This window comes from Nuphar pumila, chromosome 1 (genome assembly GCF_984573655.1).
Source record: "Nuphar pumila chromosome 1, dmNupPumi1.hap1.1, whole genome shotgun sequence".
Taxonomy (NCBI): Eukaryota; Viridiplantae; Streptophyta; class Magnoliopsida; order Nymphaeales; family Nymphaeaceae; genus Nuphar; species Nuphar pumila.
In genome coordinates this window covers 38,091,884-38,163,972 of record NC_143249.1, presented here as the reverse complement: position 1 = coordinate 38,163,972, position 72,089 = coordinate 38,091,884, and the positions used below count along the sequence as shown (strand labels likewise).

Below are 72,089 nucleotides of genomic sequence, written 5' to 3'. Positions count from 1 at the left end.
CGATTGCTAGCAGATATGGGAGCTAAAGCAACGCAAGCTTCAAAGATGTACTGTGACAACAAAAGTGCGATCTACATTGCAAGCAACCGGACATTCCATGAGCGCACTAAACACATTGAGATGGACTGTCACTATGTCAGAGAGGAATACTTACATGGAACCATTGATCTGCCATATGTTACATCAGAATATCAATTAGCAGACTTCTTCACCAAGCCTCTCGCTGCTCCCAGATTTCACTTCCTCTTAGACAAACTTTCGCTCATTGTACCGTAAGTTTGAAGGGGAGTGTTAAAATGTAAACTGCAATATATATATATATTATTTAATATTATTATATTTTCTTTTATTATTTTCTTTTTCTATTTTTTTATTTTCTTTTTTAGCATCTAGTTCAATAGAAACTAGATATTTTGATCCAGTCAAGTTCCTGTTGGAACTTGACTGTGCAAGTAGCTGTTGGACTGTAGTCCAACAGCTATAATAAATGCTGTTGGACTATAGTCCAACAGCTATAATAATAAATTCTGTTGGACTCAGCTATATTAAGAGACGTTGGAATCCAACGTCTCTTTTTGGAGAGCTCAAAATGAGCTCTCCTCTCTCTCCCATTGTTTTGTATATATAGGGGTGAACCCCTTCAATGTATATAACCATGCTTCTTAAGCATTTTGTTCATGAATAAAGTATTATTTATTTTTCAAGTGTTCTTCCCTTTATACCCTTTCAAGGGTCATGCTTGTAGTGTCTCCAATAGACACTTGTTTGTGAGTTATTTGTGCATTTGTTGAAGACCACCATTTCATTACAACCCCCCCCCCCTTTATGGGTCCTGGATCCGTAATGTGGATCTAGGCCCAAATTGAAAAATTTGAAATATTTTCTAATAAAAATCTCGGGTTTTACATCGTGATCGACTGTGACGTGGGATATTTTTTTTTATCGAGCGTGATCAAAGCTCGACGTGATCGAGTGTGATCAAGGCTCGGTCGATAGTGAAGGCCATCTTGATCGTGATTACATCTTGATCGTGATCAAACTCCTATCCCATGAGTAAAAAAAAAAAGAAATCAATACCTAATCAGGTCAGCGATGAAAATTAAATTTTTTTTTATCTGATGACAGATCTGGTCATGCTACTAGTCGTGGATGCTTGCTGTGGGTTCGCAGCTCTTTGTTTTCATTGTTTCGTGAATACCTACTGCCTCGGTGGTATCTCCTGTCGTAAGTTTCGTGACTACCTGTTGGGAGTTTGATTGTTGTTGGTATAGTTTACACTGAACATGTCGTGTGCGATATTGATATCGTTGCTGTGATTCTATATATGGTTGGGGCCCTGTCTTGTTTATCTAGATATTGTTGCTGTGGGAGTTTGATTGTTGTTGGTACAATCTACTCCGGATATCGTTGCTGTGGGGAGGTTGATTGCTGTTGGTATAATCTGGATATCGTTGTTGTGGACATGCTGTGATTTCAGGTCGTGACTTTCTGCTATTTTTTTTGGCAGCATCCAACACGTAGTGGGCTGCTCGTGAGAAGAAAAAAAAATGCATGACTCATTGTCGAACTGTATATGTCTGGGGAGCTGCCCCTGTTATGAAAAAAAAAAAAAAATTTTTTGCTGCATATGCAGAAGTCATGTTAGTTGTGATTCACTGACGTGCTGAATTATTTTTCTGTTTGTGGGCTGCTGCTCACTACTGTCGTGGAATTTTTTTTGTTGTTCGTAAGTGAACAACTGCTGCTTGGAATATCAGTTGGTGTGTGAGTGTAACACACGGGTTTCCCTGTTTTAGCTTGGAGACTGTCCGTTTTTAAAAAACCAGAAGTATGGCTGAAACTTCGAAATGTGATTCAAAATTGGAGCATATTGGAGAATATAAGGCATTTGCCAATCCATTTTCATATGGCTCGTCTGTAAGGCTAAATGAAACTAACTATGCCAGGTGGTCCAGAACATTTATGATGTCGGTATCTAGACATCGTCGAAAACATATCTTATTGAAAGATGAACCCACTGAAAAGGTGAGAAAATATGTTACCTGGGATGAAGATAATGACATAGTTATGTCATGGATTATGAATAGTGTCGAACCCCATATTGCAGATGGTTTAATTTATTATAATACAGCCAAGCAGATGTGGGATAATCTTCGAGATACATACTCACAAGAGACTAATGTGAGTCGTATCCTACAAGTTGAACAGGAAATATACAATTTACATCAGGGAGATCAAACCTTGGCCCAGTACTATGCCTCAGTAAAAGCTGCTTTTGAAAGACTGAATGCTTACAGACCTCTCTGTTGTTCAAAACAAAAAGATCATCAAGAACAAACTATGGTTGCTAGGTTTCTTACAGGTTTATCTTCAGAATTTTCTGTTGCAAAAGTCCAAATGTTGACTGGTTCGGATGTACCTACTCTTGCTGAGGCATATAACCGTCTAAGCAGACTTGCTATATCTCTTCCACATTCTCAGCCTGTGACTCAGTCATCTGCCTTAGTTGTCTCATCTGGTTATGGACGTGGAAATCTTCAGAACATCAGAGGTCGAGGTCGTGGACGAGGTGTCGGAGGCAGAGGAAAGCTTCAATGTACATTCTGTGGAAAATCTGGACATTTAGAAGATCGTTGCTGGGATAAGCATGGCCGACCAACACCAACCTCCTCTTCATCAAAGTCATATGCTCTTAAAGCTAATACTACTACTCTCGAGGTAACAAAGGCACAAGAAAATATCTCTGCAAGTGACAGTAGTATAACTCTCAGTCGTGCTGAATATGATGAGCTGAGTGCTCTTCGTCCTTTGAGTTCTACCTCTCCTGTTGCTGGTGTTGCCTATTCAACCGGGAATCTTCTTCATCCGACTGACCGTAAGTGGATTATTGATTCTGGTGCATCCAGACATTTATGTGGCAATTCCCTTGCTTTTTCAGATCTAAAGGATATTAAGGCTCAGCTTGGAGTCTCATTAGCCGATGGGAGTACCTCCCCGGTTGTTGGTCAGGGAAATATTTCTATATCCTCCTCATTACAGTTGAAAAATGCTCTTCATGCTCCAAAATTTCCTCAAAGTTTACTTTCTGTTAGTTGCCTTGTAAAAGAACAACACTGTAGAGTAATATTTGATCCAATGGGTTGTCATTTTCAGGATTTGCTGACGGGGAAGAAGATTGGTGGAGGCTATGAAGAAAATGGAATCTACTACTTACATCATCCAATGGGTACTGTTCATGCTGCAGTGGAACATTCATTTAGTCCTGTTCAGTGGCATCGTCGTCTTGGCCATCCTTCATATTGTCAAAGCTTCGTTCGGTCTTTCCTCAGATTCCCTCCACCACATCATTTCAGTGTGAAGCATGTCAGTTGGGCAAGCATCATCGAAGTTCGTTTCCTTCGAGTCAGAGTCAGTCTAGTAATAAAGTCTTTGAACTTCTTCATGCAGATGTATGGGGTCCTAGTAAGATTCCTATTAGGACTCAGTGTCGATACTATTTAGTTATTGTTGATGATTTCTCTAAGATATCATGGGTGTTTTTAATAAAGGAACGATCTGATGTTCCAAATATTATCAAATCTTTAATTCTTGAAATAAAAACTCAGTTTGAATCTACTGTCAAGATTGTTCGCACTGACAATGCTCTCGAGTTTAAATCAAAAGGTCTGTTACAATTTTACCAAGATAATGGCATCCAACCCCAAACTTCCTGTGCTTATTCATCTCAACAAAATGGGGTGGCTGAGCGAAAACATCGTCACCTACTTGATGTTGCCAGGACCATTATGATTCAATCAAATGTTCCTGCAGCATACTGGGGAGATGCAATTACAACTGCTTGCTATCTGATCAACCGCATGCCCTCCTCTTCTGTGGGTGATCAAATTCCAATTCATATCCTAAAACCCAATACCCTCTCTTCTCCCTCTCGCCCTAAGTGTTTGGATGTGTTTGTTTTGTACACAAACTTGGCCCTGACCGTGATAAATTAGCTGCTCAAGCTACAAAATGCATATTTATAGGTTATCCCAAAAATCAAAAGGGATATCGATGTTATGATCCTACTTCTCGCCAAGAGTATATTAGTGCGGATGTATCTTTCTTGGAATCCACTCCATATTACTCTAATACCGGTTCCCCGCTGCAGGTTGATCTAGCTGAGTCTTGTCCATTACCTATACCTCCTTTTCCCTTGGAATCCGTGCCCTCATTCCAGAACCACACTCCATCCTCTTCCAGATTTCATAATCCTCCATTGGTATATGTGCGTAGAGATCCACCTCCGCAAGTGCCTCCATCTTCTTATTCTCCTAAGGTAAGTTCTACTGACAATAATGATCTTCATGATGATGATAACAGGCCGATTGCTCTACGAAAGTGGACAAGACAATGTACCTTATATCCCATATCTCATTTTGTCTCCGAAGACAAAATTGGCAATCAGATGAAATCTTTTATTTCAACTTTATCTGCTGAAATTATTCCTCTGAACTATCAGCAGGCAGAGCTTGATACTCGCTGGAAGCTGGCTATGCAAGAAGAAATGGATGCCTTAATATCTCAGCATACTTGGGATCTAGTTGATTTCCCAGTAGATGCTGACATTGTTGGATGTAAATGGGTATATACGATAAAGTACAAATCTGATGGTTCAATTGAACGGTACAAGGCCAGATTAGTAGCCAAAGGGTATACTCAGACATATGGTATTGATTTCTTTTAAACTTTTTCTCCTATTGCACGGATGGGTACCATTCGTCTTGTTCTCTCAGTAGCTGTTCAGCATGGGTGGAGCCTGTACCAATTAGATGTGAAAAATGCATTTCTATATGGAGACTTATCTGAGACTGTTTACATGCAACAACCTCCAGGATTCGAGGTTGAGAGGGAGTGTCAGAAGGTGTGTAGATTGAAAAAGGCAATTTATGGCTTGAAACAAAGTCCTCGTGCATGGTTTCAGAAGCTGTTTGAAGTGATGTCATGTTTTGGCTTTAATAGGTCAGCAACAGATCATACACTATTCATAAAGAAAACTAGCTCTGGCATAGTTGTTATGGTTGTATATGTGGATGACATCATTCTTACAGGTGATGATGTGAAAGCTATTGAAGCCACAAAGGATCATCTTCAAAAACACTTTGTTACAAAAGACCTTGGTTCACTCAGGTATTTTCTGGGTATAGAAGTTGCCAGGAGCCGTGAAGGGATGGTTTTGTCTCAACGGAAGTATGTTCTTGACTTATTAAAGGAAACAGGAATGTTGGGAGCTAAACCAGCTAATATATCTATGGAGCATAAAGTTCAGTTGTTTGAAGAAGGGTCAAAACTGGTTGATAGCAAGAGCTATCGCTCCCTAGTTGGGAAACTATTGTATGTAACTGTGACCAGGCCGGATATTGCTTTAGCAGTAAGTAAAGTCAGTCAGTTTCTGGACAAACCAACTGAGGTACACTGGAATGCAGCTATTATGATTCTCAGATATTTAAAATCTTCTCCTGGAAAGGGGTTATTGTTCAAGAAAGGTGGAACTCTGGATATAGTGGCCTATTCTGATGCTGACTATGCAGGGTCTGTAGTAGATAGAAAATCTACCACAGGATTTTGTGTGTTCCTGGGAGACAACTTGATCTCTTGGAGAAGTAAGAAGCAAAATGTGGTTTCTAGGTCGAGTGCAGAATCAGAATATCGGGCTATGGCCCAAACAGCTGCTGAATTGATGTGGGTTCGTACTGTTCTTCTTGATCTTCAAGTGAAGGTTTCCTCTCCCATGACCATGATGTGCGATAACAAAGCTGCAACATATATAGCAAACAATCCTGTATTTCATGAGAGAACAAAGCACATTGAGGTTGATTGCCACTATGTAAGGGATATGGTTCAAGCGGGTCATATCACTACCAAATATCTAAAGTCGGAAGACCAAGTTGCAGATATGTTCACAAAACCTCTTGCTAGACCAAATTTTTCAAAATGTTGTGACAAGCTGAGCATGATTGATATCTATGCTCCAGCTTGAGGGGGAGTGTTGAGAATAGGTGGTTTTAAGTAAAGTTATTTTATAGTAAGATGCCATTAGTATTTTAGTTTTTATAATTGGGGCTTTATTGTAATTATGCTTCTTAAGCCTCTCTCTATTTAACATAGAGAGAGGCCCTAATATCAAAAATGAAGTTCTGAGTTTTTGTGCAGCCGTCTCTCTCTCTATCTCTAGGTCTCGGGTTATCTTCTACAATTGTGATCTTCAAATTCATAGAGCATGAAGAATGCACATCTTATATTACAATGTTTTTTTTCACGTTTTTCCTTTGTAGTGATCAAGCATTAATCTTTTACTTCTATTCTGAAATGTTTGGTTTCAGTCACATGGCTAGCAAGATACGTGCATGCTATAATACATACCATGTGTGATTGTTTAAGTGGATGAAGAGGAGCCCACACAAAAAACCAAACAAAAAATCCTGATGCAGTTAGTGAGTTCATTTTGTTGTGACAAAAAACTCCATCCTTTAAAGAGCCAGTCTAAATGGAGGATCATTCTCCCCCCAAGAAAGTGTCGTGTAGATTTTTTGGATCTACCAACATGCACTTTTAAACTTTTTATTAGATTTCTGATGACACATTATATACCTATTTCTATTAGTCTTCATTGTGGTTGAAACTTCTTCATACACTTCTTTCAAACCTTCAAAAGTTTCAGTAAATTGCAGTTTCAGATTGAGATGTTTTGAACTCAAAATTAGCTTCCTTTTTCTCTGTGGATCTTTTTAGTGCATAATGTGATGGTGTGGATCTTTGAGGTGTGTCCGATCTGGGAGGAGTGAGCCCTGCGTCTGACATGCCAGTGCTTCAGTCATTGCTTGCTGTGGTTATGCTGCAATTCATGTGAATTATTTCTGTTTGCTTAAGAGGGCATGTCATAGAAGTTAGAATTGAGATCTTTATCTTATTTCTTTCTTTTCCTCATTCATCTCCCTTCTCTGTCGGAGTCAGAGAACTCTCTACTGCCTTGGTGAGAGGTGGAAGAATAGTCGATCAAAGCATCCAACAAGTGGTCGTTTCAACAGGAAACTGCTGATTTCAAGGGTCTCCCATTACTCTTTCAAAACATCCAACATTTAATGGGGTATCTTGGAATTGGTGCAAGCACGGAGGTGAGTTGGATTTTTTTTTTTAAACAAAATAGTATTTGTAATACTTGAGGAAATGAGGGAAACTAAAGTTCCTATACATTTACTTGATGATTTCATTTCTTTGACATGCAAACATGCACAGGATTGCATATATACATGCATAAACCTGTATCCAATTGGTTAATATTTATGTTTCAGAAGGAATCATCAGACTCTCACAATGCTCACATAATTGAAATCTCTGGAGAGGTCCCTGCAGTAAAGTCAAGCCAGGTTGGAAATAAGATTTGTGGAGGTGCTGCTTGTGGCTTTTCAGACAGTGCAAGTGCCAATGATGCAAAAGAACGACATGCCTCTATGAAGAAACTGTGGATAGTCGTGGTTCTTTGCATAATTTTCATGACGGTAGAAGTAGTTGGTGGAATTAAAGCCAACAGTCTGGCCATATTGACTGATGCAGCACACCTACTTTCAGATGCTGCAGCATTTGGCATCTCACTTTTCTCCTTGTGGGCTTCTGGTTGGGAAGCTACACCTCGTCAAAGCTACGGTTTCTTCCGAATCGAAATTCTGGGAACCCTTGTCTCTATACAGCTAATTTGGCTTCTTACTGGTATACTTGTTTATGAAGCCATAGATAGGATTGCACATGATAGTGGTGCTGTTGAAGGTAGGTTGATGTTTATAGTTGCTGCCTTTGGATTGGCTGTGAATGTTATCATGGCTCTGTTGCTGGATCATGATCATGGCCATGGTCATGGGGGTCACGTCCATGGTCATGGACATGGTGGTGGCCATGATCATGACCATGGCCGTGGTCATACTGTAAATATGCATCATCATTTGGATCAATCCAAGCATGAGGAAGAACACTCCAATCATGGTGGATTCCACAGTGAGCATGGAGGAGACAAACAAAAGGGAAAAGACCACAAGCATGAGAATGAGCGTCACCATTCGAAGCATGAGGACAAACACAGGGGAGAATACCAAAAACATGAGAGAGTGCATAGCCACTCAAAGCATGGAGTCCACTCTGAGCATTCAGTACACAAGCATGAGGGAGAACATGAGCACAAACATGAAGCACAAAGCATATCTGTTCCTTCGGAAGATGATCAACTAACAGAGTCTTTGCTTATGCACTTTCAAGATGGCTGTTACACTGACGTGCCACAGAAGTCTGTTACCAAGGGTAAGCCAAAGCGGAGGAATATTAACGTTCAGGGTGCGTATCTGCATGTACTGGGAGACTCGATCCAAAGCATTGGAGTCATGGTTGGTGGAGCTATCATATGGTGGAACCCTGAGTGGCGGATCATCGATCTCATATGCACTCTTTTCTTCTCTCTGATTGTATTAGGGACAACAATTAAGATGCTGAGAACCATTCTGGAAGTGTTGATGGAAAGCACACCAAGGGAGATTGATGCCGGGAGGCTGCAGCAGGAGTTGTGTCAGATGGATGAGGTAGAGGCTGTCCATGAGCTGCACATATGGGCCATCACTGTTGGTAAGATTCTATTGGCATGCCATGTGAAGATAAAACAAGAGAAAGATGCTGACATGGTTCTAGACAAAGTGGTCGGTCACATTCAAAGAAAATACAACATCAGCCATGTAACCATTCAGATTGAGCGATGAATGGCATGTTCATGGTGATCTGGTGAGGCTGGTAATGGTTCTGCTGGCTTTATTTGCAGAGGAAATGTTATCTTCTGTTTATCTTTTTCTCTTCAATTGACTATCATATGATTCTAGGTCTCTACATGTTTTGCATCTGTTATGTAACCAGCAGTTGCTGTTCATCCGTAAGATAGTGGTAAATTCAGATATAACTTGAGATCTAAAGCTCTCAAATGAAAATTTTCTTTCGTTTGTGGACACTTGAATTCAATGCATTGCTTTCAGATAAGGCAAACATCTGGGTGCTGTTAAGACGGAATGTATCCTTTTATTATATTGCTCGGGTTTGGATCAGATGTAGATCCAAGATCCAAATATGTTGTGTAATATTGTTTTATTATTAAGGGCTGTTTAGTCTTTTGTAGCCCTAATTAGACTAATATAAATAGAATATGAATACAGGTTTAGGGTTGCTGCTGCAGCTTTTGGCTCCAGCCAATCTCTCTCTCGTCTTCACACAGCACTGCAGATTTGATATTATTCGATGTTCTAACATGGTATCAGAGCAAGGAACGTGACTGGGCGTGATCAGACGTGCTCGTTGGGGCTGTTCATTCTCCTTTCAATCTGTAACGTGATTCTACCTGGTTGGGGCATGATTCTACCTAGTTATGTCGTTAATATTTGTGTCGCGAATCTCATCTTTCCTTTGTTTATTTTTTTCCTGTGTTGTTGTCGTGAACCTGATCTATTTGGGCTGAAACTGAATTTTGGGTGTCCGAAATCTTTTCTTCGCAAGTTATTCTTTATTGTCAATGCTTCTTGTGGCGTGATTTTTTTTTATTTTATTCTTGTGTCGATCTCTAGATTTTTTATTAATATTCTCCCTTTTGTTGAACGCAGTTTCTGCCCATCATATTTTTTTGTTTACCTCCATTTCTTTCTCATGGATATTAATGCTTCTCAATCCATGTTGTCTTCTAGTTTCTTGACCCAACTTGTTTTAGAAAAGTTGAACAACAATAATTTTGACTTGGAAAAGACATATTATTTTCTTTATTGGGAGTCCTGATTTGTTTGGTCAACTTGATGGTTCAGTTAAAATGCCGTTTGAGTTTATCATGCAGGAGCAGAGAGATGACAAAGGGGCAGTGAATCTGGTTTACATTAAAAATCTTGAATATGTGTCATGGATAAAAAGGGATCAAGCAGTTGTAGCCTATCTAGCGTCTACTATCTTACAAGAGGTTCTCGTTGGAATCCCAGATGACTGCACAACTAAAGAATTATGAGACACTTTAGCCAAGACATACTCTCAAATTTCATAATCTAGAGTTATGTATCTAAAAAAGAGTTTCAAAGTCTCAAGAAGGGATCTTCAACAATTATGAAATATTTGAACAAAGTGAAAGAGATCACTAATTAGTTAGCTTTGGTTGGGGAGACTATTTCTGATCGTGACAAAGTTCAACAAACTCTAGCTGGCTTGGGATAAGAATATCATGTTATCTCTAATACATTACAATGCTTTCCTATTCTCCTGTCGTTCGAAGTTCTCAGGCCACGATTACTTCAATATAAAATGAATATAAAAAATGCTACAAGAGACTATGTGTTGTCACAAGATTCTCACGAGGTGTTATTTATGGGGGCAAATAGAGGAAGAGGGAGAGGAGGCTATCGAGGAGGCCGTGGCCATGGAAGAGTTGACAATCAGGAAGGCAGATGTATTTTATCTTCTCCTAATGCTCCGAATTCAAGCAGTGTTAACATTGGGGGCAGACGAGTTCCAGTTTGCTTTATATGCAGAAAGCCTGGGCATGTGAAAGCTAATTGCTATCACAAAGATGATCTGACTTATAATGCCGATGATAGCTTTACTTATCATAAAGGGCGCACAGTTAGACAAATGTGAATCAGCCACATGTTGGAGGAGAGAAAAACTTGGGTGATTTGAATGCATTAATTGATGCAATAAACTTCTTAAATCTGAAGCAGAACGATCAAGGAGTTTGGTATGTTGATTCTGGCGCAGCTAGTCACATCACTGAAGATGCAGGTAAACTTTCTAGACCAGTTACATATTCTGGGAAGGGCAATGTTGTCACATGAGACGGTGCCAAACACCCCATCACATATGTTAGAAATTGTTTTATCTCCTTCTCCGAGTCTAAATCTATCAAACTTCTTGATGTTTTTTGTGTTAAAATGTATTTTTCAATCATTGTAATCATATATATTATATATAAAGGATGATACATATACATATATGGTATATATGTATATGTATTTTCCTAATTATATATACAAAATATATATTTCTATTATTAGCCATATGGGTATGGTTAGATGTATCAAAGATGAAACGCAAAGGGTTTTAGTCAAAGATGAGGAGATTAAGGAGAGATGAAAAGATTATTTTGATAAGCTATTTAATGATAGTCATGCTCAAGATCTTAGAGACTTCTCCATTCCTTTTCATGAGATTAATCGTGACTTCATGCGCAAGATTCAAAAGAAAGAAATTGCAGAGGCTTTGAAGAAAATGAAATCAAGAAGGGCAGTTGGCCCAGATGGTATACCTATCGAGGCTTGGAAATGCTTGGGAGATAAAGGTTTAGAATGGTTGACAAATCTTTTTAACTTGATTTGGCGAACAAATAAGATGCCTAATGAGTGGAGGAAGAGTACTTTGGTGCCTTTATATAAGAATAAGGGTGATATACAAGATTGCACAAACTATCGTGGTATAAAACTCATGAGTCATACTATGAAACTTTGGGAGAGGGTGATTGAGTCTAGGTTGAGGAAGGTTGTCATGATATCGGAGAATCAATTTGGTTTTATGCCTGGAAGATCAACTATGGAAGCTATACATCTTCTTAGACAACTTATTGAAAGATATAGAGAGAGGAACATAGATTTGCATATGGTTTTTATTGATTTAGAGAAGGCATACGATAGAGTACCTAGGGACGTTCTCTGGTGGACAATGATGTAGAAAAGGTGTTTCTCTCAAGTACATTAGTATAATTAAAGATATGTATGAAGGAGTAGTAACCAATGTCCTCACTTGTGGAGGGGTGACAACCAATTTTCCGATAACGGTTGGGTTACATCAAGGATCTGCTTTAAGCCCTTTCCTATTTGCGATAGTGATGGATGAGCTTACGAGATCAATTCAAGAAAATGTACCGTGGTGTATGTTGTTTGCTGATGATATTGTTTTGATTGATGAGTCTAGAGCTGGGGTTAATGCTAAGTTAGAATTATGGAGACAAACATTGGAAGCTAGAGGTTTTAAGTTGAGTAAGAGTAAGACTAAATATATGGAATGTCGGTTTAGTAAGCAACGAAATAGTGATGGGAGTGTAGTGAAGCTTGGTGAGCAAGAAATACCGGTGAATGATTATTTCAAATATTTGGGATCCATCATTCAAAAGTATGGAGAAATTGATGGAGATGTAAATCATAGGATAAAGGTTGGGTGGATGAAATGGAAAAGTGCAACTGGAGTGTTGTGCGATCGTAGAATGCCATTGCGGTTGAAGGGAAAGTTTTATAGGACGACTATTAGACCCGCTTTACTATATGGTACGGAATGTTGGGCTGCCAAGAGACATCATATTCAAAAAATGAGTGTAGCTGAGATGCGGATGCTTAGATGGATGTGTGAAAATACAATAAAAGATAAGATTCGGAACGAGGAGATACGTAAGAAGGTAGGTGTTGCACCCATTGAAAATAAGATGCGAGAGAATCGTTTACGGTGGTTTGGACATATTCGGCGAAGGCCTAATGATGCTCCAGTTAGAAGGTTGGAGAAATGTGAAAATATATTAGTTAAAAGAGGTCGGGGTAGGCCTAGGAAGACTTGGATGGAGATGATAGGAAAGGATATGAATGCTTTGAACCTCACCGAGGACATGGCATTGGATAGAAATGATTGGAGGAAAAGGATTCATGTGGAAGACCCAAAATGAATTTCTTTTTTGGTTCATATCGCTGACCCCAATTGTTTTGGGATGAAGGCGTAGTTGTTGTTGTTGTTGTTGTATTAGCCATATGGGTAGTTTAGTCATTTCACTTATTTTTACGTATATTTCATTTGGAACATGATTGTAATTTTTTTTCTTGTTTTTCTTTTATTGTTCTTGTGGCTTGCGCCACCTAGGGAGGCTCCCCAAAAGAGTCATTGGAGAGCCCCCAATGGTTACAAATGTGACCGTTGGGGGGCCCCAACGACTCTTTTGGGAGCCCCCTATGTGGCTCCTCTAAGGTGTTATAAATAGGGGTCTTCCCCTTGTATTTTGATTATTCTTGAAGGAGCTTTAGCTTCATTGTAAAAGGGTTTTTACCCTATTTTTCATAATAAACATATATTCTTTTAGCCTTTTGGCTTAACCCTTTTGTGGGTTTATGGGTTTAGCACTTTATGTGCTTTTGGTTGCCCCTTAGTGGGTTTGCACCTTAAGTGTGCATTTGTGGGATCATTATCGAACCCTTTGTTTTCTAATATTTTGTGCATCCAATATCAAGAAAAACCTTGTTTCTGTTTCCAAACTTGTTGATGGTACTAATTCTTGTGTTGTTTTCACTCCTTTTGTATATGTGAATGATCTTCGCATAAAGACAACATACACTGAAGGGGAGCGATATGTGAACATGTGCATTTTCAAGAAAAACCCACTGCAGAAGTATCCATCTTCTTCCTTAACATCAGTTCCTGAGAAGTCTTTTGCTTGTACAGTCAGTCTTGTCAATAATGTCAATCTTTGGCATTGTAGGTATTGTAGCCACAAATTTATTAAACACCTTGTCTCTAGCAAGTTGATTCCAGAGACAAGTTTGAGTCATGACTTAAATAAGACATTGTGTTCCAGTTGTCAAGTTTGCAAAAGTCATGTAATTCCTTTTCATTCCATGAATAAAAGAACTTTGAAACCTTTTGAAATCGTGCATTGTGAAATTATGCAAAAATCATTATTTGAAAGTAGATATTATGTTATATTTGTCGGTGATTATTCTCGTTATTCGTGGATATTTTTTATGAAACAAAAGTATGAAGTTTTTGACCTTTTTCACAAGTTTCATGTCTGTCAAAAATAAGTTTTTCTCGACTATTCTTAATTTCCAAAGTGATGGGGTGAGGAGTATGTTTCTAATGATTTCGTTGAATTTTTGCAACTAAATAAAATTGTTCGAAGGATGGCTTATCCTCGCACCCCTCAATAAAATGAGCTTGCAGAGCAAAAACATCGTCATGTTGTAGAAAGTGCTCTCACTATGATACATGTCAGTGATCTACCAATGAGACTGTGGACAAAAACTTTTCATTCTGTAGTTTATGTGATAAATCGTCTTTCCATGGAAGTGTTGAATAGAAAATCCCTGTATTTCATGCTTTATGGCAAGCATCCTAATTATACACATTTAAAGTCCTTTGGTTGCATTTGTTATGCTCATATTGATAAAACTCAACGAAATAAATTTGAGAATAAAGCCAGCGTTTGCAGATTTGTTGTATATGCAGATGATTATAAAGGGTATTGATGTTATGAGATTGTCACTAAAACCATTCGTATCTCACGAAATGTCATATTTGATGAGAATTGTTTTCAGCGTGATGATAGTGCAAATATGCTTCACGATAGACAATCAAAGATTGAATATTATCAACTTTGGCTCAGTGCAGAGTTATTCCCACATGCAGAAAGGGAGGATGTAGTTTTTATTGAACTAGATAAGACAGGAACATATGACAGAGATAAGCAAAGGAGCAAGCACACAACAAATTCACAGAGGGACATGTTTATACTAGAGGTACGAGATCTTGCTTTATACCCCAAGTTTCAGGACAAGAAAGACCCGTGGGCAAAGATGAGAACTCCATGACTTTGAGAAGGTCAACACAAATACGTCATCCTATAGAAAAGTAGGTTAGTTATGAAAATTTTAGTGCGGATCATCAAACATTTCTTGCCGCCATAGAATCTCAAGAAGAACCTAAGTATTTTTATCAAGCATATCAACATAAAAGATGAGTTGATGCAATGAATGAAGAAATGAAAGCTCCGCATAAATGTCAAACATGGGAAATAGTTAGAAGACCTTTAAATAAGAATGTGGTTGGGTCCAAATGCGTTTATAAAATAAAATATGGACCCAACAGTAGTGTGGAGAGATACAAAACACAACTTGTGGCAAAGGGATTCACTCAAGAGTATGGATTGGATTATGATGAAACATTCAGTCCTATGATAAAAATGAGTATCATTCACATTATTATGTCTCTAGCTATTGATTATGGTTGGACACTCAATCAGATGAATGTTAAAAATGCCTTTCTCCATGGCAACCTAAAAGAATAAGTGTACATGAAACAATCAGAAGGGTACACTCAAGATGATCCAAATGCTTATGTATGTAGATTACAAAAATTCTTTTATGGATTGAAGCAAGCATCAGTTTTATGATTTGAAAGTTTTTCTCAAGAATTTTAGAGGCATGAATTTGTTCATTCATGTCTTGATTATTCCTTATTCATCTTCAAAAGAAAAGGTTGCATAGCACTTCTTCTTATATATGTTGATATGATAATCATCATAAGAACATATTCAAAAGACCAAAGGATTACTTAGCAACATATTTCAAATGAAAGATCTTGAAAAGTTAAAGTATTTCCTTGGGATTGAAGTTGACAGGCAAAAGGAGATGTTAATAATGACTCAACATAAATATACCATTGATTTGCTTGCTAAGAGTGAAACGAGGGACTGCAAACCAGTGGCCACGCCATCTCCCATTCATCAGAAGTTAAGTAGTGGAGATGGAGATATATATGAGAATGCCACCAACTATCGGAGCATAGTTGGTATGCTTCAATATTTGACCTTTATCAGGCCAGATATAGTTTATGTTGTCAATCAAGTATCTCAATTCATGCACCAGCCAATGATTGTTCATATGGAGGCGGTTAAGAGGATCTTGCAGTATTTGAAGGGCACAATAGGAGATAGTTTGGCGTATGATAAAATATGATAAAATCATGACATACTAATGTTGATGGCATACTCAGATACAGTTTGTGCTGGAGATCTTGATGAAAGAAGATCAGTAACTGTTTTTGTGTGTTTCTTGGGAGAAACTTAGTATCGTGGAGCAGTAAAAAGCAAATGACTGTTGTAAGGTTAAGCACAAAAGTAGAATATCGTGTCACATCAGAATTAACATGGATTAAGCATCTTTTAGTTGAGCTAAGAGAACTTTTACCAAAATCTATTTAATTATGTGATAATCAAAGTACTATAAAGATCTCAATGAAACCTATACATCATGGAAGAACAAAACATATTGAGATAGATCAATACTTTATCGGGCAAAAGATTGAAGATCATGAACTAGAAGCAAGATACATTGGAATAAAAAACCAAATTGCAGACATGTTCACTAAAGGATTGACAATAAGAAGATTTTGGTTTCTTAAAGGCAAGACGAGCATGATTCAGATGCATGTTCAGCTTGAGGGAGGTTGTTAAGACATTGTAATTTATCCTTTTATTATATTGTTCGGGTTTGGATCAGATGCAGATTCAAGATCCAAATATGTTGTGTAATATTGTTTTATTATTAAGGGCTGTTTAGTCTTTTGTAGCCCTAATTAAACTGTAATATAAATAGAATCTGAATACACGTTTAAGGCTGCTGCTGCAGCTTTTGCCTCCAGCCAATCTCTCTCTCTCTCTGCGTTTCTCTCTCTTGTCTTCACACAACAACGAACCACTGCAGATCTGCGTCTCTCTCTCTCTCATTTTCATACAGAACCACTGCAGATCTGATATTATTAGACGTTCTAACAGGTGCTAGTCTGATCACTCTCTTCTGAGCAATTGAATGTGGCATGAATGCTGTTTTCTACCTACTCCCTTTTGGGCATGCTGAAACTTTTAAGATTTTGCAATTCCATTTTCATGGGTTCCCAGAGCTTGAGCTTGGGACCAACCAACCTGAAAAAGAAAAAAACGCCTACCGAGGTAGGGAATGGGAGATGCTGTGCATGTTATATCTGGTTTAGAAGCTGATGGCATCAGGCACCTGGATGGATGTGTTGATCTTTAGTCCTCTGCTTATCTGATTCTGTTTCCTTGAGTGATGTTGTAATACTTTTTTTCTTGATTGGCAAGCTGGGGTTAGGCAGACCCCTACCAGCTGCAGTTATACATATCCAATAGAGAAGGAAACCAGTATGGAGGCTTATCCTTCCAGACCCTTTCACGGCCCTCAAACCTCATCCTAGCCAGATTACGAGCCCAATAATTACAGTATTTTTTCATGTGCTTACATTTGACATGTTCCATGTTCGGCAACTCCGTAACATCCCAAGTCATGTAAATAGGGCGTCCCCTTCCTTCATGCAATCTGTTTGTGGAAGCAACAATGTCTCTTCTGGATGACTCGATAATTACATACCTACAGTTTGGATTCAGCCCCAGCAATTCCTTCCAGTCTATCAATTCTTTCCTGCACTCATCTTCTCCACGTGCTACCCATTCAATACACAAATTCCAGCCCTCATGGTCCCTAACCGTGAAACCCACCTGCCATGATCTTGAACTGTTAAACTCTAAGCATTTATTTTTTATCCAAGACAGGGGCAGAGCCAGAAATTTAAGCTAGGGTTGGCAAAAATGCACAATGAAAAAAACAATAATTTCTATAATAATAAACTATACTATCAAGTGCAAAAAAAATTGAAAAACTACGAAGTATGGTACTATGAAGTTATTAAATAATTTTCTTATATTGTTTAGTTCAACCAAGGTTCTTAATTATACTAAAAAAATTTAGATTTATTTGATATAAAGATCAAAGAAAGTATCTTTCATGAATAATGCAGTGTGACTAAGCTTACGCTTCGATCTTGAAATGCATTCAATAAGATGTGACAAAGGAACGCAAACATCTTACAAATAAATAGTCAATTACTTAGTTAATCTTTTAAAAAATCTACAAAGGAGGTCACAAATGTTTTATAAATAATTAGAAAAACTACTAATGTACAAGAACCAACAAAATGAGCTATTCTTAATGAAACGTACGAGGTGCTCAAATGAATGTTGCACTCAACAGATAATTACTATAGATTCCAAAGCTTTGTAGAAGAACAATCAACCTCAATATTGGATTGATCACTAGCCTTTTGCATCACTACTAAAATATATAGCCTTGAAGAGAACAAAGAAAGCTACTATTACCAATCAGTAAGAACATAATCTCCGTGTTAAAAAAAGAACATGATAAATAAACAAAGTTCCACATGGGGTATATGATATACTAAACTTTTTTCTTTACTAAAATATGAACAAGTTCAAGAAGAAAACAAAGACAACTACAATTTTGAATCAAGATCGCAATCCTATGTTTGAAATGAACATGAGAACAAAACTCTAGACAAGGTACTTGTATGATGAAGAGTTCAAAAAATCCAGACAAATGGCTTATCAAGGCACTGCCAAAAAATGCTAATATATGTGAGATATGCACAATATAATGTCGAAGATCATCGTAAAATTTAAGGCTCTTGTGAAGCCAATGTTGTTAAGAAGAATAAGGGTAGGCTCATGATATGTCAAGAAAGAGCAATAAACAATATGAATCCGTTTATTTCAAATAAAAAACAAGAGATACATCAATTAAATCCAAGCTACAAATATATGAATGACACCAATTATCACCAATTGTAACAAGATATCACTTACTATGTAATAACAGTTAGCACTGTACACAACCCAAGTTGAGGCCCTGTCTCGGCTGTTTAAGCTCCACTCAGCACCTCCTATCCCAGGGTTGAGCTCAAATCACCATATTGAAGCTCCTATTTCTTAGGCCATGTTTATAAAGATATTCTATTTTGCGATTTCATATCTTTTTTCATAATGTCGTAAAAGAAAAAATTATTACAAGCTACACTACATTTCTCTCTTTCTTTCCTTCATTTTTTTTGTGCTTGTTGATAACCTCAAAGTCCACCATCCTTTTTTGAGCACGAGCATTAGACCTCTTTATGAGACATAATCCTCTTTAAGTGTATGCCTCACAAGCATTGAAACTTGTATGCTAAAATTGTTAAGGTGTCTTACACTACATTAGCTCCACTAGACCTAAGCATGTACCTTAGGCCCCAAGGCAATCCCTAAGCATTTCAGATCTCCACAAGGAAAAAAATAGGTTTATATGTTACTTTTTTTTTTATGACGAGGAACCCTAGCTGAAGTGAGAAAAACAAGTTCATATGTTACTTTGTATCTTTAAAAGATGAAATTACATCATCTCTTTCTCTAATGCAATGAAACTCTTTCTTTTCTAAGCATTAAATAACATGTATAAGAATTCTAGTAAAATATGCAAGAAACCATTTTACAAGTATACAACAAAGGCTTCAGTGCTAGGGTCATAGTGAGCACAAACAAATATGGGGATAAAGTGTCCCCTTGGTGGATACCTTTGGAGCTCTTAAAAGTGTCACTCAGCTCCCCATTTATCATGACTGCAAAAGTGGGAGACTTTACATATTACATGATTATATCAATTTGTAGCCCATGGAAACCAACAAATTTAAGAGAACTTTGCAAAAACCTCTGTACGAAAGAAATTCTGAACTACTTGTGTAACCTCCTTCCCAACAATGTGCCAAAACTTTTGGTAAAAGAAAACAGTGAATCCATAGGGCCCCTGAAGCATAATCCCTTTTCATTTCAAAAATTGCACATTGAACCTCTTCTTTTGTAACAGGCAGAGACAGACCTACATTAGGACTGCGCCCCCCCCCCCCCCCACACACACACACACACCTTTAAAATTTATATTGGAGCCTTTATCTGGCTTCTCCCAACATAAGTAAAATAATTTTTGGCGCCCTCTCCCCCCAAAATTTTTTTTCTGGCCCCATAAGATTTTTTTGTTTGTTTATGTTTTCCGCTCCCCCCACCCACAATAAAAGTTTTTGGGTCCGTCCCCGGTAACAGACCTAATGGGCATCATATTGACATCATCAATTGTGGGATTTGACTTCCATTAGAAATCATCAATTTTCGCAGTGGACCGTGAACAACTCCATAAAGAACCTTTGAGCTTCATTTTTCATGTCTGATTGGGCACGTTCTCCATCATCAGTCTCAATGAATCAAATAGAATTCCTCTGGATATTTTGCTTGAATCGTGCATGAAAGAATGAGGTATTAAGTTCACCTTCTGCCAGCCATTGTATATGTGAATTCTGCCTTCAGAAACTCTTTCATCACCAAGTAGCATAGGTGCATTTTCTCCCGAAGGCTCGCCACCGGAGATGATGCCCCCTTATTCTATGCATGTATCTTGCCTTGTACACACCTCATTTTCTGCTGGAGATTATTTTTTCACCTATCAAGATTGCCAACATGTTGTGTTGATATGTGCCTTGAATTCCATGTTACCCCGACATGGCACTTGAAGAAAACCATATTGAGGAAAATTTCTCCACCTGGTCTGTTTGTAATAAGGTCCTATAAATACTCTTTTAGGGTTTTCTTGTTAAGCTAACTTATTTTATGAGTTTGAGCATTTTGTGCCGCTTTAAGGTTTTCTGCGAGAAGAGAGATGTCATTTACCTTTGTAATCCCTTTTTTTGACATAGTGAAAATCTTTGCTCTTCCGTTACTCGTGGACGTAGGCCTTTGGCTGAACCACGTAAATCGTATGTCATTATTTTCTTCTCTCTCTCAGTTGTGTTTATTCCATTGTGCAACTTTCTAACAAACTGGTACCAGAGCATTAGTTTTTTTGGGGAAGCACAATGACAACTAAGCTCGAGATTCAAAAGTTTGATTGCACCAACAGTTCCAGTTTATGGTAAGTAAAGATGCGATCCATCCTTACTCAACAAGGGTTGAAGAAGGCATTGTTGGGTCGTGAAAAGATGTCGATGATAAAAAAGAGGAGATCAGTGACAAGGCCTTGACGATGATACAACTCTATTTGTCTGATGAGGTTTTGCGATAAGTAGCAAATGAAAAGATTGTTGCTTCATTGTGGCTGAGACTGGAGTCATTTTACATGATGAAGTCCCTCACCAATAAGTTGTATCTGAAATAGAGTTTGTTCATGTTTCATACATCAAAAGGTACTATTAAATCCCATCTTGATGAATTTAATTTCATAGTTATGGATATGGCTAATATTAATATTAAGTTTGAAGATGAGGATTTGACTTTATTATTATTATGCTCTTTACCTCCCTCTTATAAACATCTGTGTGATACCTTATTGTATTGCAGAGATACTGTAACACTCCAAAATCCCAAACTTGTAAAATTTTAGGAAAAAATTGAAACTTTACAATCAATCTTTTTTCAAGTTAAAATTGATAGTTCAACAAAAATAATGTTTGAAAAGAATAAGTCAATGAACCTTGTGCGCATTACAAGCAAACTTCTCTTTTCAATACTTTAGGTTCGTATCTCCATACATTCATTCGAAACCATGTAGATTCAAAAACAAGATTTTATATAAAAAGAGTTACTACAAAGGAACTCTTATACAAAATTACAAAACGTGCTCAGGAGCGAACAACAGAAAGAGTGGATTCTTGATATCATCGCACCATCGCATGCAACATCATCTTAATCATCACCTATATCCCATAAAATGAGTCAGGCGCATGAAAGTCTGGTAGGTGCATTGATATCAGATGTTAGAACATGACTAACATATGCATTAACATATTTCACAACATTCAGTTTCAAAAGAGGCAAAGCGAACAATATGTAGAAACAATTCAGACCATTCGGGGGTTTATTATTTCATGCATTTTGATACTCCAGACGACTAGCTGAATCTACTCCAAAGGGAACGGTCTAATGCCTAGATAGAATTCCTTAGAGGCCACTTATAACCGGGGGATATGTCCGAACTTTTGCAAAAGTCAATGAGATCTACTATGTAAGATAATATTTGATAGCCCAGTCCCCTAATTCTGATGACCGGGGATGCTGAGCCATTGTCACTCGAGGAGCATAGTTGTTAACAACTTGTCCATAAGAGTTTGTACTTCCTATCATCTCTCTTGAAAGAACCAAAGAATGAATGAGTACGCTAGGTCTTATTTTATTTGAGAACTCATTCAATATGTTCTGGTCTATTAAACCAAATCAAGTATCTTGCTTATGAAGGTGATGATCTCCGCTTATGTGATTTTCTTTAACATGGTGCATTATCGCATTACGAGGTTATCATAAACCTCCAGTCTACTCATCGTCGTACTAACATGTCATGCATGTCTGATAGTACTACTACGATGAGAAAGATATTGGTTTCTCAAAAAGAAATCCAAACACAACAATGAAAATCATGATATCCTGCACCTTAAGTCAATTTATATCTGTGTCATTCTGGATACAGAAAAGAATGACCTCATGTATGTACCTTCAAAGGCTATGTAGTCAAAGCCTTTTGGTTATGTTAGTTTGAAGAGAAAAACTCAGTTGCATATTTCTAAGTCATGCCAATCTCATCTTATTTTAAAGTTCAAACCAGGTATGAAAGCTGTTTAAAAGAAACCTCCAACATTAGAGAGTTTGTTCGATAAACATAGACGTGACAACATTGATACATGCGTGCATGAGAGCCTTTCTTTATACTTAGGATAAGCTATGTATGAAATTGTTGGATATCACAAATATGCGTACACAAAACACTCATTTTGCTTTTCGAGATATCGGGGCATGCGAGCTTGAAACCTAGCACAAAGATTGTTTTAAAAATTGAGTTTCAACAAGGATTGTGCAAATCTACATCTTTAAATAAGCAAGAGTATGCAAAACTACATACTCTAAATAGATGTATGCATAATTGAAATATAGAGAAGAATACGCAAAACTGTATACCTTATATATATATATATATATATATATATATATATATATATTAAAGTAGAAGTCTATGCACATTACAACACAATAACAAAGTAAATAGTATAAAACAGGGTCCGGTGTGTGAAACTATGCATTAAGCTAAATAAATTGCGTAAGCAAGGCTCAGTGTACGAAACCATACATCAGGCTAAGTAAATTACGTAAGCAAGGCCTGGTGTACGAAACTGTACATCAGAATAAGTAAATTGTATAAAGCTGGAGCCTATGCACATTACAGTGTGACAACAAAGTAAATGATGTAATTAAAATGAGACAAGAATACACAAAACTATATCCTTGAGTTAAGAGCATATATATATATGTATATATATATATATATGACATAAATATAATACATATATATTAGAAGTGGTCCGCCATCGTTATCACATGCAACTTTTCCCTACCTTGAAGATGGTTAGAATCTTTGACGATTCCGAGTGTAGGTTATTAAATTGTTTGTGCCTCGGTAAGCATGTCAAAAATATAGAGTCTCATCCGTTGCATCGATGTGGTGCACTGTAAATGGGTTTTATCACATTGTGTAAGGAACAAAGTTAATTTCTTAAATTTAGCGGAAGTGGCGACGATCGCGTCGCAGTGGTCGAACTCCTCGAACCCAGTTCGAGCTGACTGGACCAAGCCTGGCTCAGTAAAAAAAGTCGAACCAATCTTGGCGGCTAGCAGAGTTGGGCCAAGAAGAACCGAGAGAGCGGGATAGGATCCAATCGGGTTGGCTTGGTGGAACCGAGTCAAACTCGGCGCACCTGAGCCGACCTAGGGGAGCTGGACCGAATCAGGCTGAGCTTGGCTTTAGCCGGGCTTAGCTCAGTTTGACCCGACTCGTAACAACAACAATAGTAGCTGCTATTGCTTGGGTACAACAAGAGGACGGGGGGTGAGGGCTTGACAGTCAGGTTAAACCGCACTTGATCCCAAACTGGGATAGGACCGAACATGGCTCGGTCCTCCAATAGGGGAGAAAGAGTGAGAGGGCCGACAACCAGCCCACTACCGGAGGCAGTGGCTGTCGGTGCCTACTGATAGGGCAGGGGAAAAGAGGAGCGAGGCTGGTGGCAACACCACTATTGGAGGTAATGACCACTATCTCCAATTGATAGAACCAAGGGGGGGGGGGAGGAGCAAGGCTGACAGCCAGGTCACTGCTCCTTGAAGCACCATTGCTACCTTGTTTGTTGTCTCGATCGAGGAACATGAGCTAAAGAGGTATAATTTCTGAATCCTTATCTGGGCTTGGGGTATAATACCCCTACATTCAATGGGTTTTAATTACTCATGAGATGCGTAATTAGCTTACTGTAGATGAATTTAGAACTCAAGAACAGTTCTTTGGGTTCATACATGTTTAAAATAATTTGTTAAACTAACTAGAGTTTGGAAATGGCAAACGTTGATATAAATTATAATTATAGAACTGAGAAATCTGGAATGAAATAAAAGTGTTTTGTTTTGCAGGTTGAACTTTAAAAATAAAAGATAAAATCAATATATTGTTCATTGGCTACAAGTAACAGTGGACATTAAGTGTATGTGTGTGAGCGTATGCTGATGGGGCATATACATTTAATGTTATGATGTGTGTATGTGGTACATGTATATGCAAGTGCAACATACATGCATACATTTGATGGTGGTTCACGTGTATGCTATATAGCATACATACGAATGTGGTACATATATTACGACTATGGTTCATACATAGATTACAAAACTGTGAATTGTGATGTGCATATATGCAAGAATGACATACATTCAATTGTCTGCTATAGTGCGTATGTATGCAAGTAAAGCATATGCACAAATGCTTGATGTGATGGGTACCTATGCCTTCGTGGCATACTTACAAATATTTCGTCTGTTATGATGAATACATATGAAATTGTGTACACGTATGATTGTATGAATACAATGTGTATATATACAATGATGTATACATGTGAATGAATGTATGATGCACGACATACATATGCTATTGGCATACATATACATATTTTAATGCATGAATGATTTGTTGGGTTTTGGGACAAAATGTATGACACATGCATTAGAAAATTTAATTATATATAATTGTTTGCATGCGTTAGAAGGTAACTGTGTATGATTGATTATGCAAAGATGGGTGAAATAAAATTAAATAATTGTATGTGATATGGAGAATGTTGTATGAAATGAGACGGAATGTATAGATGCATACATTAGAAATTAACTGCATAAGACTATTTACGTATATTAGAAGGTTTTTGCTTAGGACAAGTAGTGTAGAAATAGATGAATGTTATATTTATTAATGTTCTACGTGAGTACTTGTGAAATTGAGGGGTCTTGACCTCGAACAATTTTTTCGAAGGCGAAGATTCAACGTTCATATTTAATATTTGTCAAAATGACAAATGTAATGTGTTAGAATTTCATGCACATAATGGGTATTGACTCTTATGATGAATTTCACTTGTAAAACTTTGATTGTGATACATATTTGTGAATGGTGTATCATATAAGTGTTGTATGCTGGAAAGATATGATTGTGTTGGGTATTATCCCAAATGATTGTTTTGAATGAAAATATCTTATGATTCTTGTTATATTGTGTAACATATACTTTTGAATGTGAAAGTGATGGGTATTGATCCAAATGATTATATTATAAATGTAAGGTTCACTATTCGTATTTTAAAACTTGCATGTATGCCAAATATGCCTGAATTGTGATGTGCATGATTAAATATAATGATTTGCTGCAATTTTGGCAATGTGATATACATAAAATGCATGATTGAATAGTATGATAATTACAGGTATTGACCCGAGTGCAACCATTGATTTTATTATGCCTAACATGTGTCTTTACATGTTAAATGCCATACATTGAGAAAATGTTCTCGAAAGATAAGAAAAGTTGCACTTAATAGTCATTCTTGAAAGATTATATGGCATTGGCTCGTATTATTGAGGTTGAGCAAGTAGGTCAAATGTAAACCTGTGTTGCACCAACCCCGTGAAAAATTATGAACGTAGTTGTAAGTTGTTTATGGCAAATTGCGAACGTAGTCGCTAGTCATTTAGTCAAATGAGGGTCAAATGCAAACCCTTTTCCTACTACGGCAATCTAAGGGGACCTTTCGCTTTGGTATACATGGCAAAGTTTGAGTTATAGTTGTACGCTTATTGTAGTGTGCTATGATTTACTAGTTTCAGGGATGATGTGACGATGTGTTCCATACTCTAGTGCTAGCCTCTTGTACTCCCTGAGGTTAAAATGTAAAAAATATAATTGGTTGAATGAATACCCCCTCGTGAGGCTTGAGCATCATAGCTTGCTAGGAGTGGTGCCTTGGGCTAAAAGAATGAAATTTAATGTTAATGGGTTGCAAGCATAATATGTAAGACAAAAAAATGTAATTAAAAGATAAAGAAAATGTGGTTATGCATAAGGTAAGTCATGATTGCATGTTTAAATTTTGTTATATGCATAAATGCATATTAAATTTATTGTGAGCATGATTGTGTGCTTTAGATTATATATGAGTGTAATTGTATGCTAAAGTGAGTGTTATTATGATTACATGCTTCAATTCAATAATTGTATAAATGCTTGCCTGAATAAAATATATTGCGTAATTGTATGCTTGATTGATTGTGCGTAAGAGTAAGCGCAAGCTACTCTTACACATTAGTTGTTTGATATGCACATATTGAAGTTTGCGTATGTGTGCATTTAATCTATGAATAAAATATACGTAGAGTTTGTGTAAATCACATATACAGATATATGTGACTTGTGTTGAGACATATGCATAAGAAGATGCATATTGCATTTATGGTTACGTAAGAAAGTATGTAACCTATTGTGTTTTTTTATAATTGCGTGTTTGATATTTTAAAGACCTAGTAAGGGTCTGCAAAATTATATGGAGACATGTTGTGTCTCACGCCGATTTCTTTATATTTTTTAAATCCAAGTGTGTAGGTGGAGGATCGTCGCAGTGCGAGGACATCAATTTTTGGAATGGACTGGATTGAACTTCTTTTGTGTGATTTTGGTTGTGCTTGTAACTCTAATTTTCATTTATGAAATAAATGAAATGGTTTTGAATGTGTATGTATTAAATGTTTTGAATGATTTGATTCTATATATGTGATGTGCTCAAGTTTGGGGATTGTTTTCGAAATATTCGAAAAGTCTTTCATTGTGTTTTCAAAGGTTGTATAGCTTTGTAAAAAAAAATCTCTTAGATTTTTGGAGCATCACAAAAGATGCAAAGTCTAAAAATATTCTTTTCAGGTCTCATTTCAAGATCTCAAAAGCTATGTCACCATAATTACATGAGGAGGGCTCATGCTCATTATTCTAGAGTAGTTAGGAGCCATATGTATGCCATGATATGTACTCAATCGAACATCTCTCATGCAGTTAGTGTGGTTAGCAAGTATACGACTAATTTTGGAAAGGAACATTAGCAAGCAATAAAATGGATCTTTAGATATCTACGTGGTACCTTAGATGTGTGCCTTGAGTTCGAAAGATGTGTTCCTAGTGTTGTTAGCTATTATGATGTTGATTTTTCAAGTGATTGTGACAGGAGGAGGTCACTCACTGGTTATGTGTTTAACATTGGTGGTTGTGTTATCAGTTGAAAAGCTACTTTACAGTCCAATGTTGTCCTATCTATCACTGAGGCAAAGCATATGGCTATAACAAAATCTGTGAAGAAAGCTATATGGTTGAGAGGTTTGTTTGGTGAGCTCAGTTCGAGACAAGATGCTACAGTTCTCCATTGTGATAGCCAGAGTGTTATTCATTTGACAAAGAACCAAATGTTTCATGAGAGGATGAAACATATTGATATCAAGTATCACTTTGTTTGAGATGTTCTCTTCAAAGGTGACATTTCGCCGAGAAAGATTGATACTAAGTTCAACCTAGTTGACATGATGATGAAATCTCTTCCAGTGATCAAGTTTGAGCGTTGCTTGAACTGGGTTGGCTTGTGTAGCACTTGATATCCCAGAGGGGCTTTTGTTGGAGGTGTAGCAAATTTGAAGATTTTTTTTATTGTGTTCGTGTACGGAGGAGGCTTGATAGAATTTAAGTCAAGGTGGAGATTTGTTGAGATGTGCCTTGAATTCCATGTTACAACCTCGACATGTCACTTGAAGAAAACCATATTGAGGAAATTTTTTTTCTCGATATGAACCCAATCCGTTTGTAAGAAGGTCCTATAAATACTCCTTTAGGGTTTTCTTGTTAAGCTAACTTATTTTATGAGTTTGGGCATTCTATGCTGCTTTAAGGTTTTCTCCGAGAAGAGAGCCATCATCTATCTTTGTAATCTCCCTTTTTTGACATAGTGAAAGTCTTTGCTTCTCTACCGCCTATGGATGTAGGCCTTTGGCCAAAGCACGTAAATTGTGGCGTTGTGTGTGCTTGTTTTCTTCTCTATCTCTTAGTCATGTTTATTCTGGTGTGCAACTTCCTAACATGTTCACTATACAAAGTTTTAACTTTTGTTTGATTTTATCTAGTTTGTTGGTCACCCGGAACATAGGTATGCCCACCCTGCTTAATTGCTAATATTCCTGAATAATTTGCTCATAACCGGGAAGAGGTGCCCACATAGAGAAAAATTTAAAGGGAGGATGACGTTTGGCATGAACTAGCTGCCACTTCACATAAATCCTCACATGATTGGAAATAAGACTTGTGATACCCTCAATAGTTGAATTTGCATATTGAGAGACCCAAGAAAGGTTAACAAGGACCCAGTCAATTTTACTTGCGCTAATTAAAATCTTTTTTATTAATCATCCTAACAGCTAGTACTCTCATTTTCTCTCTCATTCTCTTATATAAAGGGTGTGTACGTGTGTGTTTAACTAATAAAAGATTGATGCATATTGAGTGTGTATGCATGAGTGTTGTAGTGAGTTTTTTTTTGTATATTTTTTGTGTTTATTTCACATCAATAAAATATTTAACTTTTACCTTATTTTTTCTCGTATTTGCATGGATTATTGTATCTAGCCAAATGCATTTGGATTTTTTCTATGTTGTTATGTTTAGTTTTTTGTGTCTCTAGTTCCATGCTATTTTGTGAAATGGTATCAAAGTCAAGAAAAAAAATCTTGGTATTTTTGTTTCTTGGGTCTTGAGACTCTTTGGTTCGAGTTCATTCTTCGTGAAGGAATCATGGTCGATGTATGACTTGGATTCAAGGGAGATCATGTTTCGGTAAGTATATTTTATATTTTTATTGTTATTTTGTTTGAGTTGTCTATCTCATGCAATGTGCATGAGAAAATACCCTGTTTTCCATCTTTTGAAAATGTATTTATTATTTTAAGTTTTTTTTTTTTATTTCCTTGTTTTATGCTTGTTAATTAGCAAATGATTGAACTCTTTGAACTTTTTTTTGGTATATGGGGTTATTTAAAAAAAAACTTTAAATGTTTTTCAAACTTAAGTATTGCTCTTTTTTGGATATAATTGCATTCATATTTGTGCTAATTTAAAAAATTATTAAATATTTTTATAAGATTTATAGTATTTATTTAATTTTATGAAATGATATTTATACATGCATGTACTATAGTACTTAGAGATTTTAATATTAAATCATGCTTTTTCATGCATGATATGTTTTCTTATGGAAATGATACTTGACATGGTTGGATTTGTAATACAATATTTTATTGAGTGTATTAGACACTTTTGCTTATATTTTAACATGCATTAGATTTATAAGATCATATTGTGCTGAATGTGTTCTTTGGATATGTATTTTACTTCATTAATATTTTGTGTATTTTATAAGATTAATAAAATTTATACTTTTTATTTGTGTGTACTCTCTTACCTTATTGGTTTGTGTTTATGCCCTTAGTGGCTTTGTATGTGGCCACCTTCTAATTCATTAAAATTAATATTTTAAGTATGTGCTCTTTTGCATTAATGGCTTTGTTTGGGTCCTTAGTGGCCTTGAGTGCTTCCATTGTCTTTGGGTGGCTTGTGTGTTTTAAGCCCTAGTGGCATTGTGATTATTCTACTATTGACTATTTTTCTCTTGAATTATCTTTCATTTGTCTCCCTTGTAAGGTTACATGTGTTGTGAAAAATTTGTTACATATTATTGGGAGACTTATATATATCTTATGTGTGGCTTCGCATGGGGATATGCTTGTATCTTATTTTGCATGTGATTGCACCACAATTCATTCGAAGTTTAAAACTTCCTTTGTTAGATTTGGTTTGAAATTTGTTTCTCTAAATCAATCTTGTTTATAACCTCCTTTTTAGAATGCGATTTTCAAAGTTTTTTGTGTGGCTTTGGTTAGGCCATACAATATTTTCTTTGATGCATCATATGGAGGTGAGTTGTGTACACCTCGTTATTTTATCAGTTTAGATTGCCTATTTATGAGTGTAGTGTTGACACTAAGTTTGACTCTAATTGACAATTGTTTGATCGCTAGTTCTGTTAGTGTGTTGTATAACTCATTTGCTTAGTTGACCATTGTTATTTGCTTGTAACCATGGTAGTCTTTATGGATTAAATCTTATAATATTACAAAATTTATTGCTCTTGCACTAATTTAAACATTATTTTTTAAATGTTCTTGGTTATTTTTTTTTACATTAATTTGTTTCATTAGCATATCCTCAGCTAGTAGTTTATGTACTCCATGATTCTTATAGGTGAAAGTGTTGGACCGGGAATGTAAGGTTATATGGCCATAAGGTGACTATTGGGAGGCTATCCCAACAATCACTATGCTTGAACTGCAAAGTGACATGTCTCTTGGGGTTAAAGGGATTTCTCCCAGGGATGTGTCCCAAACTTGAACTCTTTACAAGGTTATAAATGCAATACAGTACTATAGGAACATACAAGAACATAGACATTCAATTGTAAGAGAGTTGAAAAGTATGGATCTCCCTGGTGATTTTGAGCGTAACAGCGTACACTTCACCCTGCAGGAATTCTGCACTTGCACATTCAAGTTCCTACATTAGTATCAGAGCGAGGTTCGTCAGAACCCCTATCGATGATTGTGTGTGCCAGTCAAAATCACATGCATCACTATAAAATAAAAAATTCAAAACAAAGAGAAAATCAAATCGGAAGTTAACGAAAAAGGTCAGTTTTATTTTTGTTCTATTTTTGGGCAAATCGGTGAACCAGGGGTTCCCGATTGCAGAAACTCAAAAAAAAATTTTTGGGTTACCTCTATTTACACCCATCAGAACCGACACAGGTGGTAGGCTGAGAAGAAGCGCTGCCTCACATGGTAGATCTCTTCACCAAAAACCGTGGCAATCGGTTCTGTGAAGGACTCCAACCGACGACCACCTACGAAGAAAATTCATCGCCGGAAAGGGTGAAGGGGACGAATCACAAAGATTTGGGGATTTCGGAAACACCCCAGAGACGGAAAAAAAAATCGTGGGAGAAAGAGGGGTCGGCTCCCTCTTTCCTCTCTCTACATTCATCTCACCACCGGTTGACGACCTGGGGTTCACTGTGAGGTGATTTACCCAAGGGAAGGGGCTCGACCTATTGGAGATCGCTTGCATCAGCATATAAGGGGCGACAATTGAGCCGTTAAGACAGAAAAGAAAAAACGAAACAAAATTAGAGGGCTCAGAATTTTGCTCATCTCTTTTTTGGTCAGTTTGGTGGCTGGATCTGATGCCGGAGCTGCCAATAGTGACACCATAGACCGAACACTGTTGGTCGGATTTATCCAGCCCTCAAAATCTCATTTTTGGTGGACGTTGGTGGCCTCATTCCTTGAAGTCTTGCAGTGACCACTGGTCACCACCTCTGGTTCAACGTGTCGTCGCAGGACCGGTGGTCGGTTTTGCTTGATGCAGCGTGTCGTTGTCGGTCCAGTGGCTGATTCCACCGCCGTGTGGCCTCGTCACCAGAGAAGAGGATCTGCAAAGGGGTTTCGAGAAGAAGAAGGGTCAAGAACCCTTCTTCTTTCGTTACTTTTAAAAAATATATATATTTAATTTTCATTTAAGTCCATACATTTTAGTTACTTCCATTTAGGACCCCCTGGAAATTTTGCTCAAAGGGTTTGTTTTTTGAAAATTCTAGAAAGAGGCTTACTTTCTGATTTTTTTTTTTAAATAAGTCTTTGCTTATCGTTTTTTGTTGAAACAGACTTCTTGTTTTCTGAATTTATAGAAAGAGGGTTGAATCTTTCTATTTAACTCAGAAAGTTTTCAGTTTGAGGTTTCTGTTTTATTTTTTCTTAGAGAGGCTTTTGCTTTTCTCAAATTGCAGAAAGGTGGTTCCTCCTTTTTTGATAAACTCACAAATTTCAGAAAGTGTTCCGCTTTATTGAATTTTTGCAGAGCAAGGCATATGATCTTTTCTGATATTGCAGAAAGAAGGTCAAAACTTTCTGTTTAACTCAAAAAGTTGCAAAAAGAGGTTTATATATTTTTTGCTTACACAAAGCCTCTTCTTTTGTTTTTTGAAATTGCAAAAAGGTGGTCCTAAGTTTTTGAAAATCACCTACTACTTGTTTTTGTCAAAAGTGTTTAGAATTTAATATTTTTTGTGTATTTCTTGCATATTTAAGTATCTTGTTACATGCTAAACTTGTTTAGAAGGATCAAAACTAGTTACATTCACAAATATTAGTTGAAATAAGTCTTATTAATCCTAATAGTTGTTTATAACTAGAAAAATGGCAAATCGAGTAGTCATGGCTGAGTTGTCCAAAATAAAAAAACTTAATAAGACAAATTTTGGAATGTGGAGGAAGAAGATGAAATATCTATTAACACATGACAAGACTCTGTACGTATTGAATAATGTGAAATCTTCATTAACTGATAAATCTAGTGAATAAGAGAAGAAATCTTATAATAAGTTTATCGAGGATGATCAACTTGCTAAAGCAACTCTTCTAACATTCATGCAAGATGATCTCATCCAAGTATTTGAAGACTTTGACACTGAAAAGAAAATGATTGAAGAAGTTAGAAAGAAGTATGATATGACTTCAGAAACCCACATTCAACTTATTTTGGAATAATACAACTCATGCAGAATAAAAGAGTCAGACAATGTAGTCGATCATGTGAATCAAATGCTGGTAATGGCTAAGGATTTAGCCATAGCTGGAAATGATATCCCTGAGCAGATGCAAATCTTCACCATACTAAACAACCTTCCTTCAACTTAGAACATGATGTCAATTGTCATGAGGTTAAACCAGAAAAGTCTATCTCTAACTGAGCTCCCTCTGTAATTAGTTCTTGAACAAGAACACATGTCAAAAGAAAGAGGGAAAAATCATGAATACCCAAGAATCCTTCTCAACAACCTCTCATAGGTTCAAGCCTAAAGACACATTCTTCAAGAAATTTAAGAAGAATAAATTCAATAAGAAGCGTCCAGTGCAAACTAAGAACTTTAAGACTGTAATCAAGGGCGTATGTTTTTCTTGCAGAAAGATTGAGCATTTCAAGATTAATTGCCCAAATAAAACCAAGTAAATGGAGAATGTGAAATAGTCTGCACTATGTCTGAATCATTAATCGCAGATAGTGATCTCTAAGGATGATGGATTGATTTAGAGGCGATAAGACATGTGTTTAAGTCAAAGAAAGGACTCGTGAAGTTGGAGTTGAACTTTGGAAATCATAAGGTGTATATGAGAAATAACACCTATAGTGATGTGGTCGAGATAGGGACCTACAAGCTCCAAATAGAAGGGACTAATCTTCTATTGATAAATGTATTTTACGTACTTTTCATGAGAAAGAATTTTTTAGCAGTAGGAGATTTTGCTAAAAAGGGCTTCAAAATCCGCTTTCGGGGTTACAAGGTCACTATTGGGAAAGATGGAAAAGTGAAGCTCAGGGGTCGCTATGATGTTGACCATGGTTTCTTTTGTTTAAATGTAACTCCTATAAATAATGCAATGAATATTTTTGGTTATATTGATTATGCATTTAATGTTGATGCATATTTATGGCATTTAAGGTTAGGACATGTAAATGTTAATAAAATAAAAAGAATAATTAGCATGAGATTATTACCTTCTCTTAAAAATATAGAATTTGAAGTAAACCATGCATATTAGAAAAATAACTAGAAAACCCTTTCTTAAGGGAAGTAGGTCATGTGACTTACTAGTTTTAGTACACACAGATGTTTGTGAACCCTTAACAGTAGAAACACATAAAAAATAATCATATTTCATCACATTTATAGATGACTACTCAAGGTATGAATACATATACCAAATCTTTATGAAATCTGAAGCTTTAGAAGAATTTAAGGCATATAAACATGAAGTTGAAGGATTACTAGGAAGAAAAATCCAAGTTATTAGATCCGATAGAGGATGTGAATATAACTCTGAAGAGTTTAAGACTTTTTGCAATGATAATAACATAACTCTTCATATAACTATGTCTTATACACCTCAATAAAATGGTGTAGCAGAAAGAAGGAATATAACTCTAATGGATATGACAAGGTCCATGTTGGTATATGTAAATCTTCCCAAGAAATTTTGGGGAGAAGCAATATACACCACCATGTATATTCTAAAGAAGGTTCCTTCTAAGGCTGTAGAGTTTACACCCCATGAATTATGAACTGACAGAAAGCCAGATTTGAGTTGCGAAAGTAGGGGTCACCTGCTCATGTGTTGATTCCTAATAAGATGTGATACAAGTTAGATAACAAGACTATCAAATGCATATTCATGGGATACCCAAAAGGATAAAGGGGATATCGTTTACATAATCCTGAAAAAGGATTTATAGAGAGTAGAAAAGTAGAGTTCCTGAAAACCAAAGAAAGTAATTTTGATCTTGAAGATGATGGTGTCTTTCTGGACATCATAAATGATTCTAGGGTACCTACTCAAAAGTTAGATCATAGAGATCCAATTGTGAATAATAAGCAAACTTCACAATCAATAATTAGACAGAAAAGAACAAGAACTCTTTCATCTTATCTAAATGATTATTATATATTCTTGAGTGAGAAATTATGTTATTTCATGGATCTAGATGAAACTCTTGACAACCTGAGTTTTGAGAATACGATTGTTTCAAAAGAATCTGAACTATGGAAAGAAGCAATGAAAGATTAGTTGGACTCTATAGAAAAGAATGGAGTTTGAGAACTAACCACATTGCCTAATGGTTATAGGGCAATTGATAGTAAGTTGGTTTTCAAGAAAAAACTCAAGGCAGATGGATCTATTGATAAATTCAAGGCAAGATTAGTAGCAAAAGACTATTTTTAATGAGAAGTGATTGATTATGAAGAAAGTTATTCTCCTATAGCCAAACTGGCGTCTATTCGTATTATTTTGGCATTGGTAGCTTATTTTGATCTTAACCTATATCAAATAGATACAAAAACTGCCTTTTTAAATGGTGAACTAAATAAAATTATTTTCATGCAGCAACCAGAAGGTTTTGAAATTGAAGGTTAAGAGGATAAAATATACAAGTTGAATGAATCCTTTTATGGACTTAAGCAATTACCAAGACAGTGATATTTGACTTTTCATAATGTTATAAACAAATTGGGTTATGAGGCAAATAGTCTGGACCACTGTGTATATACTAAGAATAGTAAGAGTAAGTTTACTCTATTATCTCTCTATATTGATGATATATTAATTGCAAGAAATGACATAGACATGATAAACATGACTAAATCATGGTTAAGTTCTCAATTTGAAATGAAGGATATGGGTGAAACTTCATATGTCCTTGGAATTAAAATATAGAGAAATAGAAAATCAAGATTGCTATGTCTAAGTAAAAAAAAACATCTGGACCACATTCTAAAGAATTTTAGAATGGAAAGTACCAAGACAAAGGGTACTCATGTAGTAAAAGGTCTAAAACTTAGTAAGAATGACTGTCCAAAAAATGGACAAGAAAAGTTGAATGTTCCCTATGCTCAGGCAATAAGTCTGATGTATGCAATGCTTTGCACTAGACCTGATTTAGGTTTTGCTATAAGTCTAGTGAGTAGATATCAAAGTAATTATGGGCTCTCTCATTGCGAAGCAGTGAAAAAAAAATTTGATATCTAAAGGAAACTAAGAAACTCAAGCTATGCCATCAGTCACATAGTCTAAAGCTTGTAGGTTATTTAGATGCCGACTTTGCTGAAGATAGATATGAAGCAAAGTCTACATCTGGTTATGTATTTATGTTAAGTAAAAAAATTTCATGATCAATTAAGAAACAAGAGTGTGTGGAACAATATACCCAAGAAGCTGAGTATATTTCCTGTAACATAGAAGCCACATTTGGTGTGTGGATAAATCGCTTCCTAAATGAGTTAAAATTGGATATTCCAAAAGATCTAGATCAACTTTATTGTGATAATAAAGCTGCTATAAGACTAATACAAACATGAGTTGATAACTTTAAAAGTAAGCATATCGAAGTTAAATATCAATATATTTATGATATACTTCTAAAAAATAAAATAGCAACATATTATATTCCTTCAAGTGACATGGTAGCAAATCTGCTAACCAAGGTAGCCACTGAGGATATTTTCACTAAACATGTGAGTCAGATGGGACTCAGATATGTTTAAGTGGTGAGTAAATAAAGATCATTCTGAAAGTGTATATACAAGGTTCCGGTTGAGAACAAACATAGACACCCAAGATATCTCTTATGGCCAAGTGAGAGATGTAAGGTTATATGACGATAAGGTGATTATTGAGAGGCTATCCCAACAATCACTATGCTTGAACTGCAAAACAACATGCCTCTTGGGGCTGAAGGAATTTCTCTCAGGGATGTGTCCCAAAATTGAACTCTTTACAAGGTTATAAATACAGTACAATAGTATGAGAACATACAAGAACAGAGGCATTCAATTATAAGAGAATTGACAAGTATGGATCTTCCTGGTGATTTTGAGTGTAACAACATATACTTCACCCTGCAGAAATTTTGCACTTGCGCATTCAAGTTCCTACATGGAAGAAGTCATAGGACTTGCAAGCATAGCAAACCAGGTGGACAAGCCTGGTCCGATCGGCTAAGCTGAGGTCGATGACCGGGATTGTTTGCCAGGGCCTAACCTTAGAGAGCCTTCAGCTTGGTGGCAGGATGTAGGTTTTAGGCAAAGAAGTGAAGGCGGGTGCCCATTGAGAGGAGAGTCTTTGATGTCATATCTCCAGTTTCTACAATCGTTAGGAGGAGGGGACGAGAGTTAAGGGGGTGAAAAGTATCAGAGCTTTGAGGAAAGAGCATGTCCCAAAAACTCCTGAATGGTTTAACCACTGATTTGTAATAATTAGTTGGCCGGTGCACTACAAATCAGGCCCTTGTTTGGGAGCCTTGAATGGGAGGTGTGTTGTGACTTGTGATTTGCATGAGTGCTCTCATGCTCTATGCTGTTTTAGAGTAGTGGTGTTGCCAAAAACACTCTATTGAGGGTGGAGTTGGCGACCCCAACACTATATTTCAACACAATTCACAAGATCATGGATTTGGCGACTCCTTGCTTAATACCACACTTTAGCAACACATTCGTATGGTTCTCATTACAGGACCCTCAAACAAACTCTAGAAATGCAATACCGAGTGATTAGAACCTATGTCACAAGGATTTGGCCAACAGGGTGCCGCACCCACGTTGACACAATGCGACTCGGGTGCGGGTGCGACACCCAGAGCGGTCAAGCCGACCCTGGGTGCAGTCAATGCATCCAGGGTCATAAATGTTCAAATCTGGACTAAAAAGAATACTGTTAAAAATTAGTGTTATTGCTGTTAACTGTTATATATATATATATATACCCATGCTCTGGCTTGACCCATGCTCATTGAACTTGTGACATAGATTAGAACTAGGTAGTGGTAGCCTTTCAAAACAGGATGAGTTGCTCTGGCTTGACCCATGCTCATTGAACTTGCTAACAATAGATGTGCAGTTTGGCTCGGTTAATGTAGACTTATTGGGTAGTAATAAACATATTTTACATTACATAGCATGTTGTAGACAAATTGTTGAAGTATTGGTTTGCAGTAGCTTAGAGTTGAAATCCTGTTATTTTTTGCTATGAAACAATGTTTTTCGTAAATAAGCTAGCTTAAGCTTAATTCCTTTAGCTTGTGTTCATCATGACTGAACCCAACCAACCTTATGGATCTTTCAAAATTGGGATGGATCGGTTTTAATTACTTCACCACACTCTTAGGGATGCAGATGAAGGTTCAATATCAATGTTAGTATCCGTTTCAAAATAATTTAGAAAATCGGCTGATTCGGACTGGAGCGAATCGGCCAATTTTCTTTTTTAAATATTGAAACTCGTTAGAAAATAAAAAAGATTATTAAATATTGTAAAAAATATTAAAATATTTTAAAAAATTAAAGTATTAAATATCGGCTGAGGGCTGAATCGACCCATATTGAATCAATTTTGGGCTGATACAATACGGATTGGCCAATTCAGGCCAATACGCGTTGATACTGACAACACTGTTGGATATGGGTTGGTCCGGCTCAACCTGAGACTGGATCCTGACATTGAAGATGTATGTGTGGTTCTAGATCTAGATCCAACTTGAATCTCGCAATGAAGTTCTGGACCCAGTTAAGAAATGAGATCCTGTGGCACTGGATACTGTGAAAAACTGAAAATCAGCAACCAAGATTTGGGTACACAGAATCCATATTCAGATGCGGGTCTGATCCGGTTCGGTCCAGGTCAGAATTACGACCCATTTGCAAACCCATTATATACATATATATATATATATATATATATATATATATATATATATATATATATATATATATATATATATATATATATATATATATATATATGTATCTAGATCGAGAGAGAGAGAGAGAGAGAGGAGTTTTCCGGCGGCAAAACAGATTGCGCCGAACCCCTCTCCCACTGTCGGACGCCGGATCCCGGCGTCTGTGAGGACCGTCCAATACGAGGCGTGGTGGAGACGGAGGGTAGGACACTGTCCGATAGTGGTGCGATCGATCCAGTCGAGTGCGGCCGTTTCCGTCACCGGAAAACTAGGCCGTGGGGGTGGAGCTCAGTCTGCCCAAAAAGGTATGGCCTTCATCCCCCTTTTTTCTTAAGTAGTTTTCCGGTGAGAAGATGCGGGCAAAGTCGGTGGCGCTGGACCTACGACCCTTTCTGAACATGGAGGCTATGATGATAGAGTGAACCGACTTTCCTCTATGACCCACCTGCTCCAATTGGGTCGGCCAATTCAATCTGGGCTAATCCCACAAACAATCATTCAAAACCCGTTGTTCAATTTCGGAATTTAAGGCTCGGTTTGCAAATGAATCAAGGCAGATTTGTCTGTTTACTCTTGATAATAGTAAATGTTAAGAACAAGTATCTGTCAATACATGCAAGGTGGTTGTGAAAAATGAGGCAAAGAAATTGGTGGATTTGGTCATCTTCAGCAACATGAATCTTTTGTTTCTTTTGAAAAGGAAAATATTATTAAAGGAAAATTTTGAAAGGTGATGAGTCTCTGTGATTGCATCAGAGCAGTTCCAAATACAATGGGTCCTAATCCAATAGACGTTTGTTCTAGGAGTTCCTTTGGTTTCTCTCCAGCCAGATGAACCACCCGGTGCATAGTAATCACCACCATATTATACACAGTTTGTCATCTCATCCGATTCCCTAGTAACAAATTTCTTTGGAATGTGCATGGTCTTGCCTTTGTAGTCAAGTCTGGCCAAGACATGTTGAAAATTTCTTGGAAGTATTGGACAAATCCATAACCAATGAGAACTCAGCCTTCTCATATTTCCAGCACATGCAGACAATATTGACAGTTAACAACCAAGGAATTAGTTTTGAAATATCATGATGATGGCTCGCAATAGGATGGCTGATGTCCATAAGACTAAAAAGTAGATAACCATCGTTGTGGTGATATTTTATAAGGACTGCAGTTGTACATGGAACCAAAATATACATAATGAACTTAAGTAAATTTACTTTATTCATTGTGATGAGCTGCGTTACAGATTATCTTCACTAAGTTTCATTCGGATTCACATATCATGGTCATGTATTTTTCTTTTTATCATAAGCCGAAGTAGTCTGTAAGTCTATGACAAACAAATATTTGTTAACATCTTTTTTTTTTCAAAATTCCCTCTTTTCTTTCTGTTGATTCGTGAAGCTACACTGGTTATGACAATCCCACATATAATTACTGCCATAGTGATGCAGAAGATATACCTTCAACAATTGTATACAATGGTAGTAATATGCTGATTGTGGTTATTGAGAAGTCAAGGTGATCAATTGTGGCTTCTCCCTCTGGGTAATGTCAGGACTCTATGGTGGTTAGGCAGTAGAAAAGGTTGAGGTCTCTTCTGAAAATGTCCTATAACTTCACAGATGGTAGCAGAGAACTGTGGAACATTGTCAAGTTGACTTACGCTCTGAGAATCTTTATTTCTTTTTTCTTTTCAAATTTTGTTTGCTTTTCTTCCCCTCATTTCCCCTACTATTGGCTATTATTGCCTTTTTTGTGTGCCTTAGAAATGATTTTTGTAACATAATATGTTTTAATTTTGTGCATCATTGTTCATTTAACAGTTTGATGAATACAACTTCTTCAAGATGGAAGAGCAGTTCATTCTAAGAGTTCCTCCTTCTGTTTCTGAGCGCATTGATCGCCTTTTAAGTGAGAATGGAACTTCTGAGGATGGTTCACTTGATTTATCTTTTACTGGTATGGTAATTCAACTTTTCAAGTATTTCTTTCATTCAGTTAATTTATTTGGCATGCCTTTTTGGATTTGGGTATTTGTTTAATTTCATGTTATACATAGAATTATTTGGTGTGATGGTTAGGCCTATAGTCATTCTGCCTTTTAAGTATTTCTATCATTTAGTTAATTCGTCTGACATGTCTTTCTGGATTTGTGTACTTATAGAATTTAGTGTTATACATAGAAATTATTTGGAGTGATGGTTAGGCCTATGGTCATTCTACCTTTAAGTATTTCTATCATTTAGTTAATTTGTCTGATGTGCCTTTTTGGATTTGGGTACCTGTAGAATTTCATGTTATACATGGAAATTATTTGGTGTGATGGTTAGGCCCATTCTATGTCACATGGATATGGCTGTAGACATGGGGGTACATCCATCTTTTCGACCTTGATCAAACTATCAACTTTGTTCCAAATTTCCAATCCCATATTGGTTGCATATGGATTGGACCAATTGGGTCAAATGTGCCCAAAGGATCTACAATTGATATCATAAATGTAATTTTTGAATAAATGGGTTCATATTTGGTCATGTTTGAGTTCAAATGGTGTCCACAAGGTCCAATGGATGTACTAATGGTTAATATGGTTTGACATACTTTTTCTAGTTTAACCTGTTTGAACATACAAAACTACATCAAAATTGAGCCTACAATCTAGTTCAAATTTGTCTAGTGGAAGTCTGTCTATGGCTAAATGGGTTCAAACTAGGGTTACCAGAAGCGCCAGTAGGCATGTGGAAGCACGCTTCCTCGAAACGCATTTCGCAAGTGCAAAATACAGTGCTTCAGAAACGTTCGAGGAAGCACATTTTTCCCAATAATAGGAAGCACATTTCCCATTAGCGGGATAGCACAATCCCTTTTGGAATGGTGATGTGCTCCCCGATAATGGGAAGTGTGGCTCTCTTTTTGGGGAACCATTAACCAAAAAACCTCCTCAAAAAATAAATCCATTAAAAATAACCCTTCTCGGCTTCTCCTCCTTTTCGGTCTTCAGAGAGAGAGAGAGAGAGAGAGAGAGAGAGAGAGAGGTTAGGGTTCGAATATTATACCCCCCTTCCCCTTTTTCTCGATCTTTAATTTTTTTATTTTATTTTTTATTTTTTAAGAAGCTGAAAATTGTCAAAAATGACCCTGACAAGTAGGGGTGCAAACGGGTCAGATTTGGTCCGAATCTGAATCCAAAATACAAATAGTAGATCCAAAATCGGTTCAGATCTGAATTGGATCTGAAGAGGTTAGATTGTATCTAGATCAGAGTTGGCAGTCGAGGAAGCGGGAGCGGGAAGCGGAAGCGAAAAGTGGGAAGCGAGGCATTTATAAAATTTTAGGAAGCGGGAAGCGCGGGACACCTTAGGAGCGAACCGGGAAGCGTCTCGGAAGCGACCTAGGAAGCGAACCGGAAGTGACCTAAGAAGCGAACCTGAAGCGACCTAAGAAGCGAACTTGAAGCGACCTAAGAAGCGAAGAAGGAAGCAACATAGGATTCGAATGAGAAGCGAAAGGAAAGCGAATAAGAATCGAAAGGGAAGCAAAAATGTAATTATATATTTTTATTTTATCAAAAAATAAGATTTATGTCGTCATTGACAAAATAAAACATGTATCTAAGACAATAAATAATATAAGTTGCAATTATCTAACAAATGCATCATTTGCAACTTTCAAGCATTTAAAAAAAATGCATCAAGAGAAATCATAATTCATATTCATGTTGCAACCATTTAACAAATGCATGCAAGCACTAAATAATGCATTAAAAAAACTAATAAAGTTAGATTAAAACGCATACCTTTTTCAATGAAAAAATCAAATGACTTGATTGTTGTAAATCTTGTGATATCTACAACATAGAAAATGAGAAATCAATAAACTCAAAGATTACATAGAGATATGGTTAAATTTTTAAGCTATAAAGTTTTAAACTGTAAATTATAAGCTATAAAGTTCTAAAATAGAAACTTAAAATTAACATAATCCACTACTTCACTTCATCATGCAAGGTTCAAAATAAAAGTACATATCAAACCAATAAAATATTACAAGACCATGACAAAAAAATAACATAAAAGTTTCTAAGTTGGACTACTCCAACTACATCATCAAAAGAATAATTAGGAATTCAATAGTTCATTAATCTGTCATCTTTCTCTTCCCCTTCAAGTCAACAATAGATCGAGAACTTTCTGCATCATCACGCGCTTCTTGTCCTCCACGACCATGCCTTTTGCCCCTTTCTTTATTTCCTATAATGAATATGTTAAAAAATTAAAATATTCAAAAATCATAATTTAAAATATAAAAAAAAATATATATAGAAAAAAGTAAAAATAAAAAACACTAAGATCAAGTGATTAACATACCTTGCCTAGGTCTCTTGCTAAAGAAACGATCAATCCGGCCTTGAGGAACTGATGGTCGCTCTTGTATATCTGCAGTTCTACTAGCTCTGTTGGATTGATTTGTATCCTCTTCAACTTCATTTGTACGTATGATTATTGGAGGTAATGGAACTCTTGGTTGTACATCTTTGAGTTTGGATTTGGAAATAGTGCTTGATTGTTATGCACTATCATCCAAATCTCTCCAATGCATGTCATCTAATCTCAACGTGTTTTCTTCTACAATAGGAAGTTCTGGATTGATATCCCATTTTCGACTAGGTCCTTCTTTGTAGCGATTGTTGCACCTTTTTATAACAAGAATATAAAATATGAATACTAATAAACAATCAATGATAGAAAACGAGAAAAAAAATACCAAAACAAAAGTACAACACAGTTTAATTATACCTATCAATCAATCAAAGATTGGAATGAATATACACCAAGGTATCAACACGATCTTTATTGAGCCTATTTTTTTTAACATTGTGAATATAACTGTAGGTGCTCCAGACTCTTTCTGCAGAAGATATGCTAATAGGTTGAGATAAAACCTTAATAGCTAATGCTCTCAACTCAGATGTATCACCACCATAAAAACGCCACCAATTAAGCACCGACATTGTAGGATTCAATGCATATATTATTGCTGCATTTCGGCTAAATCTTCCACTTCTTGATGCAAACGCCACAAGTTGTGACCTATATAGTGTAGATAGCTCTTCATTTCCAGCAGATATGACTTCAAGCGCGAGCATTGCACCGTCTAAGATATCATTATCCTTTTTTGCAAAAAAAAAATTAATAACTATAACAAGAAAATGCAAATGAAATAATAAAATAATTAAATCATTAAACTTTATTAAATAGATCGAATAAAATTTTTACCGGGAAAAACTCGTTTGACCCCTTCTATGCTGGGATCTTGAGATACTCTGACTTGTAATATTTTGGAGTAAGCATGTGGGTTAGACTATGGAGAGGCACATTCATTATATCCCATTTATTTGAGACAATCTTATGAATCTTTTCATACAAATCTGGTTGTCTTTTTAGATTGTTTTTTATTTCCCCCAACATGTTGTCCATGTGAAAATCTCTACAAAAAGAGATTGTGTGTAACACCACAATACAAGAAATACAAAGAGTGCACAAAGGCACAAATGAGAACACTCACACGTGCACGAAGGCACGGATACACATGCACAAAAGCATGAAACAAAATGAACTTCAATTCATAAGTTTCCAAGAGGGGCTTTACAAAAGCATTGTTATTGCATATGCACTCACAAAAAAGGATATGTTTACAAGGGCCACTAAGGCCTATTTATAATGCAAAAAGAAGCCACAGGTGCAGCTCAATATGACTGTTGGAGCTGCACCCAACGGTCACATTTGTGACTGTTGGGGCAGCTCCAACAACTATATGGAGTTGTCCCTTTCACAACAGTCAAAAAGAAAAAAAGTATAAAAAGCAAAAGTAAAGAAAAAGTAAAAATGTTAGCCCATTAGGGTGGCTGACACCTATTGAGTAAAAGGACTGAAATACCCCTGATGGGTATTTCAGTTTACAGTTAAAAGTGACATAATATTTTAACACTCCCCCTCAAACTCAGGGTGTCACGACCGAAAGTTTGCCAAGAAGGAAGTTAAATCTTGGAGAACACAGCGCCTTGGTGAAGAAGTCTGCCAGTTGATATTCTGATGTAACATAAGGAAGGTCAATGGTTTTTCTTAAATATTCTTCACGAACATAGTGGCAGTCCATCTCGATATGCTTCGTGCGCTCATGAAATGTGTGATTTTTGGCAATGTAGATTGCACTTTTATTATCACAACATAATTTTGTGGGCCCTATAAATTTTCCTTTTGTTCCTGTATTGAGAAAGAGAAGAGAAAGAGAGAGGGAGAGAAAAGGGAGAGATCGACTCCGGCTGTCACGATTTCTGTTAAAGAAATCGTGACCTAAACATGTATTTAAGTTTACATTACACTATGGGTCGGGTCTGGTATATCCAGACCCGATAACTAAATACATGATCTTTTTCACCTCCCCTCAAGTTGATCATGGTTTTGGACCATGAACAACTTGCTTTTAAGCATCCAAAAGCGATCCTTGGTTAACCCTTTGGTAAATATGTCTGCAACCTGTCTTTCAGTACTGACAAACTCAGGTTCAATCTCTTTTTCTTCAACCTTCTGCCTCACAAAGTGTTGGTCGATCTCAATGTGTTTGGCACGACTGTGATGTACTGGATTGAATGACATATTGATAGCACTTTGATTGTCACAGAGCAAGGTAGTGTGAGAGATCTTTTCTCCTACTTCAGTTAGAAGATGCCTGATCCATGTGACTTCGGCAGTGGCAGCAGCCATGGATCTATATTCAGCCTCAGTGCTTGATCTAGCGATAGCTTTTTGTTTTCTGCTGCTCCAAGGGATTAAATTTCTTCCAATGAAGGCACAATATCCTGATGTAGATCTTCTTTCGTCGGGATCTCCTGCCCAGTCTGCATCACAATATACAGTAATTTCGTGCTCGTTTTGGCCATGGGACTGTGGTAAATATATCAATCCATCCCCAATAGTCCCTTTCAGATATCTAAGGATCCTCTTGACCGCTTCCATATGTCCAGTACGTGGCGCATGCATAAATTGAGACACTTGATTGACTAAATAAACAATATCAGGTCTAGTGAATGTGAGGTATTGTAACATTCCTATTATGCTGCGATACCTGGTGGGGTCATCACACAGATCTCCATCATAATTGCTAAGTTTTTGATAAAGTACACTCAGAGTTCCTAGAGGTTTGCAGTCTTTCATGCCTGCCTTGTTGAGAACATCTACGGTGTACTTGTGTTGAGTGAGTGTCAATCCATGAGCCTGGTTGTCAACTTCTACACCAAGGAAATAGCGTAGAACTCCAAGGTCTTTCATTTTGAACCTTTGACCTAATAAGTCTTTTATTTCTTGAATGTGGTCCACAGAGTTTCCTGTGATGATAATATCATCGACATAAATTAATAATAGAGTGGTCACAAATTGGCTTTTAAAGATAAATAATGAGTGGTCCAGCATGGAACATGAAAATCCATGTTTCTGAATCTCAGATGAGAAGCTATCAAACCAAGAGCGAGATGCTTGCTTCAGGCCGTAGATGGCTCTTTTTAACCTGCATACATGGGTTTTACAATTTTGTTCTTGATATCCAGGGGTTTGTTCCATGTATACCTCCTCCTTCAAATCCCCACGTAAGAATGCATGTTTTACATCAAGCTGACTCAACTTCCATCCATGTTCAACAGCCAGGGAAATGATAATTCGAATCGTTCCCATTCTTACAACCGGACTAAAGGTCTCATCATAGTCTTGCCCTGCTTCTTGAGTGAATCCTTTTGCTACAAGCCTTGCTTTATATCGTTCAATGGTTCCATATGGCTTGTACTTGATTTTGTAGACCCATTTGCATCCGACAACATTTTTGTCAGGTGGTCTGGGAACAACTTCCCATGTTCCACATTCATGCAAGGCTTGCATTTCATCATTCATGACTTCTACCCATTTCATAGAAGCTGCTGCCTGATAATACATGATGGGCTCTTCATCCTTATTGATGGCAGTTAAAAATAATTGAAAATCCAAGGAGAAATTGTTATAACTAACCCACCTGTCAATAGGATGCCGTATGCGGTTTGATTTTCTGACTGCGAGGGTATGAGAAGGAGTAGGATTGGCGACTGAGACCTGATCTAAATGACTTGATGTTGTCGGTCTCTGTCTGGAATAGACAATGCCTTTGTATCTGCCCGGTACTTCCTCTGTATTCTGTGACCCCGACGTCCCAGTGTTCTAAAAGACCTCTTCTTCTTGTTGCACGCAATCTGAGGAACATGTTTCATTGGAGCCAGCAAAAAGTTCTGAGCTTAGCCAAGGATAGTAAATTTCAGTTGACATATTCGTTGTGTCAGCTCCGTGATCAAAATTTTGTTCATCAAAGACAACATTTCTTGAGGTTCTGATACATTTGTTGGTGGGATCATAACACCTATATCCTTTGTAGTCATCTGCATATCCCACAAATCTGCACTTTTGGGCTTTGTCTTAAAACTTGTTTCTCAGGGACTGATCGATATGCACATAGCAAACACATCCAAAAACACGCAGATCATAATAACTAGGATAAGTTCCAAAAAGATAGTGATAAGGAGACTTATTTTCCAGAATAACCATAGGCAGTCTGTTTATCACATGCACGGCAGAATGGAAGGCTTCTGTCCATAAGTTGATGGGAAGATTGCTGTCATGAAGCATACTCATGGCACTTTCAACGATATGCCTGTGTTTTCTTTCAGCAATTCCATTTTGTTGAGGGGTGTGAGGACAGGACACCCTTCTTCCTATTCCGTTACTTTGAAGAAAAGAGATAAAATCACGGGATGAGAATTCCCCACCTCCATCACATTGGAAAAATTGAATGGACTCAAAAAATTGATTTTTGACAAGGGAAAGAAAATTTTGAAACAAAGAGAAGACTTCCGACTTATTTTTTATGAAATATATCCAAGTGTATCGAGTATAGCTATCAACAAAGATTAGATAGTATTTGCTCCCAGATCCAGAGGCAACTGGGGCGGGTCCCCATACATCAGAACAGATTATCTCAAAAGGTTTTGAAGCTCTCTTATTAATGGAATGAAAAGGCAATACATGACTCTTGCAGGAAAGACAACTGGAACATTTGTGACTGTTCTCATCCCTATTTAGACTTTCTTTTGGAATGAGATTATTAGATACAAGTTTCTCAATGAAATGACCCCCACAATGTCCTAATCGACTATGTCATAAGAATGACTTATTACATTCAGAAATACTAAAAACATTAGCAGAAGAGGATGAACACGACTCTAATGAAGGCTCTGAATTCAGGTGGGCAGGGCGGACAACATGACAAGGAGCTTCTTCAAAGACATACATATTGCCTCGTCTCTTTCCTTCAGCGAATGTTTCCCTCGTGCGAAGGTCCTTGACCTGCACAGAGAAGGAAGTGAATTCAACTGAAGCATTATTATCATCAATAAGTTTGGAAACAGAGACAATATTTTTCTTAATGTCAGGAGCATGAAGAACGTCAGAAAGAGTAAGAGTGAAATGTGACATGGGAATGACAGTTTTTCCAACATGAGAAACAGGATGGTGGGATCCATCTCCAGTGACAATCTTACTTTTTCCAAAATAAGGAATGAGATTAGAAATCTTACCTGCATCACCTGTTACATGAGTCGCTGCCCCTGAATCGACAAACCAGGTGCCTTCATCGCTCTGCTTCAATTTCAACTCTGACAAGGCAGATATCAACAGATCTTTAATCTCTCCACTGCTTGAGAACTTCCTTTTGTTTTCTGTCTGTGGACCCTTTCCTTTATTCTCTGGATTGTGCCAACAATTCGCCTTGATATGCCCCTTTTTGTTACAAAGGAAGCAGGTAGGAATGGATCTTGACCCCTGCGCATGAGCTAACATATTTGGAGTGGGAAGCAAACCACGCCCTCCGTGTCCACTTCGCCCTTGTCCTCCTCGTCCGCGTCCTCTACCATAAGACACCCCTGTGGCAAAAACTTCTTGAGAATTTGTGTGAACGTGAGATTCCTCAGAGAACCCTTTCAGAGTCATCTCATACTGAATTAATTTTGCTCGCAACTCATCAAAGGTAGGAAGGGCAGGGAGACACAATAGGGAAGTGACGATCATGTTGTAGTCGGATCCCAATCCACTCAGAGTCTGTTGTACCATATCGATGTCACTCACCGCGCATCCTATAACTGCAAGTTGATCTGTGATAGTCTTCATCTTGTTCAGATATTCCATGATGGTCATGGAATCTTTTCTCAACATCTGGAATTCCCTCTTGAGAAAAACCATTCTCGCCTGCGAAACTTGTGAATATGTTTGAACCAATTTTTCCCAAAGTTGCAGAGCAGTACAATTGTCGGGAATGACAAAAAAGACCTCTTGGGACAAGGTGGAAGTGATGTATGCAACCACTGATTGATCTTTCCTTTCCCAGTTGAGGTACTCAACATTCTTGACATACACAATTGAACTTACTCCTTTGTCGTCTTTTTCTTCTCTCGTAACAAATTCGAGTGGGACGGGAGTGGTTCCATCAAGGTGACCTAAGAGACCTTGACTCCTTATAAAAGGAATGATTTGTCTCTTCCAAATCAAGAAGTTTGAGGTAGTTAACTTTTCAGAAACGAGTTGAGTGAGAAAACTTGAGGAAAGATTGGATGAAGAGGAATGAAGATCCATGAAAAAGAGTTTTAACAAGAAAGGGAACCCCCTTTTTTTTTTAGTATTCACAGAGTGCTCAGTCTGCAGTCAGAGATGTTTGCTGATTTTTTTTTTTTGCACTGAGTAACTCAAAGATAGACCGACCAGAAGCTGTCAGAAGAAAGACTGAGTTTTCAATGTGAATCCCACTCGTAACAGTCAGAACAAAAATGATACGAGAAAAAAGACAAATGAGAGCAAAGAAATGAACAGATTTTCTGTCGCACAGCAGGCTGGACAGTAAAAAAAATAATTTTTTTTGGAATCCCATATTATATGTCAACTGGTGGGTATGCAGGAAAATAGATTTGAATAAAGAAAGAATATTCACGTGAAGTAGATTCACGTGAAATTCATGACCTTTTGATGTACAACGTTCACGTGAATCAAGATTCACGTGAATCCTGCGTGAACAGATTAGGGATTCACGTGAGATGTGAATCCACTAAAGGAAGAAATCGTGGAAATGAAATCCATGTGAGATTAGGGATTCACGTGGGATTCACTGCGTGAAGAAAGTGGGAAAACAGAAAGGGAAAACGAGAGGAGATTGAAATCGTGGTAGAGAAAAAATCAAGAAGGAAATGAAGAAAAGAATAGGCGAAACCTCAAACCTTGATTTTCCGCACCTTCGGAATCCACTTCAACCCTTAGCTGGATCTTGGCTCTGATACCATGTAAATTTTCCTTTTGTTCCTGTATTGAGAAAGAGAAGAGGGAGAGAAAAGGGAGAGATCAACTGCGGCTGTCACGATTTCTGTTAAAGAAATCATGACCTAAACATGTATTTAAGTTTACATTACACTATGGGTCGGGTCTGGTATATCTAGACCCGATAACTAAATACATGATCTTTTTCAGGCCCTTGAACTTGAATATTCATATCTTCCAACAAGTTGTGAATCCAAACAATCTCCATGGTAGTAGATGCCATGACTCTATACTCAGCTACGGTGGATGAAAGCGATACTTTTTGCTGCTTCTTGCATCTCCAAGAGATTAATGATTCACCTAAAAAAATACAGAAACCAGTGGTGGAGTGACGGTTATTTGTGTCACCTCCTCAATCAGAGTCAGTATAAGCAATTAAACTTAATTCAGACGTAGAAGATAGAAATACTCCCTTGTTTACTGTACCCTTTATGTATCTGATGATACGAAGGATGGCGCTCATATGGACTGTAGTAGGTGCATGTTGAAATTGACTAGCAACATGTACTGTATGAGAAATATCAGGCCTGGTAATGCTGAGATACGTTAGGGATCCAACCAGTTGCCGGTAAGGTGTGAGATCTTTTAAGAGAATCCCATCATCAATCTTCATCTTCGAACCTACTATTTTAGGAGTTTCGCAGACCTTGTCATCTGTGATTCCTGATCTATTAAGAATCTAACAAGCAAGTTTAGTTTGAGACAAAAAATAGCCTCTCTGAGAATAGGCAACCTCAATTCCCAAAAAATATGTCAGAAATCCTAAGTCTGACATTTCAAATTTTGAAGTCAAAATAGATTTAATGCTCTTGATTCCTTTGATATCATCACCTGTTATTAACATATCATCAACATATAACAATAATATAACAATCCCTGCATCAGATTTCTTAACAAACAATGCAGTGTCAGTATAGCATGAAGTGAAACCATTTTCAGTCATTACATTGTTAAACCTATCGTGCCAAGCCTTGGGTGCTTGTTTCAGTCCATAAAGAGCTTTACGAAGACAAAGAACTTTATTTTTAGGGATTTCCATACCAGGTGGAGCATCCATGTAAACTTCTTCATTAAGATCTCCATTTAAAAAGACATTTTTGACATCCATTTGGTAAATATTCCATTTTCGAATTGAAGCAATGATGATAAGACATCTGACAGTAACCATACGAGCTACTGGAGCAAATGTCTCTTCATAGTCAATCCCATATTCTTGACTGTACCCTTTAGCTACAAGACGAGCCTTATACCTTTCAAGAGAACCATCACTCTTAGTCTTGACCTTGAACATCCATCGACATCCTATAGTTTTCTTGCCATTGGGAAGAGATTGAAATTCCCAAGTGTTAACTTTCTTAAGAGCTTTGAGTTCACTCTCCATGGCTTCTCTCCATTCAGTACATTGTTTGGCTTCTCCAAAATTTTTTGGTTCAAAATAAGAGTGAATGACACTCAAACAAGCTCGATATTTAGGAGAGAAAGAATCAAAAGATACGAATCTAGAGGGAGTCCTTCTAGTTCTTTCAGTTCTCCTAGGATGAGAATCATGAGTGGAAATAGTCTCACTAGGTTCACTATATAGTTCAATAGCACTCCTAAAGGTGCTTCTATCTCTATGCGAATAAGTGATGGGTTCTCTAGATACATTTTCTTCTGGAGGGGTAGAAAGGTTAGAATTATTGTTGATCACAACCATTTCATTTTCACTATTATATGTTGATTCATCATCACTAGAGATATCATCATCCTTAGATAAAAGGTAAAAAAGAAAGGAGTAATCGACATTTTCTAAATGAGATTCATTTTTTTCAAAACCACTATCATTTTCCAAAAAAGTTACATTCCTTGAAACATATAATTTATCATTCTTAGAGTCATAACATCGAAATCCTTTTTGAGTTTCCGAATAGCCAAGGAAAGCACAAGGAATGACTTTTGGTGAGAGTTTATCATTTTTATCGGTAAGAACAAAACACTTACAACCAAAAACTCTCAACCTATTATAATCAGATTCTTTTTCATATAGAATCTCAAAGGGAGAAATTTTATCTAAATTTTTGGATGGAAGTCGGTTGATAAGATAGACGGAAGCAAGAGCCGCTTCGGCCCAAAAATTTTTAGGAATATTTTGGGAAATGAGAAGGGTTCTAGTGGTTTCAATGATATGCCTATGCTTTCTTTCGGCCAAACCATTTTGTTGTGGGGTCTTAGGACACGATCTTTGATGGACAATGCCACAATCCTCAAGATATTTCTTAAACTCATTAGAGAGATATTCACCTCCGGAATCGGTCCTAAATATATTTAAATTACTATTAAATTGATTTTTAATCATCATATGATATGTTTTAAAACATGAAAAAACTTCATGCTTATGTTTGAGAAAATGTATCCAACAATATCGTGAGAAATCATCCACAAAAATCACATAGTAAGCAAAACCACCTTTGGATATGACAGGTGCCGGTCCCCAAACATCCGAGTGAATAATTTCAAAAGGTTTAGTACTAAACATAGTTCTTGGTTCAAAAAGTATACTTCTCATTTTTCCAAGAATACAATCATTACAAGAGAAAGTATTTTTACAAAGATCTTTAACAAAATGTAGATAGGATAACTTGGTAATGTTGGGATGACCAAGTCTCTTGTGCCAAACATTTATGTCTTTATGTTGGGCCACATTACAAAAGGTGTTTTAAGGAATTTGAAGAAAGTCCACATAGTACAAGTCTTCTTTCCTAGAGCCTTCCCCAATCAATCTCCTGGACCGGTGATCCTGTATTAAACATTTATTAGATGAGAATTGAATGTTACACCCAAGGTCCGTGAGTTGAGAAACGGAAAGCAAGTTTAAATTTAATTTTGGTATAAGTCTAATTTTTGGAATAAAGAAGTTTTGGGTTTTAAAATTTCTAATTCCCTTAATTTCTAGAGAAGTACCATCCGCGGTTGAAACAAAAGAAGGTGACACATTTTTAGAATACTCGGAAAGAGATGAAATGTTTGGGGTCATATGAAAGGATGCACCCGAATCTAAGAGCCAAGAAGTTTTACCTGGAGGAGAAGAGGTGGATACGGCGGCATCGGAAATAGCTCCCTTTATAAGAGGTTGAAGAGCCTCCACAATTTGATTGAGAGATAGAGCTTCTTTTGAAGATTCCTCTTTGGATGGTTGAGATGTAGTTGCCATTGCTAGAAGTTTCTTCCATTTTGGGCAAACCGGTTTGATATGACCCGGTTCTTTGCAAAAGTGACACGAGATTTTGCTATAATCTCTTCTTCCTCCTTGATTTTGATTCTTAAAATGAGGAGGTCTATATGTTCTTAAATTGTTACCGGGTCTAGAAACGGCATTAACACCATCACATTCTTCTTGATTTGTGGACATTGCAAGCACACTAGGATTTTGCTTGCTAATGCCCATACGGGTTTCCTCCCCACTTAATTTAGTTAAGACATCTTCAAGAGAATGAGAGGTAAAAGAGGATAGGAGAGAAGATCTTATTTGCTCAAACTCGGGCCTTAGCCCATTCAAAAAATTGAAGAATCGATCTTCTTCTAATTGCTTATGACGAAGTTCTATGGCTTCTCCACTCCACTTGGGTTCAAGCATGGCAAGCTCATCCCAAATTGAAGAGAGTTCCGCAAAATACTCTCTTATAGACATATCACCTTGAACAAGAGTTAACGCTCTCTTTTGAAGATAATACTTATGGGACAAGTCCCTAGAAGTATACATCTTCTCAAGATACTCCCACGCTTGAGAAGCCTTTTTAAACTTTATAATGTTGGCATTAATCCTTGTCTCAACGGAAGAGAAAATCCAAGACAAGATCTTGAAATTCTTCGTTTCCCATTCCTCATGTTTTCTACTAATCTCAAGAGCATTAGTTCTTTCATCTCCCTCAAGGATTTTGATTTCCCCTTCTTTAACCAAAGTAATTTTAGGCTCGGGTTTCGGAATCGAGCCTTGAATGTAACCCCAAAGCCCTTTCCCTTTGATGTGAGCTTCCATATTTCCGGCCCACACATGATAATTTGAGCCATTTAGCTTGAAACCAAGAGAAAAATGGGAGTCTTTCTCACCCATTAGAGAGGAAAGAAGAAAGAAAAGAATACGTACCACAATAAGATTTTAAATCTTTCTTGTTGTAGTAAACTTCTAAAATATTGAATGAAGAAGAGCCTTCACTCCAATCACCAAAAACTTGAAGGCACGTTTTTCGAGGCACTTGATATTGAGAAGAATCACACCAATTTCTTTCTCCAAACAACCTTGCTCTGATACCATGTGAAAATCTCTACAAAAAGAGATTGTGTGTAACACCACAATACAAGAAATACAAAGAGTGCACAAAGGCACAAAGGAGAACACTCACACGTGCACTAAGGCACGGATACACATGCACAAAAGCATGAAACAAAATGAACTTCAATTCATAAGTTCCCAAGAGGGGCTTTACAAAAGCATTGTTATTGCATATGCACTCACAAAAAAGGATATGTTTACAAGGGCCACTAAGGCCTATTTATAATGCAAAAAGAAGCCACAGGTGCAGCTCAATATGACTGTTGGAGCTGCACCCAACGGTCACATTTGTGACTGTTGGGGCAGCTCCAACAACTATATGGAGTTGTTCCTTTCACAACAGTCAAAAAGAAAAAAAGTGTAAAAAGCAAAAGTAAAGAAAAAGTAAAAATGTTAGCCCATTAGGGTGACTGACACCTATTGAGTAAAAGGACTGAAATACCCCTGATGGGTATTTCAGTTTACAGTTAAAAGAGACATAATATTTTAACAGTCCATGCCTCCATACACTTCACCAATTATAGGGCCTTTCTGATCACAAAATTTAATCATTTTATATATGGGTTTTGTAATCAATAATACTAAACGTACAGAATCTCAATATTCTTCATCAATAACAGTTGTTTCTGTTGTAACAACTTTTTTTTTCATAGTTTCATCCGTGCATGATTGCTTCTAATCGATCCATCTATCTGAAATTACTGTAAGCCTTAAGCTCTCCCTCACATCAAGCAAGTGTTTCAAAGTAGTATAATGTGAAGCAAACCTTGTTTTTACAATCTTTATTAACTCTAATTTTTCATTGCTTCTAAAGATTGTTAGTGCTTTTGAATGATTTGTGATATACTTTACAATTTCTTTACTCTGCAAATATGTTTCTCCCAACCAATGAAACTCATGTGCCAAATCCTTAAAGATCAAATTAAGTATGTGCACAACACAAGGTGACCAAAAAATATACTTATACGTTTGTTTTAATTCTTCACCTGCTAACTTGCAATTTGCTGCATTGTCTGTAATCACTTGCACTACATTAGAAGGCCCCACAAGTTTAAATTTCGTCTTCAAAAACTCTGCAATGTTTGCAGCTGGCTGTTGCACATTAGAAAAATCGCTTGCATATAAGAACATCGAGCCGAAACAGTTTGATGCAAGTATATTTATCAAGCGTTTGTTCTTGATATTTGTCCAACCGTCTGAGACAATAAAAACTCCAAACTCCTCAAACTTTTCTTGAAATTCATTTAACTCCCTGTGAACACACTCTTTCTCACTGTCAAGCAACATTGTTCGCGCTTTTTCATATGATGGGGGTTTATATCTGGGCACTTTACTAACTGCAGATATCATCTCTTCCCAATATGGTGATCGAAGCACATTGAAAGGTATGCCATTTGCACATAAAAATATGATAATTTTGTGATGTACATCATCTCTTTCTACCTTTTTAAAGGTATCACGAATATCAACTGTTTTTCGGCTTCCACTAGATGATGTAGTTATACTAATAGGCGTCTTTGATTTATCAATTCTTCATCTCCTCAACGCAAATGTACTTGATGAAACCTCCACTCGTCGAACTTGCCTCTTAATTTTCCTTGCCAGTTCTGCATTTTTTGCAATTACAGGACAAAAGACAATCCCAACACTTTGCCCCTTTGGAGATCCCATGAGATGTGCGAAAACTCGAGTATATGACCCATGATAAATATTTTTGCAGTGCCTGCACATAAAAACCTGGGTTCCACCTTGCTTTCCTTGTCCACTCTTCTTTTGTTTCAATACATGGCGCCATAGCACTGTTGTTTTATGCATGCTAGGTGGTTCGTCATCTTGGTCATCTTCAGAATAGTAGTCATCCGAGTCATATTTTTCTTCATCTTCCTCATCAAAACAATTTTCGTTTCTATCCTCAAACTGATATGGACAATCAGAAGACCTCTTGCCCTTTCTTGCATTGTCATTCCGAACACCAGTAGACTATTCATGCTCCAAGTTGTACAAAGAATCATCATTGTCATCATAATTATCGTGATCATAGCTTGTGATGGTCATTAATGAAGCAAAGAACATGCAAATATACCTGCATCATAAAAGTATAGGAATCATTTTAGAACACTTTAAAAAAGCTATTATTAACAGCAAAGGATGGAGAGTGAAGAACACAAATCATTGCTTATATACACAAATGTATGCACATTAATATATATAGTATATAGTATATACTATATAGTAGCAGAAAATATGTGCACAAATTCACAAAAAATGAATAAAAAATGATTTCTTTATCTAAGACAGAGAGGATTGAACATGTAAAAGGCTGATGAAAGTTGAAACTATGTTATTAGTCAAAGGTAAAATCTATAAAGCTAAGCTAAATTATCAAACAAGAAACAGATCCATTAGGATGTTATAGATTACAAAAATCACACGTTAATTCCTGAACACACAACATTGATCGTGAAAGTATAACATGCATTAGTATGTTTTACATTCTAAGGACAAGAGTCAAGACATATATATTTCAACAAAATAATAAATAAAGACAAATAAAGCAATTAGACAGAAAACATAATCTTCTTTTCAATAAAGAGGTTATGTGACCAGCTTGCTCGTAGCATTGGACGAGACTTTCGTGCAACTGCTATCCATGGAGATAAGTCTCAAGGTGAGAGAGATTGGGTGTTGAATGAATTCTCTGTTGTACATATCCCTACCAATCATACAACTATACCATTAGATTTCGTGCAGCTTCCATATGAAATAAGAAAGATGACCAAATAAACTCAGTTAAAACACAAAATGTGAAATGCTTCTCAACCAATATACTGTTCTTTCATGGGACTCACATAAGAATATAAACCACCATCATATTGATAACACAAAAGATAAAGACCATCATGTTATTGCAACAGGAAAATGAAACAAATAGTTTCTAACAATCCCTTATTCCCTAAATGTACCTTCTAGAGAGAATGAAGGGATCAAACCTGCAACACAAACCTCTACTCACGAGCTGAACCTCACACAGGTCAGACTCCAGCCCTATATCACTTGAAAACTCTTCATCAACGCGAAATATGGGCCCACCATTTGGGGGAAACAATTTGGATGGGTCGAAACAGGTCTAAACTCATTGACTGACCTTATTTCCCCACCTTAACGCCCTCTGAGTAGCCACACAAATCTCAGATTTTCAGAAAGTGCACCAAAATAAAATTAAGTTAGACAATGATGTCCCAAACCCTAGGCAGAGAATCAGATCTCCTAAAGACCAAAACTTCCAGAAAATAAAACTGATAAGCTTTCCGTTTTTAGAAGATCAAGGTTACGGTTACAAGGCAACGATAAGCTATAAGCAACCCAATAAATAATGATAAACATAGATAGAATAAATTGTTTCCAACAGCATGCACATGAATAAGCAATTCGGCAAAACCGACAAAGAGTGTAAAACTTATTCCCATTTCGTCATGCTATTCATAACCTAAATGTCATATTGTATGACTGCAGAAGGATTGCTTGTTCCCTGGAAATTTTGTTTCAGTAAGTAGCAAGGTTTTAAAACCCGTGACACGAAACTCGACTCGTTCTTTATTGACTCGTGACTCGGCGGGTCAACTCGGTGACTCGGACCGGGTTTTGTTAACTTTTGATTTTAAAAGAAAAACAATATATAATTTGTCTGAAACCATGTTTTTGAGTAAACATAGTCTCCAAATATCTATAAGAATATAAAAACAAACTACCTAAGGTTCCTAAAATGGCCAATCATATATGCTAGCTTGTTTTAAAAGTTTTAATTCCCTCTCTAACAAATCCATAAATGTAAAACAGGGATATATGTGCATATTGAAAGTTTACAGAATGCCCAATATCAACATAAATAAGCAATTTTCTCACGTATAAAACTATGCAGGAAATATATTAATGGCACAACTATAAAAAGACTACTAATATTTGAATATGTACAATGCTTGTTCACATAACAAATGGATGATGAAACCTAAATGTGACTTCCCATAGGCATCCAAAACTCAAAAAACTGTAATTTGAAACTCAAAAAACAAATTTCAAACATCACAAAACTCGCCCGAGTCAGGCCGAGTCAAGCCCGAGTTTTGGCAAACCGAGTTTGCCTTGCCGGGTTGACTCGCTGGAGGGGCGAGCCGAGTCAACGAGTTGACTCGGCGAGTTTTAAAACACTGGTAAGTAGCATTATTTTCAAAATGAAGCATTACTTGAACGGACAAAGAGTGTAAGATATGCATTTGTTAGAAACTATTTTCACATGATAGCATTGGAGCCCCATTAAAGGGGTACGAAAGGGAGAACAGAGATGGAGAGAAGAGATGGAAAGAGAGAGGTCGTGGGAGATACAGAGAGAAAAGATGGAGAGAGGAGAGTACGTACCTGAATGGATTCATCGCCGTGGAGGTCGCCGGATGTCGGTGAAGGTCGCCGGATTTTGGGTTCCGCCGATCGTTTGCCAGAGAGAGGAGAGAAGAAGGGAGGAGACTCGGATTGAGCTGCGTGAAAAAACCCTAAAGCCCTTTCGGGTTTTGTTTTCACGGGTTTTTCAAAATCTCTTTTTTGCCCTTTTAAAAAAACTTGTTCTTTTATTTATTTTTGGAAAAAAGTAAAAAAGAAGAAGATAAATTTGTAAAATCGCCCCTTCGTACCCCTTTAATGGGGTACGCGCACCCCATTGAAGGGGTACGCACACCCCTTTAATGGGGTATGCACTTTCCCATTGAAACGTGCGCTTCCCTGTGCGTTTCGAAAGCGCCACGTTTCGCGCTTTCGAAACGCGTATCGGGGAAGTGCGCTTCCCCTACTATATTGGTGCTTCCGGTAACCTTGATCTGGATCCAAAATAAATGTGGTAATATTGGATCAAGAAAAAAGTAGAAGAAAACAAGCTAGTGGATCGATACTATCGAGTCCAACGAAGACATTACAGTAGAAAGATAAAAACAAGTTAGTGGACAAAGGTTATATGTATATACATTGAGTCAATTATCAAGAGATTTTCACACTTGTGAACTTGAATCATCCAAGGACATTTCTTAGCTTTTCGTTTGTAGGAAAAAAATGTGTGCTCAATGGAGATCTTCACAAAGGGTATCCATGCCATTATCCTCGAGATTTCTACCCAAAGAAATCACTTTTACAAAGATGTTTAACAAAAGGTAAATAAGAAATTTTAACAATATTGGGATGTCCAAGCCTTTTATGCCATACATTAATATCTTTGTGTTGGACAACATTACAAAAAAAGTTTTTTGGAATTTAAAGGAAGTCAACATAGTATAGATCTCATTTCCTAGAGCCTTTTCCAATCAACCTCCCGAACTGGCGATCCTGTATCCAACATTTATCAGATGAAAAATTTATATCACATCCATGGTCCGAGAGTTTAGAGACCGAAAGCAAATTTAAGTTTAATTTTGGTATAAATCTAATTCTTGGCATAAAAAAACCTTGTTTTTCAAATTTTCCAATTCCTTTGATTTCAAGAGAAGTTTCATCTGCTGTTGAAACAAAGGATGGAGAATTTTTTTTTGAATATTCGGAAAATGAACAAATACTTGGAGACATATGAAAGGAGGCACCCGAATCTAAAAGCCAAGAAGTCTTACCGGGAGGAGAGAAAGTTGACATGGCGGCTCCGAAAATTGCCCCCTTGAGAAGCGGTTGAAGTGCTTCCACAATTTGATGCAAAGAAAGAGCTCCATTTGAAGAAGATGAACTTTCTTCCTTTTGGGGTTGCGGTGTGGTAGCCATGGCAAGTAACTTCTTCCATTTTGGACAAACCGGTTTGATGTGCCCCGGTTTCTTACAAAAGTGGCACACAACTTTGCTATAATTTCTTTTTTCGCCTTGCCCACTATTTTCCCTTGCTCCTTGATTTTGATTTTTGAAGTGGGGAGGTTTGTAGGTTCTCAAATTGTTTTCCGGTCTTGAAACAACATTAACACCTTACCTTCTTCTTGGTTGGAAGGTGTTGCAAGAACACTTGGGTTATTTTTGCTTATACCCATACAAGTCTCTTCCCCACTTAATTTAGTAATTACATCCTCAAGAGAAGGGGAAGTAAAGGCGGATAGAAGAGATGATAGTATTTGTTTAAATTCGGGTCTAAGCCCATTTAAAAAGTTGAAAAAGCAATCATCTTCTAATTGTTTATGCCTAAGCTCAATGGCTTCACCACTCCATTTGGGCTCAAGCATGGCAAACTCATCCCAAATAGAGGACAACTCCGCGAAATACTCTCTAATAGTCATTTTGCCTTGTTGGAGGGTCAAGGCCCTTTTTTGAAGATAGTACTTGTGAGACAAGTCTCTTGAAGTTCCTCTCAAGCATGACAATATCTTGAAAAAATTCTTGGCAAAATGAAAATGTTACCATTTCATGATAGAATTTTTGTTTCTTCTAGACCACTTGAGTTAATACATTCAGATGTTTGGGGTCCTGCACCGGTCATATCAAAAATTGGATATGCATATTATGTAATTTTTGTCGATGACTTTTCTAGGCATACTTGGATTTACTTAAGCATAAATCTGGGGGTTTTTCACACTTTCAAACATTAAACAAAATGACTAAATGATATTTTCATTTTTTTCATTGATTCAGGGGAAAAATTTATGTCCAAAGAATTTAAAGACTATCTTAATTTATATGGCATCACACATCAAAGATCTTGTCCACACACACCACAAAAAAATGGCCTGGCTGAACGAAAATATGGACACATTATGGAAACCCCTAGGACTTTATTAATAGCAAATCAAGTTTCAAAAGGTTTTTGGGCAGAAGCTGCCCTAACTGCTACCTATCTCATTAATTAAATATTTTCTTCTTTGAAAAATATTACTCCAATTGAGAAACTTGTTAACTTATCTCCTGATTACTCTTAGATTAAGGGTCTTTAGATGCAAATGTTTTTTTTTCACCAACAATAATGATAAACTCTCCCTCGATGCCATTCCTTGTGCTTTCTTAGGTTATGCAGATAACCAAAAAGGCTATAGGTGTTTTGATTTTCAAAATGAAAAATTGTATGTATCAAGAAATGTATCTTTTTGGAAAAAGAAAGTTTCTTTGAATTTGAAAAGTCCAAGTAACCGAATATTCTTTTTTGACAGATTTGACTTCAAAATCTAATTAATGTGATCATGGATATGATTCAGACAATGATCAAGGTACTATTGATTCTGAACATAATGTTGATAATGAAGAGCAAACTCATAGGGACGTTAGACTACAATATTCAAGACGTAGAGAATCTAATTTTTCATGTGCATTAGAAAAATACTCTGAAGTATAAACCAGAAGGTTATCCAGAATTTCTAGACCTCCTAAAAAATTTATGTCCTACACATCTTTTTCACCCACATATAAAACATTTATTGCATTAATACAATCATAGGTAGAACCGTCATCCTATTCATAAGTCAAAAACCATACAGAATGGATAGAAGCCATGAAGGTAGAATTGGAAGCGTTAGAAAAGGCTAACACTTGGACTATTCAAGATATTCCTCTAGGCAAAAACTTATAGGTTGTCGATGAGTTTACAAAGTTAAAACCAAGAGTGATGGAACTCTTGAAAGGTACCAAATTAGTGGTTAAGGGGTATGCCCAAGAGTATAGCATCGATTACGAAAAAACTTTTGCTCCAGTTGGCCAAATGACCACAGTTAGGACATTAATAGTTTTAGCCTCTATCAGAAAATGACCCATATTTCAAATGCCCCACTTGGTATCCCTAAGGGTAAAGTTCCTCATTTAGAAAAAGTTCTTTACGGTCTTAAAAAAACACCAAAAGCCTGATATGACAAGTTTAGTCATGTTATGCTTTATATTGGTTTTCGATCTTGTTTGACTGACACTGCTTTGTTTATTAAGAATTCTGATGCAGGAATCATTATTCTTCTTCTCTATGTAGATGACATAATCATTACCGGAGGCGACAAACAGAGAGTTGAAAACATTAAAAAGCTTTTTAAAACTCATTTTGAAATGATTGATTTAGGTTTATTGAGATATTTTTTAAGAATTGAAATTTGCTTATTCTCCTCGTGGGTATTTATTATCTCAATCTAAATTTGCTTTTGATATTGTTTTCAGGTTTGAAATTACAGATGATAAGAAAGTGGACACTCTAGAAGTTGTCAACATCAAAATGAGAATCGATGATGGAGAACCTCTTGATGATCTCACTCCTTACAGATAGCTTATTGGAACACTCTTTTATCTTTCTATTACTAGACTTGATATAGCACACGTTGTACACACAGCTAGCCAGTTTCAGCACACTCCTACTTTTATTCATATGGAAGCGATTTTGCGTACTGTTAGGTACATAAAGTCTTCCCTTTCACGAGGCTCCATCTTCTTGTCTGCTTCATCTTCATTAGATTTAATTGTTTATATTGATGCTGATTGAGGAGGTGATCCCAATAACAAACACTCAACCATTGGTTTTTGTGTTTTCTTAAGTGAATCTCTGATTTCGTGGCGATGCAAAAAGCAGCAAAAGGTCTCTCTTTTGTCCACCGAAGCTGAATACCGAGCCATGACCACCACAACAATAGAATTAGTTTGGCTCAGACGTTTGCTAGATGACATGGGAGTAAAAGTGACACAAGCTTCACGCATGTGCTGTGACAACAAGAGTGTGATTTATATTGCTAGCAACCGAACATTTCATGAACGCACCAAACATATTGAAATGAACTATCACTATGTCAGAGAGGAATATCTACATGGAACCATTGATCTGTCATATGTTACATCAGAATATCAATTAGCTGACTTCTTCTCTTAAATATCATTTTCTCTTAAACAAATTTTTGCTCATTGTACCGTAAGTTTGAGGGAGAGTGTTAAAAATACAAAACATGTAATATAATAATAATAATAATATATATATATATATATATTTATATTTTTTATTTTCTTTATTCTTTTTATCTAGTTCACTTTAAACTAGTTAGTCAATATCTAATTAGATCTTGACTAATAATATAGTTGTTGGTCCTAGTCCAACTGCTATAAATAGAGCCGTTGGACTAAGTGCAACAACTCTTAGGAATAGCTCTCTAAGAGCTCTTTCCACTCCTCTATTTTCTTGTATAAATAGGGGTGACCCCCCCCCCCCCCCCCCCTTTGTAATCCAATGCTTCTTAAGCATTTCTCATGAGAAATAAAAGTTTATTATTTTATCTTGTGTTCTTTCATTCATACTCTTTTGTGGGTTGTGCTTGTAGTGTCTTCAATAGACACCCGTTGTAAGCTTTTGTGCTTTTGTGGAAGATCACCATTTCATTACAATATATAAGTTTATGTTTGAGTTTTTTCCATTTTTCTGAGAGAAAACTTATCATATACTTAGGTCTCTTGTCTTTTGGGTGTTTTCAGTTGAAATGTAATGCATGATACAAAATATTTCTACCACATGCTCATCCTTTTCTTCTTTTTTTCTTTTGAGATGATTTTTCCCTAATTGCAAACATTATTTGTCAAGGTTGATCTTTGAGTGGACGTTGGTTAATTTTTCTTGAATTACCAGATTATTTTGTCCCTGATTTTTTCTGTTGTTGCTTATGCCATTCCATCATCATTCTTAAATAGCAAGGCATCTCTTGAGCCATTGATGGGGTGACACTAGCTTCAAACATATAGTTTCTTCAGTTGAGCTTTCCGTGGTGGTTAGGCTACTGTTATATCTGAATGCTTGTGCTTTTTTAAGGCAATTTTTTGTTCTATCTTGCTATCGGTTTTGTTTGATTAATAAACATTGCTGGATTTTGACAGTTGTTTTCTTTTTATGGCAGAGGATGGGCGAAATGGAACATTTGTCATTGGTAACGATCGTTTTCCCATCTCCCTTTTGGATCTTCCCTGCATCGTTGAATCGTACAAAACCTATGATGATAATGTGTTGATAAAAACTGCAGATATTGGACAGGTAGGTTGTAATATGCTTTTTCAATCTTCCACTAGTAAAATATCTGATCTGTGTTGGTTATCAAATGTGGGTTGGTGACAGATAATTTTGGTGAGAGATGATGAGGGTGATCCTACTCCAGACAATCTTGAGTATAGGCATGGCCTCACTCCCCCAATGAGGGATGCTCGTAGAAGACGGTTTCGTAGAGAACCTGATATAAATGTAATCATTGATTTTGAGAGTATTCATTGCATTCTTTCTGTTTTTTACATGTCATATTGAACTCATGTTGATCCTGCATTACAGCCAGAATTTGTTGACAAGGTTGAGAGAGATATTGTCAACATCCTTTCATACCGTGGTACTACCGACAATGCAGATATCCTTTACCATCAAGTTTTGTTTTCTGTGATGCAATTGTTTGTTACAACATTGTTCAGGCATCTCCCCTGGCTCAACGAAATTATGACCCTCAGAATCAGATATCTACTTCGGACAATCTGAATAAATATGATGTGTCTGGGATTCAGAGCCTACTTGGTCTGTGTCAGTTCTTTAAGATTATATATTCCTAGTATTCAACTTCATTTAGCATGTTGTTATAGACCTTGACAAAATGCAGCTCACCTGTTGAAGTCATCGAGCATGAAGATGCCAATGATGGTGGCACTAAAAATGCACATGCACCATCAGAGAAGCCAGACAATGCTGGTCCTACAGAGGTTGATGATGACCCTGATAGAAGTGAAAGTGATGATTCTGATGATTAGTCGTATACAAAGCAAGCACATGTTAGCGGATGTATATCAGAACTCAGAACTTGTATAATCTTCCACTTGCTTTAGTTGTATATGAAAAGAAAACTTGCATTAGACTTCCATCCGTATACATTATGAAATTTGGTGTAAGCTTTATTTTAGTAGCTCATACTGTGGTATTGATGACGATGTGCATTGATTTTTATACTGAAGCTAATACATGACGATGATAATAATGATGACAAGATAATGACGGTTTGCAGTACAGGGAGATGAGGCAGTGGCGGAGCCAGGGGTGGGCGATCGCCCACCCCAGAATTAGAAACCGAGTCGAAATATGATACGACTCGGGTCTTCTTCTTCATTCCGCACGATTTGGTGGTTGCATTCTTTTCTTGCGACTGCTTGTCGAAGAAGATCAGAGCAGGGTGGTGCAGGAGTGGAGATCAAGCCTCCATGCGATACAGAGTACCCTATGGCACCCAGACGCAGGAGACGGTGGACATGGGATGGAGCCAGCCAAGGGAGTTGCTTCGCCTCATGCTGTGGCGAGGACCGTCCCCTCCGAGAGGGAGCTGAGGAAGCACCTCAGTTGGAAGACCTTCGGCTTGCTGCTGGATCACCACCGAGAAGGAGGTGGCTCAACTACCGAAACAGGCTTTCGATCTCGATCTATGATCTTCACCACCACGGAGGCTTCGAGCCATTGTGCCACCGATAGAGGTCGATCATCACCACCCGAAGTCTGCCCACCCAACAAAAATCTTCTGGCTCCGCCACTGCGATAGAGGTCGATCATCACCACCCGAAGTCTGCCCACCCAACGAAAATCTTCTGGCTCCGCCACTGAGATGAGGATGATTGCAGGAGTTATAATATGGTGATGATACTGTGGTGTATGGTGATGACGGCGATAATGTGGCACAGAACAATTATATAAGGATATTGGTGAGAAATGCATATGATTATGGTAATTAAGATTAAATTATTTTTGTACTTGGAAAGCATTTGCAGCTAGTAGTATCCGTAGCAGCAATAACCTAACCGCTACCGACTCCTGCTCTTATGGAAGGTCATCCATCAGTCATCTGAATAACAATGCATTTGATTTTCCGGTTCGCATGCATATATTGAAATATACCATGTGTTTCTAATGCCTGTGATATGCTGTAGTATTCCAGTTTCAAAACGACCAGTTATCCCAGTAACATCCATCATCTATGTCACGTTGACATTGCCAAAAGGACACAAAACACAACATTTTTGTGCAGTTTTCCATTAGATAGTATATAAGATGACATCGCAGGGTGTAAATTGAAGTATCCCTGACATGGTCCGTTATAAATAACAGATATTTGGTCGTTATAAAGATCAGCTGCAAGTTAGGCACTGAATGTGTGGCACCATTCTTCACATGAAAACAGCCTAGGAATGATTCACTTGTAAAATTTTTACATATGCCATCATGCATCTTCTATGGAATGGTTGGTCAACTTCTGATATTCTATGCCAACTTTCAGACACCCATTATATGCTTCAAATGATAATATGTCTGGGGAGGTCGTTGTCAATCCTCATGATGATCAAAGTTCTGAACAGAGGCCAGGGATCAAAATGCGTCATTGGGGTCTTTCTCTTATGCTCAACATTTTGTTTCTAACATATACCTTCACACGGACTGGAGTTCAGTGGTTCCGAGCAACTCTCTGCATGTCACACTCTTATCATCCCTTTTTTTGTTGGGATAACAGGGAGAACCCACCACTTTGTTTTGGACGTCTCATTATGGGGGGCTGAGAGTTGCCATGTTGACTGTGGCCCTGTTTCTGTGTCTGCAGTATAAAACTCCATGAGTATGCACCCTGCTCTTCAGGGATAGTTTCTCACTGGCTTCATCCTTCCAACCAAGGTTGTTAAATGCGATGAGGCGAAGCGAGGCGTTGAGCCTGCGCTTCGCCTCTGAGGCGTACGCCTCAGGTATTGAGGCGTACGCCTCTCACAACTGGAATGGAACGAAGCGGTGGGAGGGGAGGCAGTAAGAGAAGGACCACCCGCCCAGCTGGTACGGAAGCGAGGGATATGCCAGTCGTCCGGTGGTCGGAGAAGACTGAGCAGCAGCTGCAGCACAGCAACTCCGGTGGTCGGTGGTCACAACTGGTCGGAGGTTGATGAGGGGCGCATCACATCAACGCCTCAGTACCTTGAGCGTGCGCCTCGCCTCGCGTACGCCTCTCACAACACTGCTTCCAACAAAGGACGCATACCTTGGTTATTGAACTCTCGATGTGATTCAACTTTAACGCCTTAAGAAGATCTGGGGCTGTCAATTGATCAGGCTTGTATTGGGCACCCGACCCAACATGAACCCGAATTTCCTGTTATGGCCATAAAAAGTGCACCCTAATAATATTCAGGTCAATCTGAATCTGACCGGAGGAATATGCAGGCCGGGTTTGGGTTATGATTTTTTTGGGGTACCTGATCCGACCCATCTTTTTTGCCGGATATTTGACCTGACCCCAGTGTTTTATATGTATTTTTAGTAAAAATAAACTTCGGAAATTGTATGGATCCGGGTTGAACTCGAACCCGAACCCGAATCCAATAATTTGTTATTTTGGCAGGTTTGGGTACAGCCCTAAGCTGATCCACCTATTTAGGCCCCTTGTGGCCCATTCTCCCATCATCTTGAATATATACCTTTTTAAATTTCAAAGCAGCAAAATCAATATTCAACATTGAGATGGTGCATTTCCACGAACATCTTGGGTGATTCTAGCCATGAGATGGTGCTTAGACAAAATTAAATAAACTTACTAGAAGCCAAAAGAACAAGAATATGTGTGAGTGAGTGAATCAAAACTGTAAGGATACTGTAATTACACATGCGCTAAATACAAACTTTGGAACGTAACCAGGAAGAATGCCTTCTATGTAGGCAGGCCACAATTGACCTAAGAAGAGATATCCAGGTTGAGGCAAATAAAAATTTGAGAACCAAAGAAGTGCATATTTAGATGGTGAGCTTGAAACCTACGGGTGTGTGTCCTTTGCTGTGAGGCCATGGCTAGTCTCCCTTGCGGGCAAAAGGGAGATGAGTTTTTTTCCATGAAGGATCGAAGCAGGTTATATATTCTTCTCCGGAACACGCAGGTGCATGTTCTCGGGTCTGAATGAGTGTCACATATGTAAGCACGTAGGGCTCGTTTCCCCGTGTGTGTCGACTTCACTTAACATCAGAGTTTGGTGTGTTTGCAAAGACTTAAGTACCCTTTTTTGGCATTAGCATCATAAAATGATGTTTCGAGTAAAGGGCAAAAATGTCCTCCCGCCAGAAAGGGTTAAAATCATCATCAATTTTGCCCTAAGGAGTAAACTCTTCTGCTTTAACATGAGCTCCTCGCAATATGTTGCCCTAAACGTTCTGGATCACCCTTTGACGATGCACCATCTGCTGTAACAGGAGCTCCCTTTGACGACACATCATTTTCCATTGTCTGTTGTCGCTGAAGCACCCTTTATCGTCGCTTGCTGTCACCGGATCACCCTTTACCGTCGTCTGCTACCGCTAGAGCACCATTTGTCGTCGTCGTCTATTATCGTCGGAGCACCCTTTGTCATCGTCTGTTAGTGAGAAATAGTTGAACTACCAAAGGAATCAGCATTTTGTCTATTGTTCATCATGATACCAGGGTGCAAACATCGAACTGAGTAGACAGAGAAGAGCGATTAACAACAGAGATAATGGTGGCAGCGTCGAACTGAGTAGAGTAGTGATTTACAATAGAAATCAGATATGAGAGTAGCGATTTACAGTAGAAATCAAATCAGAGATTTACAGTAAAAATCAGATAAGAGAGTAGCGATTTACAGTAGAAATCAAATCAGAGAGTAGCGATTTACAGTAGAAATCAGATCAGAGAGTAGCGATTTACAGTAGAAATCAGATAAGAGAGTAGCGATTTATAATAGAAATCAAATCAAAGAGTAGCGATTTATAGTAGAAATCAGACGAGAGAATAGCGATTTACAGTAGAAATCAGATCAGAGAGTAGCGATTTACAGTAGAAATTAGATAAGAGAGTAACAATTTACAGTAGAAATCAGATAAGAGAGTAGCGATTTACAGTAGAAATCAAATAAGAGAGTAGCGATTTACAGTAAAAATCAGATTAGAGAGTAGCGATTTATAGTAGGAATTAGATCAGAGAGTAGTGATTTACAGTAGAAATCAGATAAGAGAATAACGATTTACAGTAGAAATCAGATCAGAGAGTAGCGATTTATAGTAGAAATCAGATAAGAGAGTAGTGATTTACAATAGAAATCAGATAAGAGAGTAGCGATTTACAATATAAATCAAATCAGACTAGCGATTTACAGTACAAATCAAATTTCTACTTAAATCACTACTCTTTTATCTGATTTTTATTGTAAATCGCTACTCTCTGATCTGATTTTTACTGTAAATTGATACTCTCTGGTTTGATTTTTACTGTAAATTGCTACTCTCTTATCTGATTTTTGTTGTAAATCATTACTCTTTGATCTGATTTCTACTGTAAATCACTACTCTCTGATTTGATTTTTATTGTAAATCGTTACTCTTTGATCTGATTTCTACACAAGGCAATGTTAGGAAACGCTCATGCAAGAAAACAAATAAACAAGAACAATCAAACCACAAAGAAGAGAGACACATAGATTTACGTGGAAAAAACCTCTCCTCAAACTAGAAAGAAAGTAAAAAAAACCACGGCCGCCCAAAGATAAATCTTATTGCTCTTTTCAACAGTTACAAGAGAGAAAAAAAAGAAAGAATTTATACAAGACTGGGGCGACAACCCTAAACCTAAACAAGTCGGGTCCAAGAAAATTTTGTTTTGAGGGGTGTCGCCCCCCAGAGACCCCCCGCCATGGGGGGCTACACCCCCTGACCCCCGTCCGCTGACCGCGCAGTGGGACCCATGCTGGGGGAACCTCCGACCCCGTCCCCCCCCCCCCTTCTGTAAGAAAAAAAAGCTATGAATCAGGCTCCACAACTCATCAAGCAGAAACAAGAAAGCAGTCATGTGTTGTAACACAAGCTAAAAACAAAGGCGGAACATGCAAATCTATTAACGAGGAGCGGGAGAACATTTTTGTCCAACGCATATCTATCTTACAGGAGAACATTTTCATCAAAAGCATATCTACCTTTTTTTATATGTTATTTTATTATAGTCATCGTGGGCAACATTAGCATATGAATTATTACGGGTCCCCCGTACACACTGGAACACGCAAATTTGTGTTTCAGGGAGAACACACAACACCCTATCATGAAGGATGGGGAAACTACCCTCGGAATCAGAGACCTGTGCTGGCTAAGCCTGACATACTTAACTCCTGACACACCCCTTGTACCCAGGGAAGCTTGTCTGAAAATAGATGTTGGCATTCCTACTAATTGCATTGATACCAAACTATATGCATCAACATCAAAGAATGTTTATATGATTCCACGGAGAGAAAGTCATATATAGCTCTCTGGAGCAATCATTTATTTATATTTCTGAATAGAGGGAAAAGAAGTTTGTATATCTAATGTTTTAGCAGACAAGCATTCTATTGTTGTAGCCATGAAATTTCAAAAATTCTAACATGTATCTGACTATTACAAGTTCTTTCTCCATGGGCATTCTACTATCTTTTTTTTTTCTTCTGAAGCTAGTTTGGTTTTTATATCTTGGACATCTAGATTTGAAGATTATTCTCACAGCTCATCACGTGCTTCTGGTATACTTTTTAGTGTAGGCCTCCACCCCCTAGAATTTGGAGAAACTGCATTGTGATCATATTCATAAGTCCCTCTCCTTAGGTTTGAGATCATATTGTCAACTGATATTCCCTTGGATAGCATGTCTGCTAACTGCTGCTTGGTCACAACAAGCTTGATCCTTATTAGGCCGCCACTCCTATCTTTGCCGCCTTCATCACCAGTTGTGTCTTTATCTGCCTCTGATGTACTCTCCTCTGTTTGTAGTTGAGTTGAAGAGAGTGGGAGGAGATGATAAAGCCTACGGCTTAGCAACTGAGTCCCTGGTTGAAGGTGATGAGGAGCTGCAAATGAGTCCGAAATCGCATGGCCTGCAAAATCAGACAGTACTTGCTGAACCTGTAATGGCGCATTGTATTCAAGTACTTCACCATCTTTGTTGATGATCTTGATCACTTTTGCCTCCATAGCTAAGCAATTCCCCATATAAAACCTTTCTGTTTTCTTTACTATGCAAATGAATAATCTCTCTCAATAGACTTAATGTTACAGGAAGCAATGTGGATCAGTATTTATAATGAGGAACTTTTTTAGAATGCCCCTTGTTTCTTGCTAGTTTACCAATGAGCCCTTGTAAACTTTTTTTTGATATTTGCGTGGATAAACTGCCCATAGGATCACCCAGCCATGCTGGCTCAGCCTGCCATACTTCCGGTCGCTGTCCGACTATTTGCCTGCCTTGATAGTGGCTGTCCCATGAACCCTTTTTGTGTGATGGCATGCCCCCAATTCTTTCCTCATGGAATGAATCTTTGACAAAATGTGTCTGTCGTATTTACAGGAGGCCTCTTAAAACGAGTCCGGTTCCACTCATCCCTCCTCTTCATAGCCCTCTTGACTCTTATGATGCAAGTTGCTTTTATCAAATCTAACCTTATAGATGCATTCAACATGGTCAATTTAATAAGAATCAACCCTACTTTTCGACAAAAAATGTGATTTTTTTAAATCATAAAATTTTGTGTTTTGTCAACCATTGATTTTTTAATAGCCAAAAAATCCTGCGCACAAGTCCCATTTGGACGATTTAAATGTCGATCTTCACTAAATGAATGATGTAGATTACATCTATAGAGTCCAATTTGGCCAAAACAACTTGCATCAATGAAATTCCAAGAGGGTTATGAAAGATAGGGAATGATATAGGGGATGAGTGAAACCGAATTGTCTTGAAACCTCAAAAACTTGCTTGGGAAGCATGAGGTTGCGTGCTTCTTTCATGCTTCCAGCACATTATGAAAAACTTACCATTGAAAAATGGGAAGCACACTTCTAAAAATGTCTTCTTAATA

At 37.3% G+C, this 72,089-nt stretch overlaps 3 protein-coding genes across 3 annotated transcripts; 2 read left to right on the top strand and 1 right to left on the bottom strand.

The window, feature by feature from the left end:
• Positions 1-7,118: 7,118 nt before the first annotated feature.
• On the top strand, positions 7,119-9,016 carry LOC149848732 (metal tolerance protein 1-like). Its single transcript, XM_090005072.1, has 2 exons — positions 7,119-7,151; positions 7,329-9,016. Exons 1-2 carry the CDS (start codon positions 7,119-7,121, stop codon positions 8,772-8,774), a joined length of 1,479 nt encoding a protein of 492 aa, XP_089861198.1. The 3' UTR covers positions 8,775-9,016.
• Positions 9,017-38,587: 29,571 nt separating this feature from the next.
• Positions 38,588-65,146, top strand: LOC149848731 (transcription initiation factor TFIID subunit 7-like). The gene is made up of 6 exons (XM_090012317.1): positions 38,588-38,821; positions 40,343-40,478; positions 64,106-64,239; positions 64,321-64,443; positions 64,528-64,600; positions 64,849-65,146. Exons 2-6 carry the CDS (start codon positions 40,367-40,369, stop codon positions 64,989-64,991), a joined length of 585 nt encoding a protein of 194 aa, XP_089868443.1. The 5' UTR covers positions 38,588-38,821; positions 40,343-40,366; the 3' UTR covers positions 64,992-65,146.
• A 5,588-nt stretch (positions 65,147-70,734) lies between these two features.
• Positions 70,735-71,205, bottom strand: LOC149848730 (uncharacterized). The gene has a single exon (XM_090005066.1). It carries the CDS (start codon positions 71,203-71,205, stop codon positions 70,735-70,737), a length of 471 nt encoding a protein of 156 aa, XP_089861192.1.
• Positions 71,206-72,089: the final 884 nt, after the last annotated feature.

Coding starts and splice junctions, on each gene's coding strand:
- LOC149848731 (XM_090012317.1), top strand. CDS start 40,367: ATGGAAGAGCAGTTCATTCTAAGAGTTCCTCCTTCTGTTTCTGAGCGC. Junction 64,444..64,527: donor GTAGAGAACCTGATATAAAT/GTAATCATTGAT, acceptor CCTGCATTACAG/CCAGAATTTGTTGACAAGGT. Junction 64,601..64,848: donor TGGTACTACCGACAATGCAG/ATATCCTTTACC, acceptor AATGCAGCTCAC/CTGTTGAAGTCATCGAGCAT.
- LOC149848730 (XM_090005066.1), bottom strand. CDS start 71,205: ATGGAGGCAAAAGTGATCAAGATCATCAACAAAGATGGTGAAGTACTT.
- LOC149848732 (XM_090005072.1), top strand. CDS start 7,119: ATGGGGTATCTTGGAATTGGTGCAAGCACGGAG. Junction 7,152..7,328: donor GAATTGGTGCAAGCACGGAG/GTGAGTTGGATT, acceptor TTTATGTTTCAG/AAGGAATCATCAGACTCTCA.